Genomic DNA, 72,089 nt, shown 5'->3' on the forward strand with positions numbered 1-72,089 from the left:
TATTAGACCAAAAAACCCCAATGAATTTTAAAACACTGATAAGATACATTAACAGAACAGAACATCATTAGCAAAATTGCAAACTAAGAAGAAAGAGTTTAAAAATCCCAGCCATTTAAAAGTTAAAACTCTTTTGCGTAATGTTTTTGTTGAAAAGGAAATTTGAACACAAATATAAGAATTAATAAGAAATAAGTTTAAAAAGCAGTAATTTTTAAACACTTTCTTTACAGCTAAAGCCAAAATCAAGCAACACGTTATTACTTTACATGCATAGATAATAATATAAGAAGACTAAATAAATATACCAATGACTCTATTTTTTTTACATCTTCAAAAAATTCCAAATAATTTTACAGGAAATAGAAATTTAATGACAAGGATAAAAACAGAAAAGCATTTAATAAAACAACAAAAAATAGAAAACATGGTTGCTAAAGCCTTAAACTGATAATTTAAAACAAACAGTAAAATGGGTCAAAGTCTGAAAAATAAAGATGTAAAACTTACACATCTCAAATAAACATCAGAAGCAAGAAAGGGGAAGATTTAGAAGTTTATGAGAACACTGTGAATCCCAATTCATTTTTAAGTGTATATGAAATGAATTATTTCTAAGGTAATTACTATTTGCTAAATTTGACTCAAGAAAACACAGGAGATCCAAACAGATAATAAGCATCCACAAATAGAAAATGCAGTCAAATGTTGAGCTCTGAAATAGCTTGTATTTTAATGTTTTCATAGATTAGTTCTTCTAAAACTTTGAAAAATTATTACTTGGAAAATTTTATAGCCTGATAGAACTCCAGATTGAAATACAATTCAAATTACTGTAAGAAAAAATATAGCTGAATTCATCTATAAAAATCTGTCAAGTTTCATCTCTGTAACTATAATTATATATTTAGTTAATAGCAAAAAGCAAGTTTGGGACACTTAAGAAACAATGCTTTAACCTAAATAACACAATTTTCAAGTTGGTAGTGATGCTAAAAATCCAGGATAAAAATCAAAATTAAAAAAAAAAATCTGATAAGAAGTAGTAGTAGCTACAAATCTCATGGGAGCCAGTCTATAGTTTAATCACAGGAATATTTCCAAAGAAAACAAATAAAACAAAAACAAAGAGAAAAACCTAACCCTCTAGAACAATTAATCAGAATTTAGAGTTGCTACAGTGAATCATCTAAAATACCTAGATGTAAACAAAAGTTTTTAAGACATGTATAAAAAACAATGAATTATAATCCTTACTCAGAGAAAACATTAACACATAGAAACTGATTCTGCCTGGCCACAGACATTATATTTGTCAGTTAAGTATTTCAAATAGCTAATGTACATATATTAAAACTTAAAGAAAATACTTTCAAAGAACTAAAGGAAAATATGATGACAATGATAAAATAGAAATAGCAAGTAAAACAATCAATCAACTGGGTCTCTATAGTTGAAAAGACAATAATAATTTAAATATTCACTTATAGGCTCAGCAGAAGATTTGAGAAGGAAGGAGTAAACTTGAAGATTTATCAATAAAATTTATCTAACCTAAAGCAGAGAGAGAAAAAAAAAGTTAGGAAAAAACTGAACAGAGCCTCACAAACTTAATGAGACAACATTAAGTTTACTATCATGTGTAACAGAAGTCCCAAAAGGAAAGGAGAGAGAGGAAAGGGGATGGAAAATTACTTAAGAAACAATGGTTAAAATTTTTCCAACTTGGATATAAAGTATTAATTTAGCATTTCCAGAAGTTCAATAAGTACTAACCAGGATAAATACAAAGAGATAAATACCTAAACACATTATAACTACATTGCTGAAAGACAAAGAATAAGTCTTGAAAGTAGGAAGAAAAAAACAATAGAATATTTATTTACTTTTCTTAGAAGCAATGAAGGTTTGGAGCCAGCATAATAACATTCTGAGTGCTGGAGAAAACACCTATCAAATAAAACTTCTACATGTAGCAGAAAGAATCTCTTACTACTTTTTTCAAGCAAAACTACTTTTCAAGAAATTCCAAAAGAAGTCCTTCAAAATGAAAGTTAATCATACCAGACAGTAACTCAAATCTTTAAGAAGGAATGAAAAGCACCAGATATGATAAATGTGTAGGCAAATATAAAAACTTTCTCTATGTGTGTTCCCTTTTCTTCTTTTAATTTCTTAAAAAAAATGTGTAATTTTTGAAGTGATAATTATAACAGTATTTTGGAGATGTTGTATAACATGCATAGATGTAATAGATATGTATAAATATATTACAAGTGACAATAATATAAAGAATGAGAGGAAATGAAGGAGTGTTGAAGCAAGGTGACCGTAGTAGATAAATACTAACCTGGTATTGATTGTGGTAAATTATAGATGAGCATTGTAATCGCTACACTCTAAAAATAAGTAAAAATTTCTAAAAATGAATTAAAATGGTATGCTAAAAATATTGAATATAAAATAAGGTGGTAAAAAAAGAACATAGTAATAGAGAAATACATGAGACAGAAAACAAATATCAAAATGGTGATACCATATGAACAATTACACTTAAAGTCGATAACCTGATGAGTGAACCCTGTAATCAAAGAGGGAGCCCGTCAAGATGTATAGCAGAGCAGGATTCATCTACCTATCCAGTATTTATAAGAAATACTTGAAAGACACTAATAAATCAAAAGTAAGAGGATGGAAATGACTTAGCATACACATAGTTAATATAAGAGACCTGGAATGGCTGTATCAGACAAAATAGACCTAAATACTAAGGGCAGAAAAGAGAATTTCATAGTGGTGAAAGGGAAATAAAATGGAAATAAGACACTTATAAATATACGTGCACTTAAAAACAAAGACTTCTCTGCAAATGAAGGAAATCTTGACAGAACCAAGTGAAGAAGTAGATAACTGAACAATTATAATTGAAGATTTGAATATTCTTCTTTCAGTAATGGATAGCAGAATAAACAGAAAATCACTAAGATTTTAGGAAACTTGAACAGCTCTATTAGGTATCTAGATATTAGGTTCAGCTCTAACCATCTGGACCTAATATCTTCAGGAATTTTATCAAACAAGAGCAGAAAACATATTCTTCTAAGAATAATCTTCAGAATAGATCATCTGCTAGTCATAAAAACAAATTTTGATGTCTACATTTAAATTTATGTAGCTTGAAATCATGCAATGTATGTTTTCTGTCTGTAATCATATTGAAATTAGAAATCAACAACAGAAAGAAACTTGGGGAAGTCCCACATACTTGGAAATAAAACAACAGACTTCCAAAAGTAATCTGTGAGTCAAAGAATAAACCACAAATAAAAACACAGCAAATCAAAATTTATGGGACACAGTTAAAGCAATGTTTAGTAAGTATTTTACAGTTTTAAATGGTTATATTAGAAGGAAGAAATATTTGAAACAAACTAATTTTCTACTTCAAGGAAGTAAAGAAAGAAGCACAAATCAAACCCAAAATAATAAAAAAGCAAATCAGAGAGAAAATACATTTAAAACAAAACCAAAAGTTGAAAAATGATAATGAAAATTAATAAATTTGACATTTAATTGTTGGAAAAGATGAATAAAACTGGTAAGCTATTGGCTAGAAAAGAGAGATGATGCAAATTACACAAAAAAGGAGGAGACATTATTACAGATATTGTAAGAATTCAATGGGGTGCAAGGGAATTTTATGAACAATCTTATACCTACAAATCAACAACTGATGAAATAGACACATTTCTCAAAAGAGGCCATGCCAATAAAATGGACTCAAGCAAAAATATAAAATCAAAACAATTCCATAAAGACAAAAAAAAATATTAGCCAGGTGTGGTGGCATATGCCTGTAATTCCAGTGGCTAGGGAGACTGAGGCAGGAGGATCCAGAGTTCAGAACCAGCCTCAGCATCTGAGTGAGGCCTTAAGTAACTCAGTGAGACTTTGTTTCTAAATAAAATGTATTTTAAAAAAAGAAGGGCTGGGGATGTGGCTCAGTGGGGATGTGGCTCAGTGGGTAAGGGCTCATGGGTGCAATTCCCTGTACAAAATAAATAAGTAAATAAAACTATTGAATTAGTAATTTAATGTCTTTTCAAGAAAGAAAACAAAAAACTTAGGTCCAAAGAATTGTACTGGTGAATTTTTACCAAACATATTGAAAGAGATAAAGTAATCCACCTTATCTGTTAGGGATACATTACCAGATCATCCAGTGGATGACTGAAGCCATGTTTTTCTCATTTTAACTAAGCACTTATCATCTGACCATAACTTTTGTGATGTGAAGGATGATAGCAAGACTAGTACAAATTTCTTTCTCCTTCTTCCAAGTTTCATGGGAGAGTATTCATTCTTACTATAGCTCTTAGCAACCTTTTATTAAATCCATTTTGTCCCATTGTCCCAGATGTGGAACATCTATTAAAAACTTAAATTAAGCAACACATATGCCAGTTCTACATAATTTTTTTAAAAACAATTAATAACAGTTTTACAATCATAAACAAGGAAATGAACTTAGACCTCTACCTTATATCATACAAAAAAATTAACCCAAGTTGGATCCATGTAAGAGCTAAAACTATGTACCTGCAGCACAAAATATTAAAGAGAATCATTTTAACTTTGCCAAAGGCAAAAATTTTCATATATGATATCCACAGTACAATCCATAAAACAATTGACAAATTAGACTTTTATATCAAAATTTAAAAGTTTTGATTTTCAAAAGATATCACTAAGAAAATAGAGACGCCAAGGACTCTGAAAAATATTTGCAAATTATTTATCTAACAAAAGGCATATCTAGAGTAATGGACTCTTACATCTCAATAGTAAGAAGGTAGTCCAATTTCAAAGGAGGTAAAAAAACGTAAAAAACATTATTATTTATTATTTTAATCAAGAAGACATAAGAATGGCTAATAAGAATGATACAATGGAAAATATCATGAGCCATTAAGAAAATGATAATAAAACCCACAATGACTACAAAAAAAAATTGACAATACTAAATTTTGTGAGGATAACTAGAATTCTTATGCAGTGCTGGTGGATGTGGGAGTACAGTTACTTTGGAAAAAAATGGGTATTTTCAGACAAAGCAAATGTACAGTTATAAAGAAAAAATTATCTTCTGAAAATTTCTCTGAAGGTTTTTCTGTAATAATTATCCTTATTTTGAAATTACAATTGTTAAATATTAGGTTTTATTACTACTCATCAATAATTAAGCTTCAAAGGGAATAAGATCCTAATTGTAAATGGCTAGATATCATCTTGTTCCTGTTTATATTAGGAATCTTAAGTCCAGTAATTTGCAGTAAAGGAAGCCCTGCCTATGAAAGAGATACTTTTGGTTGGTATGAAATAATTTAACTATCAATAAGAAATGGTTATAGGAATTCCTGAGAGGTCTATGGGAGACATTGCTGAAAAATTCGTGAAATGGAGAAGTCTAGTCAAAGATGAAAGGAAAAGTGAATTAACATTTCAATGTCTCTTTTCACAAGCGGAAATGTTGCAGGGTTTAGGCAACTCTATAACACCAATCATCTATATTTTTCAGCATTAAAGCAAGAGAACCAGTTGGAAAGAATACATGCTTTGGGGTAGGTATATCTGTATGTGCTTGGGATGTATACATGTAAATGAGGTGCAGAAGCTAGAATCAGAAGACATCATTCTGTAGAGACTTTGTGTTGGCAACAGAGAGACAATATAAAGGAGGAAGTGTTGGCCTTAAGTGACTCTTTCCTTAGCACCCTCTCCACAGTGGGAGTTTCCTGGACCCCTCGTCCTATCTGATGCTAGCTATCATGACATATGCTTTGCCCTAGCTTCCGAAATGATCCCTTTGAGACTCCTTTTTCTTTCCTTTTGGTTTCAGTGACCCTTTTGATCTAAGAATTGGTAGACAAGCAATTGATCATATCAATTCATGAAAACAAATAAATAGTCAATATTTCTAAGAGGCATTTCCATTTTAAAAATGGGCTGGGTGTATTGGTGCATGCCTGTAATCCCAGCTGCTTAGGAACCTGAGGCAGAAAAATTTCAAGTTCCAAGCCAGCCTTGGCAACTTAGCAAGGTTGTAAGCAAACTTAAGTGAGATCTAGTCTCAAAATGAAAAAAATAATAATAATAATAAAAAAATAAAAGAGTTGGGGATGTGGCTCAGTGATTTAGCACTCCTGGGTTTATTCCCTGGTACAAAAAAATTAATAAAAATATAACTGGTAACTGGTGTACATAAAATGCCAGAGAGAGTAGGGACTCAGTGAAGGTTACTTTCTTTACCCATCCCTCTGACCTCTGATTCTTTCCGTTATTGGTCCTTCTCTATGTATGACTTCTTTCAACTAAATCATAGCAAAGTGTGCAATTGATCCCTGCTCTGTGCTCCCTCAACATAAATGCTGGTGGGAAAACTCTTCAAGGGGCAGGGTTGAAGATCTTCAACCTTCAACATCTTCAAACCTTCAATAGCCACATTTATGGACTGATGATTGATAATAAGTTCAACACCATCCTTGCAAGGAATTCCACGCGTGGAATTGATGTCAACCCGTCATATGAATGGGCAGACTTTTGGGGACCTTTCCATTGTTCCTCAATAACATCATGACCCTCTGCTATCATTAAATTCTACAAACATTTATTGAGCTTTGGTTCTAGTTAGTTTCTGACTTGGTGTGGGTCTAGTGTTAGGTACTGGTGAAAACCACGTGAATCTGACAGTCCAGGACCTTAAAGGAGTACAGTTTGTCAAAGCAAAATTAATGTCAAAGCAAAATTGTCAAAGCTAAGTTCTGTTCTTTTACTTTTTAATCTCATGGTCTAAGCATAGCAGCAGTAGTTTCAGAGTCTCTCTTGGCTGCACCCAATTGTAGAACTAGCACTCCATTGAGCAGGAACGCCTTCCATTGCACTCAATTTACACCTATGCTATTGATCAATAAATGCAACACAAACCCATGAAGATAAGTCTCTCAAACAAAGTTAAGTACAAACAAGCTTATGCCAGTCAATAGTGGGTTATGTTTAACCTCATTTTTGTTAACCATTCTTAACACGAAAGCATGAGGGGGATTAATATTGTCATCCACAGGAAATGGGACCTGAGATTCAAAGGGTCTTGGTCTAATCCCACCAACCAGTGTAGGATGTAACCACTCTCCCAAATGTTTGGAAAGAGTTTTACTAAAAACCTAATTTCTAAATCAAGGAGATCCCCAAAAGATATAGGCAAGCTCTGTCTAGGAGATTTAGCTGGAAAAAAAAAAAATCCTAAAATTAAAAAAATAATGTGCCCCGTTATATACTCATTCCTTCATTCTGTCTCCCACTCCCCACACCCTAATTCCTTTCCCATTCCCTATTCCCCTCTCCTCCATCTCCTTCCCAGTCCCTCTCCCTCTTCCTACTCCCGCACATGCTTGTTGGTTAGGGGGCTCTAGTGTTTTTATTATAACAGACTTGCTGGATCCACCCTGACTTGGTCAGTCCTTCTGTCCTCCACAAGGGCGAGTCCTGAGCAGATTCAGATACGAACTCTGCATTTGTTCCTCCTTCCTGCGCCCCGCCTGCTTCCTGGCTACAAGTAGTCCAGGCCTGAGAACTCCTTTTAGAAGTTCTCCTGCGGGGAGAGTTTTCCGCTGCCTGAGATCTGCACGGTGAGGGAGAGCTGGGACTGGGCGCGGACTCCGCGGAGCGCAAAGCCCAGTCAACTGCGCTCTCTGGCCCCAGGTGCTCACAGACGTGGGGAGCAGCGGCGCCAGGTGACGTCCAGGTGGGGACAATGAAGCGCAGCCTGAGGAAGATGCTACGCCCTGGGGAGAAGAAGGAGCCCCAGGGCGCTGTGTATCAGGGCGTGGAGGACGACATGGACGAATCCAAGGACTCCTTTAAGGTACCCTGGGCGATCAGCAGCTGGGACCCGCTTCAGTTGGGAGGGGGTTGGCTAGAGGTTTCTTTGTGGGCAGCATTTGGATAGAGGAACTAGAAGCAGCAAGGGTGGAGAGAAAAAGAGATGCTCGCTTCGGGGTACGAGCGCAATGTTTGTACTCCTCACAGCCGGGGAAGCTTTCAGGGTCATACTCAGAATGCGCCCCTCTAATGCCCGTTTCCTCTTTTCTGTGCGCTTAGTTGTTCAACTTGTTTTTGATGGTGGGTGGGCAACTGCGATCCGGAGCTCTAGCCCAAGGGTACCTTTGTCATTTGCTAGAATCTGCGAGAGTATAAAAGTTTGTGTCTTTCGCATGGACACCAAACTGGTAGTTGGATAGCTATCCGAGAGGTGCTTTGGGATTGAGAAGCATTTTTGTCTAAGAGTGTCAAGCAGAGAACACCTGTAAATGATGCCTGAAGGACATTCATGAAATGGAGCGACAGGATTGGGGGCGGGGGAGTACCAGAAAATCTATGGGAGGGAGACCTTTTGAAGATGGGTGGGTGGCTAGGATGGGAGCTTCTATTTATTATGCAGTTCTTTGGACTTTTTTACCTAAACGCAGCACAAGCTGCCACCTGATGGTACCCTTCTAGTCAGAGGAACAGAGGCTTTTAAGTTTCAGAAAACCCACCACTGTATTTCCTCAGATTGACAGCAGGAGAGACGGTCTCTTTTGTAATGAGAAGATAGCATTAAAGATGAATTTCGAAATCCCCATCCCAAATCCCTTTCCACAGTGAAACCATCTTAACAGTTTCTTACATATTTTTCAGAAAAAAACCACAAATACAGATACACACGTTCATACATCTTTTATTGTTTACAAAAGTGTGAAGTCACAGAGATTCGTATTTTGACTTACTCACAAAATTCATTTTAGTGTACTTTTCAAATCAGCAGTTGGGATTTATCTCATTCTTTCTAGCAGCTTCATGACACTCCGTTTTATGAATGTATCATGATTTATTTAATCAGTCCTGCACTGATAGACACTTACATTGCCTTTTGTTTTTTTGGTTTTGTGTTTTGCCATTACATTTGTGATTGGGTGTGTCTGTGAATGTAGATGATCTCTGGGATAATGTCTTTGACATGAATCTGGGACAAGAAGAAATTTTTAAATTCCAGAAATTACTTAATGTGATTCATTTTCTAGAGAGATTTGCTGAAGGATTTCTGCAGCCCAGTCTCAATCTTTTCTTCATGTTTTTGTTTAATTGTCTTTATTTAGTTTTATTCGACTAAATGAAGTAGAGTCATTTATGTTATTTGTTACATTAGGACCTGAAGATCAAGGGATTTAGATATTTTATTTTTCTAACTGCAACAATTATAGGTCATTCCATAAAAATCCCAGTGAATGGACTCATTTCAGTGCAACATATATAACACTGGAGGGTTTTGAAATCAGGGCCTTTTTTGGTGGTCTTCTGATTTGAAAGATAGGGTGTATAATTTATTTTCTCCAGTACATACCCACCGTATCTCATGAATGCTAATTAGAGGATCAACCAGGCACATTGGGGCACATCTATAATCCTGGCTCCTCAGGAGGTTGAGGCAGGGGAATGGCAAGTTCAAGGCCAATCTCAGTAACTTAGTGAGACCCTGTCTCAAAATTAAAAAGGGTTGGGGATGTAGCTTAGTACCAGTAGTAGTAGTACTAGTAGTGCCCCTGGGTTTGATTCCTAGTACTGGGGGGGAAAATGGAAAGATGGAAGAAAACTTCTAAAATGAGAAATGTAGAAAAAGAACCATCAGACTGATACTTTTTGTCTTGTTCAATAACTTTCTTTCAAGAGAGTTAAAATGTTAGTATTTAACCTTCCATTTGTTGTAATCTCTCACCTTAGTTTTCCTCCTTTTTCACCCCATTACTGCTTATATGAATTTCATTAGAGCAAAGTAAAACAAATGAATTTGAAATCTCTGATTTAAAAGGACTAGCTATAATTAGCTTCTCTAAAGTGATCTAGTCTATAATGTACTGAATCCAGTCATATAGTTCAGAATCCAAAAGAGCATGAAGGGACCCTGCAACAATAGGAAGCAGCATCAGATGCATATGTGAAAATTTGTCTAAATCATGTCCTAGGCTTAACTTCAGACCTCTATTTAAGAAATCTCCTCAGAGCCTGACAACATGTCAGTTTCTGAATTAAGCCTCTCGAACACATCAATAATACCTTGTGAGCTCACAAGGTTCTGTTGAATTCACAATGGCAAAACAGTACCCTACTTAACTTCCATGAGTACATGAGATGTGCTGGTACTTCCTCTAAGGAGTGTGGAGTTGGGTTTGTGTTGGCAGCATGTCGCTGAACAGACCTATAAACTGCTCTTTCAGGCACTGGGGTGGGCAGTATAAGCCTTTTATCATCATTCAAAGAGCATATCAAATTCAAGTGCAAAATGCTTCCACATGGATTTAGGTATACACTTTTATTTAATAAGACATGAAATTGAGGAAGAACCTTCTTTTGCAAGAATTTCATTTTTTATTTATTACTGAATATGTGTAAATTTGAAAACAGATGCTTATTTTATGTCCTGCAATCATTAAAGGTATATATAGATTATATGGAATTCAGGTATTTTTAAGTTGAAAAGTAACACATCTTATTTAAGAATCTACAACAAAAGAGTAATTTCTTCAGTGCTCATCTGTGGTAACAGAAGTTAGATCCAGGTTCAAAAATTTGAGATTAAATTTTTATTTCAAACTGACCTTTACTGAATTAACCTTAATATGCTAATTTTTTACTAACTATATTAAGATACGTATTTTAGGACAGTTTGATAGCTTTTCTTTTCAGTCATGAGAAATTTTCTAGTTATCTTTAAAAATAATAGATTGGCGTTTTGACACATACATTAACATGTGGCAAATGTGACCAGTCATAGTCAAAGGTAGAACTAAAGTAAGTATCTGGATATTTTATTTGGGGGAGTTTTCTGCATTTTCAGAAACTAATCATTGTATAATGGGTTCCATGAAAAGTTACTGTCTCATAGAACATTTTGCTCTGAGTCTATGTAATGAAGTATTCATTTAGAAATAGCTTTGGAAAATTTTTAGGCAAATGTTTACTTGGTCACATATTTGCAAATCTGGAAAGCGCAAGAAATAATTTTAATTATGATGTAGCCATAGAACTGGAATGAAGTTCTATTAATATTTCCTTATGCTGATTTATGTTAAGCTTCTAGGGAATGAAAACTCACCAACTAGTCAAGGGGATTCCTAGTGTATATAATAATCCTCATGGCCCCACTTGCCACTATGTAAGATCTCTGTTTATATATTTCTTCCTCTGGAAAAAAATTTGCACATATAAAAGTATCATGAAAAAGTACATGAATGTGTTGTACACACCTGGCATATGTAGTGCATAAAATGAGAGATTAAGAAAGAACTAGAAGCTGGGTGTGGAGGCACACGTCTGTAATGCCAGCAGCTTGGGACGCTGAGGCAGGAGGATTGTGAGTTCAAAGCCAGCTTCAGCAAAAGCAAGGTGCTAAGCAACTCAGTGAGACCCTGTCTCTAAGTAAAATACAAAATAGGGCTGGGGATGTGGCTCAGTGGTTGAGTTCAATCCCTGGTACAAAAAAAAAAAAAAAAAAAAAAAGAACTAGATACAGTATTTCTCAAACTTTTTTCATCTTAGAACCTTCTTAAACTTAAAAAATATGGAGGATCCTGAAGAATGTGTGTCTGATTTATATCTGCCAATATTTTTCATGTTAGAAATTAAAGTGGAGAAAAATCTAAAAAAAAAAAAAAAAAAAAAAATGAGAAGGAACAGCACACTCCAGTAAAATCATTGCTGTGAGTTCCCATACATCTGGGAGACTCCATTGTGGACTGGAGAGAGAGCCAGAGAGGCTGTATAGCAATGGTTGCTAATACCACCAGGAAGACCTCCTTTGAGGCAGAATTTAGGAGGGCCACAGGAAACTGGGTGGATTGAGGACAGGAGAGGAAGAAGGTGCCTATTGGTCAGGTGAAGAGCCTTGCAGAACTCAATCATGACATGCATACAGCAGCACAGCATGGAGCTGGAAAGGCCCAACTCCCAGAGGTCACCGCATGCCATTAAGGGACATGTTAGCATTTGGCCTCAGCCTCAGTTTTGGGCCAAAATTTGCAATTCACCTTTAAATTTGACCTTGTCTTTGGAAGCCAAATATCAGAATAACTAATTCAATGGCATTTCTAGCCTCTCTGACCTGATATATCATCAATGATGTCATTGTAATCTCAACAATGTAAAGTCGTCAACAGTAGGATTAGGTATGACAATCAGATTTAGGTATGACAATCAGATAATACCTAAAATTCACTTTCAAATATAGGCAAGATTTCTAGAAGCAACTTTGAACAAAAATCTTATCAGTCAATTGAAGTATAATTACTTTTGTAATTAATGCTTTTTAAAAGTCTTCATTTTCTGTGTAAGGTAGACATTAAAATCTTTCAGATGATTGAATAAGGAAATATATTGTCAATGAATGTTATGAGAGGATTCAGTAGTTAATTTTAGGAGGAACTTGATACACGTTATTACCCAACATATTTGAAAAATTTAAATAAGAATGTAAGGTAGATGAGAGAGGCAAGTTTATGACATGAAGACTTTTGTAAAAAATTTGTTTTCAATAGTGACCTTAATAGCATTAAATAAAATTACCTTTAAAGTTTTCTTTAACTTTTAGTAATTTGATTCTATTTAGGCTACCAGCTTTCCAAGAGAAAATCCTATTTGGAAATTTTTCATACTTTGTGAGAATGAATCAAAACAGAATATAAACACTATCACCTAAAATTTCACAAGGGGGAAAAACAATATTATCCATGATAAATCATCTTCAGTCTATACATGGTGAACATAAGGGAAATAAAAAAAGTGTCGGAGAAGTGGGGTGTTCAAAAAAGCTCTAGCTCTTCCCCTGACAAGAGTGGAAGTGGCATTTGTTTGGAATTGTACATTTACGGGTCAGTGACAGAAGTTGTAAAAAATCTATTGAACCTGCCCTACCATGTCTGTTCTTAAGCTTTATGATATCTTGTTCTATTGCATGATTCATTCTACGTTGGTGGTTTTTTTTTTATCTCACCCTCAGATTCTACTATATATTGATTTTTAACATTTGTCATGCAGCCAAAAATATAGTCCACACACCTCTTGTCAGGACACTGACAGGTGTCCTGGTGCAAAAAAAAAAAAGAAGAGTTACATATTCTCTGGGGGAGGGGCACCATTCTGAATTACTGCTCACATGAATTGCAGGACGGTGCTGGAGGATGATTTGAGCTCTGTTCTATAAGGAAACACTGGATGGAGTTTGACTGTAGGCAGGAAAGCCCAAGCAGACAGTAATTTAGATTCCTGGACTTAATAACCCTTGTATTTCTGAAAACCTTTTAATCTAACCTGAATCCCTCATGCCGGAGTTTAAGTACATTTTCAACTGGCAAAGCAAATTCCTCTGTTTTCACTTTATTTACTATTTCTCAGAGTATATTTCTTAAGTTCACTTCTAAACTTTCTCCAAGGCCTTTATATCTACACCATTTTTAAGTTTACAATCAGAAAATCAAAACATTTATTTAATGTAATGATCAATGTTTAGACATTTTCTTGTCTCATTTTTTGTCAGTATTTTGCGTACTTCACAAAAAATATATATACTTAATTGTAAGCATGATAGTTTGGATAATTGTAAACTTGTTAAGGCTATAAAATAATTAGCTCTATAGTCATAAGTTTTGCATATTCTTGTTTAAGGTAATGGGTTTTCTTATATTCCTATAGGTGGTTTTTGAAGGAAATGCACATAGATTACAAAACTTTATCAAGAATCGAAGGAAATTAAGCAAATACGATGATACCAGTGCTTCCCCTTTGCATTATGCAGCAGCAGAAGGTCAAGTTGAACTGATGAAGATGATCATCAGTGGTTCTTCTTGTGCAGGTAACAAAGTGTTACAGTGAGCCCTCCATAAACCAGTTCTCCCACTAGACCGACTGGGGAAAATGGTATGAAGCAGTTCCAAAGGGTAGATTAGTGCCAGATTGCAAAGGGCCTGAGTATCTGTCTCCATCTGGAGTGTTGGTTTCCCTGCAGATGAGTACTGTTCAAAATTTTCCACTAAAATACTGCAAAGAAGAGTAAAAACATCTGGGACACGCACCACAAATTCAAACTTTCTTTGACTTTTTAGACAGATGATAAAAATTTGTGTACATTTTACACACCTTTCTATGTTTTTTCAGAAGATGTTATTCTACATTTAAATCAATCATTGAAAAGATAGTGGAACGATACAGACATCATTACCCTGTGTACATGTGTGATTACACAAATGGTGTGAATCTACATTGTGTACAACCATAGAAAGGAAAAGTTGTGCCCCATTTGTGTACAATGAATCAAAATACAGTCTGTAAAAATTAAAAAAACATAAAGCTAGAAAACATGTAGATGGTTACCCACACACACAAAATAAAACAATCATTGAATGAAACTAACACCTCAAAAAGAGGTGATATCTTCCTCTTAGCCTGGGACACCTGGCTTTGTGTGAGAAATGCATCCACAGGCAATGACTGAGGTGGATGTACAGAGACTTAAACAGTGAAATAGTATCATAAAATCTTATTTTAATCCTTTGTTGTTGTGGGAAATGGATTAGTAGAAGTCTTGTTAAAAAGATTTTTTTCTTCATGAGAAAAAAGAAAGGTTGGAATAAAGAGAAAGAGAGATTTGGGATATATGTACATGCAGAGTTGACAGTGCTTGACCACATTCTGAGCTTGAAGAGTAAGTGGCAGGGAGTTGGAACTGACTTTGAGATTCCTAATTTAGGAGATTAAGCTAATAGTATAACCATCTCAAAAAGGGAGATATGAGTTAACAGAAAAAATATAAGTGCTAAGTGTGTGAGGAGATATTTAACAGCCAGGGGATTGACCCTTGAAAATATCCATTAGATAATAGAAATACAGAAAGGAGCCACCTTTGCAGAACCATTATTATAGGAAATAGATGATACTGTGGAAGTGAATGAATGTCCTTTAAGATATCACAGATTGCTACCAAAGGTAGCCAAAGGTAGAGTATCAACCTTAAGAGACACATGGTAGCAGAAGAGCCAGAGAAAGGATGAAGAGGGTGATGAATTAAAGATGGATGATACACAGGTGAAGGGAGAAGTTATTGGGATAGATGATACAAGGATCAATTGCTCCAAAGATTTCAGGAAGTTGATCACAAGAAATCTAGTTGATTGCCTGTCATATGGCCCCAATGACCTATGTAAAATTGAGTTCTGGAAAGTGGTGAAGATAAAAGCCAAATTCAAGGTATTTAGTTAATGAATGAGACTTTGTAAGCATAGGCCCTTGTTAATTAAGTTTACTGAATGAAATGCTCCATCTTGTTCAGACAGAATGTTCAAGAAATGTGCATGATGTGTAACTCTCAGGGTACTTGAGTGTGTGTTTGTGTGTGTGTGTGTGCGCGCCTGTATGTGTGTTTTTGAGAATGAGGCACTTTGACGAATTTAAGGAGATAGTGGAGAGAAACAGGAAAAGCAGCTGCATCATATTCCAGGTATTATTGACAGTCCCCAAATCATATTTATAAGTGAATCTTTTTCTCCCTCCCCAGACATAAGGATATTCCGTCAAAGATGAAAACAGTTGATAAAGCAGATAGCTGTATCTATTTTAGAATAGTTGTAGAACCCTGTAGGATAAAAGGGCACATTATTCTTATGCTCACAGGGTAAAAAGTACCATTTATTATATTTTAGAAATATGTGAAAACTATAGCATTAGGAGCTTAAGCTCATGTTTTCTAATTAACATGTTTGGAAACATCACCATAGGTCAGGCATTCTGCTAAGATCTTTAAAAACATGATTTAATATTATTCTCCTAATAGCATTGCAAAGTGTGTGTGTGTGTGTGTGTGTGTATTTTATTATTACTAACTTTGACTATGAGAAAGCTGAGGTTCAAAGAGGTAATATAACTCACTGAACTCCTCATTAGCTATGACATTAGCAAGACTCTCAACCTCTCTAGGTTTCAGCAACTTCATCTTTCTGAAAATTGGTCTTAGTGGTACCTCACAGGCTATTGGAGGCTAAAATGAAATCATAGTCATATAGAATCTAGTTGATTGCCTGTCATGTGGTTCCTGCTCTTATATAATCTCAATATTTATCATAGTCCTAGAATTTATAAACATCAAAACATGTAGCAATAAGATCTATTTCTTATGAGCACTATAGACAGAAATTTAACTCAATTTACAGAGTCAGCAAGTATATTCCCTAAAGGTGCCCATTGGAGGTTTCTTGAGAACCAAAGCTATATTTTTATTTCTGATAAAGAAGATGCAGCCAATTATAATAGCACTTGGCACAGTCCAAGCAAAATTTAATACATGTTTTGATATTGTTTTCCTAGTGCTGAATATAATGGACGATTATGGAAACACCCCTCTGCACTGGGCTGCAGAAAAAAACCAGGTGGAAAGTGTTAAGTTTCTTCTCAGCCAAGGAGCAAACCCAAACCTCCGAAACGGCTGCATGATGGCGCCCCTTCACATCGCCGCTCAGGGCATGTACAATGAGATCTTAAAGGTGAGCCTGCGGTCCCACTCACAGAGGCTGTTGGAGCAGCGACTGGCACCAGATCCAACAGTCTCTGCCTGGTGGAGTGATCAACTTAAACTTCAGGGCAAATGAAACATAATGACAACCTTGGTTACCTCTCACCACCTGCTGATGATGGTGGAGGTGGAGGTGGGAGTGATAGTCCTTTTGATTTACCAAGCATTTTTTAAGAGTCTTGTGTTTTAATTTATTAAATCCTCATTATAAAAAAACTGCAACATTGTTAGTATCTCCATTTCACAGCTGAGTCAGATGAGGCACAGAGAGAACTAAATAACTTGCATAATATCGCATAACTACTGAAAGCAAGAATTAGAACTTGGACTCTCATCCTTTAAGTGCCCAAGCTCAGGCTTTAGCACACACATCATTGATGGAATGGCTACAAAAAAAAAAAAAAGTCTTGAGTGTCTTAGTGAAATCAGAAACCTTAATTATAAGGTGCTGTTTTGTTAAAGTGAGCGGTCTGCCAAAGGATCAGCTAGTAGAAGACATAGGCTACTATTGGGGAATTTTTGTTTTTCAAGTCTTGACGGTATGTTTGCTGAAACAGAGGAAACTCTGGTAAAGGCCTCGAGGGTGAGATTTAGGATATGGATTCCCCGCCCACCCCCCCATCCTGGGGATCCAATGCAGGGCCTTAGTTTATGCTATGCAAACACTTTACCACTGAGCTACACCCCCAGCTCCAGGCCTTGGCTTTTAAACTACACTTTAGAATCTCACAGACACACTGGAAAGCAAGCATGTTTCCTAAAAGAAGAATGCTATTTACAAAAGGATCATGCCCTAAGAGTTCATTTCTAGGGTAGGTCATTTGGAACCTGAAATAAGTTTTCCCATGGAAACAATATTAAAGATGCTCATCTGGCTATTAAGCCAACCCACACCAAAGTCCAATTTTCTACAAATCATCAAAGAGATCCAAGCTCCCTTTAGCACAAAATCTCTTCTCTCAGTCCTCTGAGACCCTGGCTTCTGTAAGCCTGGCATACCTGGAGTAAGGGATTTCCCCCTCCTGCTTCCCACTGTTCCTGTTTTGGACCTCTGTCAACTCTCAGTGCATGATAATGTTATGAAATGTTCATGTGCTTTTCTTCCTCACTGACTGGTTATCCTTGAAGGATGGACTGTGACTTACTGTGGTACTGGGTATTGTACTCAGGGGTCCTTACACACTTACTGAGTGTCTTCAGTCCTCAGTACTGTGCTGGTCCACGGTGGGTGTGGGAATAAAAAATTGAATGAATAAGTAGAGGAGAGAGCTGGAGTATTGGTACCCCTGAAGGGGGTTGAGACTGTCCCCTGAGGAGGCTATTAGAAAGTTCTTTGACAACAGGCTGTCCAGTCTTTTCTTAATACCTACGTTATTCATAAGCCTGGGGTTGCTTCCATGTCCTTCTTGTTGGGCCACTTGTGACTGTAGAGATCCCCCAGGGATGTCACATATTTCCTCCTGCAGCTCTTGGGCTTTCTCTGAAGGTTCTTTTCAGAAACAGCTGCCCATTAACTTAATTAATCTTGGCACTAAAGTTGTGATTTGGGAATTCAAAGGCAGGTAATAATTGAAAAGCTATTGTTAATTAGAAAAAGAAATCTTCAGATCAACACATACAGAAAGGTTAATATGGCATGGAAATAGAAAAGAAAGTTTAGAAATAAGTCCACCCCATCAGTGATTTATAAACTTGATGGGAGACATAAACCAAAATTTCCTGGATGGCACTGCATAACAGAAGAAAAATAGGGTCATAGGACAGTTGAAATGTTCTCTCCCCTACATAGTCTTACCAGCCATAATTATAGTCTAAAAATATCTTCAAACCCTTCTAGTTTACCAGAGACAGGAGAAGGGGCGTTTTGGAGCATCTCCCTGAATTCTTATGAATCACAGTCAGCCTGCCTCTCCCTGTCATGCCCATGGGTCTGACCTACACCCACCCAGCCAGCCATGGCCAGTTTAGAAAGTTCCTTCACTTCCACCAGCCTTCCTCACACTTTTTACCATTGCCTGTTTGGTTATAAAGTAAAAAACTGTCATCCATGTATCACCTCAAATTGTTGTACAGACAATGCAATATTCTCTGGGGTCTCCTGCCTAGGGATTAGGGGGCAGCCATATTTCTCAATGGTCTTGGTCCTTGGGGCTTGAACTCAAAGCATCCAGTTGTTTCAAGCTCCCATGAGCTTCCTGGATTCTTTTTTTTTTTTTTTTGGAGGGGGTACTGGGGATTGAACTCAGGGGTCCTCAACCACATCCCCAGGCTTATTTTGTGTTTTATTTAGAAACAGGGTCTCACTGAATTGCTTAGTGCCTTGCCATTGCTGAGGCTGACTTTGAACTCAAGATCCTCCTGCCTCAGCCTGCTGAGCTGCTGGGATTACTGGCATGTGCCACTGTGGCCAGCAGACTTACTGAATTCTTATCAGAGGGACCTCAGAGAGTTCACCTGCCAAACTTCTAGACTTATTTGGTCATGAATGAAGATGAAGTGGGTGTACAGTTAGTTCCTCTCTCTGGAGCTGCTGGCACATATAATTTAACAGATTTTTAAAATTGTGCTTATGATAGTACAATAGGAATGTCCTAATCAATGCTGCAAATTTGTGATTCTAAGAGGGCAAAGAGAAAAATAGTATCTTCTGATAGAATTTAGAGGGTTCTTTTAGGTGTGAATATAACACTTCTTAAGAATAGAATGTAAATGTGCCTATTGTTCATGTAGTGAACCTTTTGATCTCATTTCCCTTCATCCATCAATAAGTCCCCTCTGTGTTCTTATGGACCAAAACCTCAGTTTAATGTTCTCCTATGAGCAAAGCTCATTAGTAATTCATTTGCTGACACTCACATTGGGCACATTCTATTGAGAAGGGACTCCAGTTGGAGGTTGGGTACTATTTTAAAGCAGTCAAGGTTTTTAAGAAACAGCTTGTTGAATAAGCTTTAAAAAAAAAACCAATGTAATTATGAGCCCATGTCATGATTTTACTGGGAGAGGAAAAGCCTCCAGTAGGTCAGTTAATAAATTTTTGTCTTGAGAGTAACCCTTGTATGAGACTACTTTTGTTGGTTTTAATATGAAATAAAGTCTGTTTAAAGAGCCATAGATCTGGCCAGCAATCACTTGGCAGTCACCAGGCGAGTATGTTAACAGTCTTCAATTAAATTCTATCAGAAAACTTACTGGATCATTTTATTGGGATCCTAACTTTCTTTAAAAGTTTTTTTTTTTTATTTGTTTTAATTAGTTATACATGAGAGTAGAATGCACTTTGATACATCATGTATAATGGAGTATAATTTCTCATTCTTCTATTTATACATGATGTAGAATCCCACCAGTCATATAGTTATATATGTACATAGGGTAATAATGTCTAATTCATTCCACTCCCCTTCCTACCCCTGGACCCCCTTCCCACCCATCAATCCCTTCTACCTAATCTAAATAACTCTATTCTTGCCTAGCCACCCCACCCCTCATTGTGAATTAGCATCAGAGAAAACATTAGGCTTTTGGTTTTTTGGGGATTAACTTATTTCACTTAGCATGATATTCTCCAGCTCCATCCATTTACAGGCAAATGCCATAATTTCATTCTTCTTTAGAGCTGAATAATATTCTATTGTATATATAATAGAAAAAATATCTATTCCAGACCAAGGATGAATTGATTGAGTTGTTATACTCAAGTGTTCCATGGTGCTCTCTTTTACTGAAGAGAATAGAGTTTTCCTTGACCTTTCCCAGAATGTTTTCAATCAAGATAAAAATATAATGGCGAGGGGGGTGAAGAAATCATCCCTGCCTCCCTCCCGTCGCCTCTCTCCCCTCTTCTCTCCTCTTTTCCCTTTCTCTTATGCACATATTACAAATGGCTCCACAGATTTATTTTTTGAAGATATTAGTTAATGTAGCTCACTTCATACAACTGAGAGGTAGTAAGTGAAACCGTGTTAAGTATTTAAAATTTTTATTTGAAATTCTATTTCCAATTCTGCAATTCGATATTGTCTTAATTGATGTGATATTAAAATCATGATTTTGTCCTTTTGATAAATTTATTCAATATCCACTATGTGCAAGATTTTTTGCCAGATCATGTGGGAGAGGGATGAAAAAAGATAAGACATGTTCCCTGTCATGGGAGACCTTGGAATCAAGGGGAAGACAAGTCCTTATTTGGAAATCTATAATTTTGCTTTTTGACATTTTCCCTCCTCTTTTGTATAGGTCTTGACTGAGCACAGAAGTATTAATATTGATTTGGAAGGAGAAAATGGAAACACAGCAGTGTTAACCACATGCGCCAAAGATAATAGTGAAGCACTTCAAATTTTGGTTTGTATAATTAACCATAATTTCTTTATCTTTTCATGTGACATGAATTGTTGCTATTTATAGCAGCTCTTTATTTTCTATCCTTAGCAAAATATAAAATAAAGAAAAGAGATTGGAAAAAAAAAAAACCTAGGTCTGTTTTTATATGTGTATATACCACTTAGATTCTAAGAGGACCTGATATTGGTAACAGAAGACTAACATTAAAACATGAAAGAAAATCAAAATGAAAAGGAAATATAGGCTGAAAATTTTAAGATGAAGCTGATGGTCCCATTAGAATATAGAATACAAAGTATAGCAGCCTGTATGTTGATAAAGATGAGTCAGATACTTGACTGTGAGCTTCCAAATGGTCAAAGGAAAAATGAATAGAGTCAATTCCAGGTTGATTTGGCCCATAAAATAAAAGCCACAAGAAATACAGCTTTCCTGTTTCTAAGACCAGAGGAAAAATTCATTGCCATGGGTTCTCAAAAAGGGAGCCCTGAGTGTTTTAGTGGCTAATGTTCCTTAGTGGGAGCCACGGTCCTATGGCACAGAGCCAGCCTTCTTCCTGGCAAGGTTTCCTGGGTAGCCCAGTGAAATGCCAAAGATGTCTGTCTTTCAAATATTCCTTAATCACCTGCCTGATACCCAGGCCAGGTTCTATATTTTCGCCAATTGATTTCACCTTGTCACCATCTCAGAATGTAATAACATAAAATTGAAAAGAATTTTAAAATATTTGTCTGATGTTGAGATGCAGAAGTATGAGTTAACATGTTTACTACATGTACTTAGAGTATAAAAACTGACATGATTGGACCCAAAAGAGAATAAATAATGAAGAGAATCAAAATAAATGAAATCACACTCAAACCAAGAATTTAGAAAAAAAAGCTTTAAATAAACCAAAAGCGAATTGTTATATCAAAATAGTAAAGTTGAAAACGCTTTAGAAAATAATGAGTTTAAAATTTTATTTCTTTGCAAATGTAATTTTTCAGTATATACTGTGTGATCATACTGTTCATGAAAAACTTTTATTTAACAACAATATGATTTGATGAAGTACATCTTTCATTTTGGATTACACAAAATTTTATATACATAATATATATATGATTTTATTTAAATTATGTCATTTCTAGAAGGCAAGTTCACAGGTATTTGCTTTGTCCTTTGTTCTAGAGTTTCAAAACTATTTTTAATTTAATGATAAAAGATGCTTAAAACGAAATTGAAGTCCAATGATTTATAGAAAATGGTACTTGAAAATAATTGACTCAGACAAAAAGATAAAATACAATATTAAGTTCTTCTAACATCTTTTAAATAAAGAACCTTCCTTAGTGAAAATACCTGATTTTTATGACTTAATAAGAATGTTGGTATATTATTTATAAATCTTTATCTATCCTTGTTTATTTAGTTTTTTTACTAATTTTGCATAAAGGAAGGAAAAGAATCTGGAAAATATTATCACCGTATTTGCATAAGAAATTGAGAATGAGTATAGAGATTGTGAAAATGTTTTTAAAATATGCTGACTTTTGTTTACTGCAGTATCAAAACTGATATTTCTGTATCATGGGGTTACTTCACCTTTGGAAGACATGAAATGTCTCTATTTCAGAATCTTAGACTAGTTTCCAAATTGCCTTCTTGCCTAGATTTTGTATCATATGAAGGCTTTTGTATATTTTTAAACAGGCATTGAAGAGTGAAACAGCCCAAAGAACATAAACTCTTGTCCACCCCTGTTTTTTGGGGACTAACTTGTGTAATTGACTTTTTCCCTTTTCTTTTCTTTTTTTTCTTTCAGTTAAATAAAGGAGCTAAGCTATGTAAATCTAATAAATGGGGAGATTTCCCTGTTCACCAGGCTGCATTTTCTGGTGCCAAAAAATGCATGGAAATAATATTAAAGTATGGTGAGTGGAGGCTTTTCTATTTTTTATATGATGAAGAAACCTGTTTTGTTAGATGCAATTAATTTGAAAAGTATTTAACAGAATTTATACATAGGCTTTTATGTAAGTCTAAATGTCCTTTCTTTTTAAAAATTGTATTATTTTAAATATTCCTTGTGAATGATATTTTCTTCTAAAGGTGAAGAACATGGATACAGTCGACAATCTCATATTAACTTTGTGAATAATAAGAAAGCCAGCCCGCTCCACTTGGCGGTTCAAAGTGGAGACTTGGAAATGATTAAAATGTGCTTGGACAATGGTGCACACATAGACCTGGTGGAGGTACTTGTTCACAATCTAAATGATACTTTTATTTTAGAATTGTCATAAATATTTCCCAAAATGCTTTACAATTCCTTTAAAGTCAGTTTAGATTGAAAACATATATAGCAGAAAATAAATATTATTTCCTTGTATTCATGCAAAGAAGCAGAAGAGAATGTCCCCAAATTTTGATTGATAAATTGCAATATATCAAAAACAATTGCAAATACAGGTACAGTAAAGAGGATATCCAGTATAACTGCCATTGAACAAGTTAAGGCTTACCCTCAAAGATACTACTAGGCCTACCCTCAAAGATAATACTTTGTTAATATTGTCAGTCAGGAACATTTAAGTCCAACCATGAATGTCCTAGGTTAGAGTTCTAGTCTGAGGAGTTTAGTCTTTTAACCAGGGACCACCTAATTTCTAAGGATAAATATGTGAAAAAGTGTTGACTGTGTCTGGTTCTGACCTTATGCCAGACGTGTCTGATCAAAAGTAGAGACTTGAGACCCTTTTCCCTTCTGTGTCTTGGGTTTTGGGTGACAACACACTCTACTCCCAGCTACCTCAAAGGCTTGTCCACTCTGTGGAAGAAGAGATTGCTTAGTAATCTTATACAGCTTTTGGGCACCACTCCTAAATCCCATCAATATAGAAATGAGGAGCTACCACTGTTGGTATGGGACTGGAAGTCACTTTGTACACTGGGTCTTACAGCAATGGATGAAATAAGGTCCTCATATTCCTGGGAGAAAGAATGGCATCCATATAATAATGATGGCAGCATATGCCAAGAACTGTCAGATGGCAAAGAAGCATGATTGCTAACTTTGATTTTTATACTGATAATTTTCAGTAGATGCATCTAAGAACTATATTTCTTTTTAAATTTGACATTCCTTGATCTGGGAAGAAGAAACTCCCCATATATATATTTATATTTATATAATATAAATTATATCCTTAAGATTTAAACACTGATTCTGGCATCAAAACTCTTTATAGAATGGGAAGTGCATGGCCCTTCATTTTGCTGCAACCCAAGGAGCCACTGAAATTGTTAAATTGATGATATCATCCTATTCTGGTGACAGAAATATTGTTAATGCCCTCGATGGAAATCATGAGACCCTGCTTCACAGGCAAGTTTCCCACCTGTCATTCTGTGTACAGATGCCTGGAGCTTATAAAATCTCAATGCCAACTAATACTCCAGATTCTATCAGAATCTCTGGGATGAACCTCAGGATTCTTTTAAAACTCTTTGACTCCAATGTTTAGTTAATTTGGAAACACAATGGCTTGAGTATAGTTAAAATGTACCTTTAGAACATAACTTTAATATACCTAAGAAAGATTTATTTTAGGAAAATGAATCCCATGTTGTTATTCAATGTAATTGTGAATTTTTGGTGAAAATCAGCAAGCTAATTCTGAAATACACAAAGGGCAAGAACAGCCGAGATAGTTTTGAATAGGAACTTAAAAATGAGATTTGTGAAGAGAAACATAAAATTGTACATCACTAGTATTAACATTTGTTATGGCAATACTATAGTATAAATTAAAAACTTCTATTTACCTTACTAATTAAAAATATTGCAAAAACATTATAATTTTGCATACTATTTCAATTATTTTCCTTGGTGATTGGGAGAACATGCTTTCTTGTGATTTTTTTCATGGTTTTTAATTTAAACTGTTTATATTTAACCAAAAAATATAATTGTGACTAGTTGTGATATGATATTAAAATAACTTCAATTCTCTTCATAATTATTTTTAGTTTTATGAAAAAATCAGGAAAACCAGTGCTTCTTTATTAGCTTTTGCCAAAGATAAGCCCATGAAAGTGTGTGTGTATTGCGGGGGGGGGCAGTATTTTGAACTCTACAAGTGAGTTTTAGGCACACCTTGCATGCAACTGGTGATCAATTATACATTTCAAGGGTTACAGATTTTTTTAACATTATATCATCTTATTGAGTATACACTTAAATTCACTTTCTGAATACACTAGCTTTATTTTATTTATTTATATTAATATTACCCTACTTCTCTTTTTGCAGAGCCTCTTTATTTGATCACCATGAACTAGCGGAATACTTAATTTCAGTGGTAACTATTCAATGAACAAGTTTACTTTTTAAATTACTGTTTACATATGAAAAATCATATAATTACATAGTAAGGATTTCCAAAAATAAACCATACTCTAATTTCTTGCTTAGTAAGAAAGAAAAGTTTCCAGAAGGATTATTAACTTTTGCAACTACAGTATATTATGTATGAATACAAAATGGCCAAATTTTATTACCATGAAGTTAGAAATACTAAAGTGCAGTTTTGATGCCTGTACCAATGTTTTTCATGTGTGGAGCTTGTCATGTGAGCTCTTTGTTGGTCTGTGAATCAGTCCTCCTGGAGGTCTCAGAAACTTAGCTAACGCTTCTTTAGCAATGGTGGCTTGAGGGTAAAGCAGGACAGGTATCCTATGTCACTGTCACTTTCATTGTACCTCTGCCACAGTACCTTCTTTCAACCCATGAAAATGCAGGAATTGAAAAATCCTGTTGAAGATTGATTGCAAAGAAAGCATGAGATCTTTTTCATTCTCAGTAGTGGAATCCCCGAGTTTCTGGATGAATGTGTGGTGGGTTTATTGAAGTCCCACCATGTCAGCAATGAATGTCCTACTTGTTGTATTTAATATGGCATAATAGTAACTACTGCAGTTGTGATAGTCACACAAAGAGTCCTGGAAAGCCTCCTTAGATACCATAGTTTTGTGCCATGTGTAGTTTTCCAAAAATGCATGTTGGCATCTTTGCCTGACAAGAGCTGTGGTGGATGCTACTTACCACCATAAAGCTTTCAAAGTGAATGCTGCGCCCACTGCATCTGTACTCAGCAGGTCCTGAGAGATCAGGGATGTGCCCACAATTGGAGTTTAAGCTATTTTTATTACCCTATCCAAAGTATAGAATTCTCCCCATGGACATTTCAAAGACCTTTTATTTCTAACCATAACGTCAAAAAAATCATAGTGATTTTTTTTTGGTGGAGGAGTACAAGGGATTGAACCCAAGGGTGCTTAACCACTGAGTCATATTCCCATCCCTTTTTTACATTTTATGAGAGACAGGGTCTCATTGAGTTGCTTAGGGCCTTGATAAATTGCTGAGGCTGGCTTTGAACTTGCAATCCTTCTGCTTCACCCTCCTGAACCACTGGGATTGTAGTTTGTCGCTGTGCCTGGCACGAACAGTGATTTTTAATACTGTGGGAAATAAACTACTGCTATAGTCAGAGAATTTTATCTTTAGGGCTTAGATAGTAATAAATCTATTGCCAGATGTCAACCAAAAGCCTCACATGTGAGAATTATTTCATTTTTGAGTTTATTAAAGAATGCCTTGAGGTTTTGATGTGGATTATAGGGAAATGTAAAATAATTCTATGATCAGTTACATGCTGGCTGTAATATAGATACTCTATTCCAGTGGATTATTATTATTTACAGATTGCAGTGTAAGCTGATTTGTCTGTTCATAAACCCTTTGTGGAAAGACTTGTTTTTATTTCAGGGAGCAGATATCAATAGCACTGATTCTGAAGGACGCTCTCCACTTATACTAGCAACTGCTTCTGCATCTTGGAATATTGTGAATTTGCTGCTTTCTAAAGGTACCAAGGGGGAGCAATCCAAGCCTTTGGAACTAGTACTCAATTTGGTTAGATAAACACTTATTACATCTATCATGTACCAGGCACTGAACTGGGAGCTGGGAATACAAAGATAAACACACTGTCCATGTCTAGAATCATTTTCAGTCCAGTAAGGGAGCAATATTAAAAAGATAACTCCAGAAAAAAAAATAGATAACATTTAGAAGGCAATTGTTTCACACCAGGTATTTGTTGAACATTTTATCAGCTTTCTTTCAATAAGTCAGTACTGTATGGTTGTGGTATGGTAGTTAACCCCATTTCAGATACAAGTGGTACTAGGATGGCAAAAAAGGAGATTTTTTTCTCTTCCCTCTTCTTTCTTCATAGTCAATCTCTCATATTTATATTAAGCCTTTATGTATCAATGTAGTATCACACAGATTCACCCCCTTGCAGGCATGCATGCACACGCATACACGCATGCACACACACACACACACACACACACACACATACACACACTGAGTAAGGTAAACCTATTTTAAAATGTTTAGTTTTCTTATCTAGATATCATTGTCTATAAGTTTAGGGAATGATAACCATCAAGAATACAAACAATAATAAAATTCTGGAGAGGATGTGGAGAAAAATGAAAAACTTACACTGTTGGTGGGATTGTAAATTTGTATAACCACAATAGAGACCAGTATGGAGGTTCCTCAAAAGACTAGGAATGGAACCACCATATGACCAAACTCTCACCACTCCATGCTATTTATCCTAAAGAATTAGAGTTATGATACTACAGAGGTACATGCACACATCTTTGTAGCTCCACAATTTACAATAGCCAAACTTTGAAACCAGCCTAGGTGTCTATCACCTAGAAACTGTGGTGTAAATACACAGTGAGGTTTTATTCAGTCATAAAAAACTGAAATTATGTCATTTGTGGGAAAATAGATAGAACTTGAAAACATTATGTTAAGCAAAATAAGTCAGACTAAGAAGGTGAAGGACTGTGTGTTTTCTCTCATATGGAAGTTAGGAGAGAAAAAGGAAAAGAAAGGTTTAAGAGGGAATGTCTCATGAAAATCAAAGATCAGTAGAACAGAGGAAAGTGACCAGGGGGATGGAGGAGGGAGGGAGGTGAAATATGGGGGAATGATATTGGCTAAATTATATTGTTATATCGTGTGCATGTACAGATATTTACAATGAATCCCACCATATATACAGCTATGGTACACCAAAATGGAAAAAAATAAAAATAAGATAAAATAAACATTAAAATTAAGGCATAAAAAAATCTCTTATTAAGTAGAGAAACCACCACAGTGCATGCTTTATGTAAGTCAATTTATATTTATATCATGTCTTTTAGGTGCCAAGGTAGACATAAAAGATCATCTTGGGCGTAATTTTTTACATTTGACCGTACAGCAACCTTATGGATTAAAAAATTTGCGACCTGAGTTTATGCAGGTAATATATGATTATGGATATCCAAAACTGAGTTATGTTCAACAAAGAGTAAACTGATGATGCTTATTATTATTTTTATTGTTATTAACACTGATTCTAGAATTTGAAAAACATTTTAAAATAAAGATGTTATATTTGAATATCTATTTATAGCATGGTGAAGGTGAGGAGGGTGATGATAATTGCCTTGGGAATGAGTTTTTGATGTTACAAAGTTTCTGTATAACCTCATCTATAATAGGTACACATACATAATTAATCATATTTCCTTCACTCTTCCACCATTATGAATCGCATATCAGTGGGAAAGCCACGTATGTGAGTGAACTAGTCATACTCTATCAGCGATGAAGAAAAACTATGTAACATACTTGGCTCACTGATGACAGACCAAAAGCATGATCTTCATATTTATATTAACCAACTAATATTTACTGTGAATATTAGATTCATGTGAAGTGTGCCATATTTTTATAATAAACAGATTTTCAGGTTGTCACTGCCTTTAATAAAGAATCAAGAATATATATGTACTTGAATGTTTTAAACAAAAAATAACAAACATGCTTAATAATTGAATTTCAACTTGATTGCCATTCCTCTTTTATTATAAAAGAAAAAGTAAACCTAGTTTTAACATCCTATTCCTTTTGCCCAACAGAACACATTAAACTCTTATGTGTTATTTGGGGAAATAATGAGGAGAGAATCAGAAAAGGAAGTGTGGTCAAATATGTCAGGAAAATGCTGATAAAACTGTTAAGTGCATTTTCCTGCTTGTAGGACTTCTCAGAGCCTTTAATATGGCAACCTTCTTGGTATGTTACAGAGAGACAGAATGTGAGGATTCATCCATCTTTAATTTGCTCTAGTATCCTCAATAAGGTTTATAGTTTTGCCCTTGGGGAATGCACATTGATCCTTGTTAGAAAATACTTATACTATGGAATAGTTTGCAAAATACTGTGTTGGCAAAATAGCAGAGTTATAGGTAGAATGTTCATTTTTCCATAGATGCAGCATATCAAGGAGCTGGTCATGGATGAAGACAATGATGGGTGTACTCCTCTACATTATGCATGTAGACAGGGGGTCCCTGTCTCTGTAAATAACTTGCTTGGCTTCAATGTATCCATTCATTCCAAAAGCAAAGATAAGAAGTCACCCCTGCATTTTGCAGCCAGGTGAGGGTCAGTCTACACAACATGTAAGTATATCTTCTTTCTGTTTAACATTTACTTTGAAAATATGAAACCTATCTTTTTCAAGTTATGGGCGTATCAACACCTGTCAGAGACTCCTGCAAGATATAAGTGACACAAGGCTCTTGAATGAAGGCGACCTTCATGGAATGACTCCTCTCCACCTGGCAGCCAAAAATGGACATGATAAAGTAGTTCAACTTCTTCTGAAAAAAGGTGCATTATTTCTCAGGTAAGGACATGTAATTAGAAAGTTGATGTTTTCTTTGCAATTAGTCATTTTCAAACTGCTTTTCTGTTATATTTTAGTTATAGTACCTAACTTTGTATCTCGGTAAGCAGTTTTCTTCATCTTATTTAATCCTCAAAACATATATAACTCATCAAATATTTAAAGTTCAATGTTATTCTCATTCAAGTGAAGACATTGAAGTTTCCAGAGTTGTAGCCATTTCTGAGAACCTTTGAAATACATTTCCTCATATTTTACTTCATCATGTTGCCGTCTCCTTATGCAGATTCAAAACTACATTTGCGTATGTGTGTGTGCATGTGAGTTTATACACACAAACACAAAGTTATACACATTCAAAGGACTTACTTTTCATTCAAACTAATAAATGATGGACATAAAAAGTGATAATAGCAAACATTCAGAGTGAACCAAATCTCATTATACTTAAAGGAAATATAACACAAGGAACAAAACCAAGTCAAAATATGTTAGCATAATAATGTATATGCCACCATTGAATGACATTTTTGTAAAAATAAAAGAAAACCTCGAAACATTTATAGAGGTACAGTGAGCTACCTTCTAATATCACCAAAGCTGTAGGTAGCAAGCAGCTCATTAGTCTAATGTTCAAAAAACACATCTCTTCATCAGAGGACAGATACCAGCAAATTAGTGTATAGCTCTAAACTGAATGCTATGCTCAGTTTCTTCCTGTTTTCAAGGGACGCTGAGTGGCAGATATGCAAAGGGGACCCAAGTGAACCCAGGCCAAGAGTCATTTCTTAATTACATCATAACCGACATAGCAAGGTGACTCTTGCACCCCAAGACAGCTGCTCATTAGCACTGCAATTAAATTGTGTCAGGTGTTGTTTTCCCCTATGTCTAATTTGGAAAAGTACCACTAATATGACAAGCTTCATTATATTTATATCTTGAATTTCTGTGAAAAAGGACAAACATTTTCAAAGGGATTGAAATGATAACACAGAGGATACAAACTCGAATGCTTAGACACTTAAGTGAAACTAAGCTAACTATGTTATAGTCATGTGTTCTAGGTTGTTATTATTTTGTTAGCAATAGGTGTGAACTGTGAATACTAATATTAGCATCATGGAGCATTTTTTGTTTCAGTGTTCAAGAAAATAAGATTGAAAATAGTGTGTATGAGTGTATCATAGTTTTGAAAAAAATATGTATGGTACAGATATTCTAGTGATTTTCCCAACCCCAACTGTTTGATAATATGTTTGTATCATTTATATTTCATAATGACTATTAGTCATTATGAATCACATTAGTCATATGAATAGTCATATGAATCACATTACTGATAGAATGTTTTTAAGACCTCTGGGCTTCAAACTTATCTCATTATGATGAGACTGTATCATCATGTGTTATATACTAAATATCAAGTTATTATATCTTGATTGTGATTTTTGTCATCAGATCCACTGATGATGAGCCCAGTGGCATCCTTCCCACATTTCAGTGATACAAAGTGTGTGCACATGTCTTTTCTTGACTCTTCAACAGTGACCACAATGGCTGGACAGCTTTGCATCATGCTTCCATGGGCGGGTACACTCAGACAATGAAGGTCATTCTTGATACGAATTTGAAGTGTACAGACCGGCTAGATGAAGAAGGGGTATGTCCTGTTTCTGTATACCAACTCAAAATCTTGATAGAAGAGCATTCTGGAATTGCAGGAAAGTCATATTCTTAGCCATGCTGTATCACTAGTCTTGTATTGAGTTTTTAGCAAATAGACTCTTGCAGTGAGGAATGAGACTAAGGACAGAAATAGAAGGACACTGAAGGGTGGGTGCATGTTGAGGCCCACAGTGTCACAGAGGCATGTCCAGGGCCATTGTGGTCTGATGAGAAAGAATTCACCACTCCCTAGTCAACCCAGTAAAAAGAAGAGATCAGAGTGAGTGTATAATTTTGAAGTATAATAATCGGAAATATTGCTCTTTATCATGCTATTCTGTTCTTTCTCCTTTTGTGAAGAGTAAGTATTAAAATATATATTTGTTCATGAAATGATGGAGATAAAAGATCACTCATTTTTAAAAAAAGAAAACATCTTAAATGGCAAGACTAAAAATTGTCAACCTTGTAAGAATCTCTGATTTTTTTTTTTTTTTTTTTTTTTTCATTTGACAACCTTGTAAAATGCCAACTCTGGAAAGCACAGCTCTACTAGATGTTAAATTTCCCAGGATTATTTTCTTCTATGTTCATTCAACATCCTTACCTTGAAAGTTTCTCCTTTGTCCTTGTGGAATCATCCCACTACACAAGCAATACATACACACACACACAAAACCCTTGAAATTCACACACCACGTCATGTTTGAGTGGTAAACATTATTTTGAAGCTTGATTCTGAATACCAGTTTTAAATTTGCGAGTTTTAGTATTAAGTATACTTGGTTGATCAATTTTTTTAAGCAATTCAACAATGAAACAATAAAATGGCCCAAGGGCAATAAGCCATTATCACCACATGTTCTGTATTCTGTCCTCTCACAGAACACTGCGCTGCACTTTGCTGCCCGTGAAGGGCACGCCAAGGCTGTGGCCCTGCTTCTGAGCTACGACGCCGACATCGTCCTGAACAAGCAGCAGGCCTCCTTTTTGCACATTGCACTTCACAATAAGAGGAAGGAGGTGGTGCTCACGACCATCAGGAGCAAAAGGTACAATGGCCTCCTGTGCACTGTTAGGCAGTGTCCTCTGGTGTCAGGGATGATTCACAGACTGAGAAAAAGCACGAAAGAAACATGACTCTCAGACTTTAGTTGATGTATTAAAATGTCAGTTGTTTGCAGAATTTTTGATGGAACTTTTGGATGATGACAGGCATGTTACTTCACCCTCTGATTTTCCATTTTCATTTCTATAACGTTAAGTATGGGCACATAATGCCACCTTGGTAGTCCTGTTGTGAGACTCAAAGGCTCCAAGGATTCCAAGGATGTGGCATCAGGGTCATTGTCAGGCCCTCTACCCTTTCTGAACTTGCCTGATGACACTCTCGCCAAGTCCACTCCAAAGCTCAATAGACGTTGATAAAAGAAATTCCCTAAGATTACCAGTGCCATCTAGTAAATTTTTCCTTAACACATTTCTTTTGTGGTTATAAGTTTTTAAACCATACTCTAAGGAGTTTTTGATGAAGTTAGAGGGTAGTTTTTCCACTTCTCAAACATAACATTTTTATGTCATCAAGGTAGGTATCAGGGTCCATGTCACCCAACAGTGGACACAGAAGTGGTCAAGTTCATATCCAAGGCAGATGTAGCCTATGTTTTCAGCATGGAAAATCTTAGAACCTATTTCCTCTGAAACATCAGTCAACAGAAGTATAGAATCAGAAGTTTTATGTTAATAATGCAGGTATTCCAAATGGACTTTCCCTATAGGATAAAAGAAAATTTGAGTTGTTTTTAGAATTAGATTCTCATCACTTTACAGGATCTTGGAGATCAATGCACTTTCTTTGCTTCATGTCAGAAATTTAGTTTCTCCTTGATATCATAAACACCTTTTTATCCATCCAAATGGATGGTGTTGAAGAAAAGGGGTAAACTCTGTAATGTTCTGACAGAGCCTATGCTTCTTAATATATCTAACATACTATTTTGTAGTTTAATTCAGGGTGTGTGTGTGTGCATGTGCGAGCATGTGTGTGTGTGTGTGTGTGTGTGTGTGTGTGTGTGTGTGTGAAACCAAGTTGCTGATGTATGTAGTTGAATGTGAATATCTCTAGCCAACATGATCAGGTCTGAAAATACCTTTTCATGACTTCAGGAGAAAAAGAAGATAAAGACCTGCTTTCTTCAGAAGACATCTAAAAAAAGAACAATGATTATAATAACAGTCATTCTAGAATTTGCCTGCATTCCTAATTTCTATTAATAAAGATCCTATAATGGATTGATCATGGTTCACACATTGACTCCATTGGAACCAATGGGCAAGCAGTACATTTCAAGAATAAACTTAAAGTTAGGTTTATCCTAAAAATCTAGTCTTGGGTTTCAATTATTGTGCAAAGAAGAAGGATAAAGACTTGTGCTTGTCTTTACAGATGGGATGAATGTCTTCAGGTTTTTACTCATCATTCTCCAAGCAATAAATGTCCAATCATGGAAATGGTAGAATACCTCCCTGAGTGCATGAAAGTAAGCTCCCCAAAACAAAAACCTTATGGGTATACATGTGCCATGTGATATGGTGTGACGATTTATTGTAATTACAACCTAATTATATTATTTGTCATCTTTAGATAAAGTTTCTGATTTTCCATAAGCTCTAAGGGAAATAAGCCAACACATTATTTAATGAAGCATTAAGTATTATGCGCATTAAGGAATCCTATTAGTTATTATGTGTAATGTGGGAAAATAGAGTAAACAGATTTTTTTCTTCAAATAATCCAAGCCTAGAGCAGATTATGAAGTGGTATGTGTTGGATGAATAAAAGCTCTGGATATGTTTTGTTTTTCACGCAGGTTATTGTTTCAAATTTGCATTAGTTGCTAACAGTCACACCAAAGATGCTTTTCTTAAGGATCTGGTTATCTGGTTTCCCATAAAAATATGAAGGTCTGATTTTTATAAGGGAAAATATATTGAAGTATAGTTGGAAGCAGTAAGACATGGTACACAGGGGACAGAGGGCCAGATTTAGGGTCTGGAAGCCCTGGGTCTTAACCCTGGTTCTGTTCTGGCTGTGCTGCTTTAGGTAGGTCACTGCACCCTCCTGAGCTTCATTTTCTATATATATTTTTTTTCTTTTTCTATATTTTTTATCTAATAAAATGTTGATATTAATACTGATCTTTCAAAGTGATTGCAAAAAAACAAAAAAACAGGTAAAATATATAAAGTATTAAGGATCATGGTTGATGATAATGTGCTTACTACTGTTTTTTTAATGTTTGTATGGTTGTTACTAGTACTACTATTAACACAGTTTTTATTTTTTCAATAAACATTTACTGTGTGCTGACTGCACATTTTTCTTTTTGAAGTCTAATGGAAGAGCCATTCCAGTATACTAATGGCATGCAGATTAACTTTTTATGTACATAAATTTCATTAAAGAGCATATTGGTCTTTAGGGTCAAAAACTATCTCAGACTGTCATACTCAGTAATTACAGTTGTTAAAATCTGTACTATTGAGTAATCGGACATATAGACAGAGTTATATATTATGCTTCCTGTGGCATTATTTATAATAGTACAAATATACATTATAAATGTTGACCTATGGAAAACAGAAAACATTGATGCCAAAATACTATTAAGAATTGTTTGTTATGGGATAACCATTTTTTCCATCTTTATTTGTCTATATATTTCCTAGTTAGTTTTTTATAATGACTCATATCATTTTTGTATTATGAATATTTTCAATAAAATTGAGAAAATTGAAGTTTTTTTTAGATTAGCCTCATATCATGCATTTGAATTACTTGTACATTTCTGTAAAGTTGCTCTTACAAATCTCTACCCCACACTCCAGGGAAGTTCATCCTTCATTTTGCTTATTATTTTGCTGATTATTACAAAGTTTTCAAACTGTAGCAGCTAGACCTGCCTCTTGTTCTGCCTTCATGACACCACTACCAACTAGTTTTGTTTTTATTTTTCATAATGTCTTTTCTGACTCAGTACTGCTCTCTGCTCACCAACAAAGGCTTCTGTGGAATTTTCTAAGGCCCTCTGGCACCTGAGACCCTGTTTCTTCCCTTAGGGCACAGTCCAACCTTCTACTCTCAAGTCTCAAAAGCATGGGGCCATCTGGGACCTAATGTGCAGTCCTAGTTCCAAGAGGGTAGACTGGTCAGACAATAATATTTTTTCAGGATCATGAATTTTTTATCACCATATTTGGTAAAATTCACATCTTTTATATAGATAGAGGTCCCCAAAATATCTGTTTCCACACACTCTAAGGTTACCTCTGATGACCCCATAGTGTTCTTTCCCATAATTAAGCATCTGGAATGTATTCAACTATTTCTCATTTTAACCCCTATCCCCCACTATCCTGTACACTGCCTTCTGGACTATACTCTCTCAGTGTTGCTCAGTAACTGAAATACAAAAGCAAACGCAGCATTCCAGACTGCAGAATATGAAAGATGCAACCTAGACCAAAGGAAAATCTCAGTTCTGAGGTGAAAGATCTCAATTAAGGATAATAATTGTGACTGTAAAATAATGAGCGAAGGAATCCTTAATAATCTATTATTCTCTTGAGGCCTATAAAGATACAAAATCTTAGACAAAACTAATGAAGTTGCTCTCACCCAAATTTTAGTTAAGTGCCATTTCATTCTCGAGCATGCACTATTTTTTTAAATGAATCATCTGATATTTCTGAATCATGCAGAAGTAGTTTTGACATTTTGTATTTTAAATCACACCATGGAATAATGGTAAATCTTGTTCTTGAATGACAAGGATTATAACATATCCTTGAGGTGAAAAAAGCATAGAAAAGGAAGGGAGAATATCTTTGGGTGCTGTTTTAGAAACAGATAAAATCCTTACATAAAATTTTTATATTTGCCCACTGCCCCAATATCTCAGCTGTTTTTTCTCTCTTGAAGGTTCTTTTAGACTTCTGTATGATACCTTCCACAGAAGATAAGTCTTGTCGAGACTACCATGTAAGTTTATTTTATCATGATAATTTGAATTTGTTTTATTAAAATTCTTTGGAGAATATTAAAAACAGTGCTATTATATTTCTGTATTCAATTGTGAATAGTAAATATTGTTTTCATTTATCATATTATTGTATTTTCTACTTGAGAGAATTTTCCCCTTATACTTTTCCTCAAATATTTTAATGGTTTATAATAGCATCATTTAATGTTATTTCTTAGGTGGTTTTGTGTTAAGAATGAAGGTCTAAAACATTTGAATAATTTTTTTTGATAATTCTTTTTCTGTGACTATGAGTTATAAAGCAATCAAATAATAGCTTTCCATAATATTTTTTGTAATTAATATATAATAATATAATTTTCTTTTCTCTACTTGAAATGACTCACCTTTGTTAGCATCAGTTAATTTTCAGCAGAATTGTAGACATATTTGATTTTTGAAGAACTACTTTTGGGATCCATAACAGAGTAATTGTAATTTTTAAAAAAAATTTGCATTCTACAGATTGAGTACAATTTCAAATATCTTCAGTGTCCATTGGAATTAACCAAAAAAACAACACCAGTACAGGATGTTATATATGAGCCTCTTTTGACCCTCAACGTAAGTCTCGTATTTTCATTATCCAGGTAGTTTCTATGTTTACATTTCAATGTCTGTGTCAACTATGTGATTTAACCCTTTATTTTTTAATAAAGAAAACAGTCATTTTCTGTCATTGCTGAAATTTCATTGACTTTCACACTTCAGTGTGAATGGTCATGTAAGACTTGATTCATGTAGAATCAAATAAATGTTGGACAACACATTTAGTGTTTACTCCCCACCTCTGTCCACTTAAATATTCAAGAATTTCCTCCAATTTAAACCACAGGAAAATGCAGAGTGTGACATTTCATAGCCAGTTTCCAAGATCAACCAGTAGCTGGGCTCTCAGATAAACTGTGACCCTTCAGAGACTCAGATTCTTCCAGAAAATAAATCCAATCTGGATCACTCTGTACACACGGTATGATCTAGGACTTTCCAAGGCTTGCTCCAAACAAGCTCTTAGTCCAAAATTTCTAGCCAGTAAAGCAGTTAAGGCATGACTGTAACCCAATGCTGTCTAAATCAAGGGTCAGACTTTATGCAGAGAAAACAGGTAACAGTGAAGTAATGTGAGCACCTGGTTGAAAGGACAGAGGCTACTAGTTTCAACAAATTGTTGTCATGTGGGAACAGTCCAGTCTTATATGAATATTGGCAACAAATTAAAATTTTGTGCATGTAAAACAAAATCAAAAACCAAAAAAGCAACGTATTTGAGGATTGATTTTCAAAGTGTCTAGCTATGTGCTATCTGATATGGTAACTAGTCACTTGTGACTACTTAAATAGAAATTAGTTAAAATTAAATAAATTAAAAAATTTTTTTCAATTTCATTACCTACATCTCAGTTATAAAATGCTGCCATCACTGCAAAGGTTCTATTGGACAACACTGGTCTAAATCAATGAAGAATTTTCATTCACTTTAAATAAATTCATTGCCCTACATGGAACCCTTTAGTACAGATCATAATACTGTGAAATCTAAAAGACTCACTAAGCATGTTGAATGTGAAGGCTGCACATGTATGGGGACTTTATGTGGGGCACTTTTTGCTCTCAGTGCTGGTGATAGCAAAGGGATTTTAGCTCTGTTAGAGTCTGTTATGTTTTGCAGTTGGTATTGTAGGGCAGTCAATAACCAAGTGATTAAGTAGTACTATACTATTGTGAAACTAAGGAAACATTTTTTGTATGTTTGTATTGTTCTATCTGAAAGAAAATTCTTCATTGTCTCCTCCGCCAGAATAAGATGGGGAAGGTAAAATCTATATAGGATCTAAAAAGAAATATATTCTATTTAATAATGGACATAGTATAACTTATATGAAACGAACTCATTCAAATAAATATACTCACTATTCAGTGAGTGTTTCATCAGTACATGATTGCAGTGCTCAGCAAACCTCATAGTTATAAGTGAGCTGAGTGGGGTTCTTCAGGAAGAGGGGCCAGCGTGGTATGAAAAATTATTGTGCACAGAAGACTAAAAGTCTAGATGCACTATTTGAGGTACACATAAAATTGGTTACTGAGATTAAGGCACATGAGCTGGTGGGAAGCTATTTCATTAATGGCACATGCAGAGTGGGACCCCTTAAAATACTCCATTCTCATAGCCATAAATATGTTGATATTTCAAGTCCTATTTATATTTAATATGGATGATATTTAAACCTACAATGTACTTATTTGCTTAAAGTGGTAGATTTATCCCATTTGTCATTAGTTTAAAACATTTTCAACACTTGGGAGGCATAATAATTGGATCGTTTTAACTAAAACACATGGAAAACAAATATCTATGTATGTCTCTAGTATAGTGTTTTTAAATATTAGTAATACTTTAACTAGGCAAACTGTTCTTACAAGGATTTTTTCATGTTTTCCTTTGAACTTGGAAAAACACAAACAATTTTAAATGGATATTTCATATCTGCATGGATATTTAGGTGAGATCTGAAAAATAATTATTAGATCCTGTCTGATTCTTATTTTTCCAAGAATAGCTAGCTTTATGGGCTGTACTTGCCCTTTGACACATAGTGAATATTTGCAGCAAGAGCTCTTTACTTGTCCAGAAAATTGATTATAAATATTGCAATTTACTTTTCAAATATTTGAAGTTAAATTTAAAAGACAAACATTGATTCTAAAAATATTCAGTTGTTGACATCACAATGGTATTTCTTAAAACTGGAATTTCTGGCTGCTTATATCAGAGTGAATGCAGTGATTGTTAAAATGAACATTCCTAAAACCTGTCTTTGACCTACTGACTCAGACTATTTGGAGATGGATTATTGGAATATTGCTTTGAAATAAGTTTTTCAGAGGATTAGTATGAATCCTAAGATTGAAGAAATATTGGTCCAATGTGGTTCTGATAAGAATCAGTGAGTTTTTCAAAATGCTAAGTGAGTGTTCCATCCAAAATCTATAAATTGTTTGGTAGAATAATTTTGGAAATTACAAACAAATCAAAATTTTTATAAAAATGCTTAAACTAAAAATTTCACTTCTATCCTTTGGTCCAGAATGATGGAATTTTTGAAAGACAGAGAACTAAAACGATAGTGGCTGAGAGTTGTCTACAAATGAGATGAGTCATCTAATTATAAAACTTCCCCAAAGACTAAACAAACCATCATGGCTACTTCATTTTAAGTTATAAAATGTGAAATGATAGTAGTGTCTATCAATCAGGGAAGGACTAAATAAACCACTATATCTATATAATGGAATATTAAGCAGCATTTAAAAACAATGTTCTTGAATAATTGCTTTGTTTTGACATATTTCTAGGCCATGTTGTTGAATAAAAAGGCAAGCTGAAGACATAGTTTAAATAAAAACATAAATACAAAGTAATTCTACTTTTTCTATAGTTATAGGTGAGTTTTTGTGCATGCATATTTGTACGTGGAAACAGAAAAAGATTCAAGAATGCAAAACAAGTTAATGGTGATGCTACTCCTGGGGGCATGGAGTGAGGCTTAGTGTGGTGAGAACTGTGGACTTATCTCAGTGTTTCAGTATTGTAAACACTTTACGTTCTTGAAGATATCAATTACCTTTGATTACATCACATATCCCTTAAGATAAATTTGCAGTTAATTCTTATACTATCATATTTTTAAAAATTTAAGCTAGATTTAAAAGTGGTTTATTTACCTATATTACAATACTATGTGGTTCCATAATTGACTATGTATTTTTCATTACCAGGAGTTATATTTTGGTATGATATTGTATTGCTATTTGGCATCCATTTCTTCCAACTGGAAGAACTCCTTTCAGCGTTTCTTGTATAGTAGTTCTAGTAGTAATGAACTCCCTCAAATTCGATTTGCCCAGGAAAGTTGTAATCCATTCTTAGTTTTTGAAAGACTGTTTTACCAGTTACAGTATTCTTAGTTGGCATTTCCTTCTTTCAGCATTTTGAACATACTCCCACACTTCCTTCTAGATTGCAAGGTTTTTGTTGGTAAATTTTTTGATAATTTACTGGAACTGCTTTATATATGATGAATAGTTTGCTGACTTCAAGTCTACTTGTCTATAACTTTTGACAGTTTTATTATGTGTCTCAGGTTAGGTGTTTTTGGATTTATGTTATTTGAAGCTCTTTGAGCTTCTTGAATATGAATGTTTACTTCTCTTCTCAGATCTGGGGAATTTTCAGCTACTATTTCCTTAAGCAAGCTCTCTAACCCTTTTCCCCTTTCTTTTGGCGTCTTCCATAATTCCTATGTTTTTCTGCTTGATTGTGTACCTTATATCCCTTGAACCTTAAACTTTTCTCACTTTTCTTCTTTGTAAAAAAATTTGTTTCTCTTACTCATTAGTTTTAAATGGCCTGTCTTTGACTTTCCTGATTCTTTTTCCTGCCTATGCAAGTCTCCTGTTGAACTCCTTTAGTGAATTTTTCATCTCAGTTGTATTCTTAAGCTTCAAAATTTCTATTTGGTTCTTCTTCATAGTGTCTATATCATGACACTATGTCATCATTTTGTTCATGCATAATCCTCCTGATTTCATTTATTTCTCTATCTTCTCTTTTAGTTTATTAAGCATTCTCATAATGATTAATATTTTTTGTGTGATAATTCATATACCTCTGTTTTTTTAGATTGATTTCTAGGGAGTTAATTTATTTCTTTAATTAGGTCATGTTTCTCTGTTTCTTGGTATGCCTTGTTATCTTTGTTGGAAATTGGCATTTGAAAATAAAAATTGATAACCTCTCTCTATCTTTGCAGTCTGACTTTGCACAGAGAGGTTCTTCTCCAGTCAACCCAACTAGAGATTCTGAAGATCTCACGAGCCTTTAGTTGTAGATGGACATACTACTATTTATTTATCTATTTACTTATTTATTTATGTATGTGGTGCTGGGGATCAAACCCAGTGCCCCGCATGTGCTAGGCAAGCGCTCCACTACTAACCTGTAACCCCAGACCCATGTGTATGATCTTCTATTGATGAGGTTTGCCTCATCATAGCTTTAACCAGGATGCTAAAGCTATAATGACCAAGCGTTGCCTTGTGTCTGATTTTGATGCTGCAGCCTCTTTAGTTCAAGCCCCAGTGATCTACTTTGCATTCAGGGTCACCCTCCTGTTGCCCATTCCTATCAGTGCTCAGTTTTAGGCTAAGTAAAAATCATTATGTGGGGAAGCTCCAAAAAATCAGAACATTGGATGTACATTTCACTTTCTTTCTCTCTCTCTGGAGAGAAGCAGGAGTTGAGAGTTTACTCCACTTGGCACTGCACTCTGCCAGGAGAAGGGACTTTGGCAAGCAAACACCACGAATTCTCCTCCTATTATTGATATGGTTTTTTTGGGCTTAATGCCAATCTGGGGTACAGAACTCCTTAACTGGGTTCTGGATTGCTCAAGGCAGTGGTTCATGTATTGTTAATTCAGTGTCTTTATGAAGGAAGGACAGTCTGAGTCTTGCTATTCTGCCTTATTGGTTACATCAATTTCTCTGTGTATTTCTTGGATAATGAAAAAATAATTTTTAAAAACATAGTCATAGTATCTAATAATGTTTATGAAAACCTAGATTTGCAGATTATTTTAATTACTATTTATGTGTTTTCTACTATCTACAATCCTAGAAAAAGGGGCTAAATTTCTTTAAGGGCAAAATGAAGGTGCATCCCTTGCTAATTTATCTTTAAAGTCTTTTTTTGTTGTAACTCTGTGTAAGATTATAAATTTCATGCTAGCTCAGCTAGTCAGAAATCAAAAGAGACAGATTGAATCAAATAATTGCACCTGCATAGATAATTCTCTCTCCCTTTTATTTAAACTTTTTTGACATAGTTTTTGATTTTTAAAATTTTCTAGAATAAGAAAATGTTACTTTAATATTAAAGTAAAGTTATAAAACTAGAAAAAAGCTCAAGCTTATGCTTACTTATGCTTATATATGATTGTATTTTTATTACTGCTTTCTTATTTCTTAGACCATGGTACAACATAACCGCATAGAGCTTCTCAATCATCCTGTGTGTAAAGAATATTTACTTATGAAATGGTAGGTATGAATAATATTTTTTTAAATGAGAGACTCATTAAATCTATTAAAAGCACTCTAAGGAATTATTTTAATGATATTTTAATGTTTTTGATGTTAAGTTTTATAATTTGAAAAAAAGTAATTATCAATGGCAAATTTTGGCATTTAAATGTGGCATTTTACACATTTGACACTAAATGAAGTATTTGAGGAGTGAGAGGGAATTTTTCGTCTAAGACACAAAGAAGTATGGTGGATCCTGCAGCTAGTTGACAATGAAGTCAGAGGTATGTTCTAGGGGAAAACACTCAACTTGCAGTCAAATCATATGGGCTGAAGCCTTGAAGCCTTTGCTCTTCCATTAATTGGGGAAAATTTAAGTGAGTCACAATTTGCTCAAAAGTTGAGATTCCTCCTCTGAAATCGACGAAAGTAAATTAGAAGATGTGTTTGGTTCTAAAATTCAGTGAATTTACCAAATAGATTTCTGAGAGATTTTAACTACTTTTCGTACAGGTATCCTGAGTAAATATCTTTGTTTGAAATGACTCAATTATTTTTGCTTGTTTATTTGTAGGTGTGCCTATGGATTTAGAGCCCATATGATGAACCTAGGATCTTACTGCCTCGGTCTCATACCTATGACCCTTCTTGTTATAAATATAAAGCCAGGAATGGCTTTCAACTCAACTGGAATCATCAATGAAACTCGTGATCATTCGGAAATATTAGACACTACGGTATTTTCTAACTTCAACTCTTTCAAATAAAGGATTAAAAATGTATTTTTTCCTTAGTCATACCACCCCCATAATAAATCTGAACTATCAGGATTTTGATATTGTAAATACAATACATGGTATATGGTATGAATTTCTTCAAATATTCCTTGTAGAATTAAGAGGGAATATGATAGGTTACTAAATGAATTTGTAACTAATTTAAAAGGAATTGATATGTATGATCTAGCTTGAATGCTGAAGTGCAATACTTTACCATATATCTTTATAATAGCAGATTTGTGGTTGCCAGGGACTACAGAGAAAGAGAAATGGGGAGAGATGCTTAATGGGCATAAGATTTCCATTTGGGACTGAAAAAGCTATAGAACTAGATGGTGGTAATGGTGGTATAAGATTATGAGTGTGTTTTATGCCATGGAACTATGTTTTAAAATGTATATGTAAAATGTAAAGTTTTTAAATTAGCAAATTTATGTTATGTGTATTTTACCACAATTTTTTAAAAAAAGTAGAGGTCTGCAGATTTGTATTCCTTTAGAATTCAATTGGTAATTTTTGAAACTCTCTTAATAAGAAAATATGAAGTGAGCATGTATCATATCAACTAAATGATATGAATATTAGCATCACAATGATTTTCTGTATAATTCAGATGTGAGCAGTACATAAATGAAACAAACAGAAAATGAAATAAATACTTAGTAGTGGGAAAGTATGAAGCCACTAAAATGTTGTTTTATTTTATATCCTTCATAACTATTTGTCTTATACATTTTTCATTTCAGAACTCATATGCTATACAAGTTTGTATGATTTTAGTTTTTTTATCAAGTATATTTGGATATTGCAAAGAAGTGGTTCAGATTTTCCAACAGGTACATAACACGTTTTATATCTTGAAAGTTGCAAGTATTTTAATATGCATTAATTATTTGATAAGCAATTATTGGAAGTAGTGTAATGTCATAATAAAATCACATAGCTTGGCTAATGTAGACCTTTAAAATAAGCAGAAACTTTTTAAAAATACATGATTTCAGGTAAGGTCAGTATCCATTTGATGTATCTGAAAAGAAGATGTTCCATTTTTACTAATCCAGATGAATCTGACTGGCTACAAATAATTGTTATGAATAACTTTCATGTGTTTTCTCTTATATCATTTTTACTGTTTTGTTAAAATAGTAGTTAGGTTTGAATTTGATCATTTTAAATGTAATCATTTACAAAGAATTTATCTGGCTTAAGACTCAAATGGTTCTCTGAATTCTTTCTTTAGTAGAGATATCATTCTTAATTGGATAAAATTTCAAGTTATAATAAAAATTGGAAAAATGTTATGACATATTATTTTACTTTGCACTTTATATTTTCAAATGGTAACCAAGTTCAGATCAGACCCAAGTATTGTGCAAATGATCTGCAGGTCCTCGCTTTGATTGATAAATGGGTCGTATTTCTGTGTAGAGGTTTAACCTTTCATTATTTGTGTTTTTGTGGGACATTTTGTGAATATTATTTTATAAATCATATAACTCTGATACATAAAACACCTCCCTTTCTGTGCAAATTTCTTTGTGCATTGTGTTCCTGCATGCACAGATGTTTACATTAAAGAATGATGATAATAATGAGGCTTTCCATTTAATTAGTTATACTTTACAAAGACTTCTAATTATATACTGTAAGTAAATTGTCAAAATTCTGAGAGACCCTATTGTTCTACTTTACCTTAAGTGATTTAAGGCATACAATATAATCTCTTGTCATTGTTTTCATTTTCTTAAAATGAAAATTGCAGATTATAGTTTAAATTGAACTATTAAGTTTATATAGTCTGACAGATTTGACTCCATGTTTTCTTACTGATGGTCTACCCTATATGAAATTTAATGCCCCAAATGTGAAATTTTTTAAGAATACCATTATGATTTTTTCTCGTATCCTGGTGAAATCTCAGTGAAGGTCTCAAACCTCTTTAGAGGCAGACATAGTTTATATGGATCCAGAGAGAACCACATATTCCTATATGGACACAAAGATCTCAGAAATTACTAAACCAACTAGTCCCCTAGAAGTTACCTTATGATAGAATGGGCTCTGTAGGGTAAGCCCCCAAGTTTGTAGTATTTTCTTAGGCATCAGACTCTCATTGCACCAGGTCAACTGATAATTTTGGGCCATCTTCAGCACTGATGCATACCTCAGGGGCCCAGGGGCTCTAAAGCAACCCAGGATGGCAGGAAGTGACTTCTTGGTCATATTAGATGTGTATATTTATGTGTGCACACATTCACATGCACATATGTGTATCCACAAGATACAGGTTTCTGTATGTGATAATTGTTCATTATTGTCAATCCCAGAAAAGGAATTACTTTTTGGATTATAACAATGCCTTGGAATGGATCATCTACACAACCAGCATCATTTTCGTACTACCCTTATTTGTTAATGTGCCGGCACATGTGCAGTGGCAATGTGGAGCAATTGCAATATACTTCTATTGGATGAACTTCTTATTGTATCTTCAGAGGTAAAGCCAGTTTGAATTATTTCTACATCCTTTAAATATTTTTAACATCAAATGTAAAACTATTTTAAGTGATATGAATTTAAAATGGACTTATTCTTTTTTTCCAGTTGTTTGAAAATGTGAAGGTATATATATTTCATATCCTATTAAGAAGAGGCAGGGGGTTGTGGAATTCAGAGTGTAGACTAGGGTCTTTCAACCTCAGCACTACTGAACTTTTGGGTTAGTTAATTCTCTTTCTGTGTGTATGTGTGTGGGGACCTCTCTTGTGTATTATGAAATGCTTGGCAGCATCCCTTTATTCTACCCACTAGATACTGGTAGTACCCACCCCATCCCAGTTTTGACAACCCAGATCTATCCAGACATTACTAAATGCCCAATTAGTGCCGAATCTGCCTTGTCAAGAACCACTAGTCTAAGGGCTGGGGCTGTAGCTCAGTGGTAGAGCACTTGCCTCGCACATGTGAGGCACTGGGTTTGATCCTCAGCACCACAGAAAAATAAATAAATAAAGATATTGTGTCCATCTACAACTAAAATGATATTAAAAAAATAAAAAAAGAACCACTGGTCTGGAGAGATCTAGATTAAATGTGGAGAGTAAATGAGAATAGAAGTTCTGCCAGTTCTTTTTTTACTTGATATTATTTGACAAGCATTTACTTTTAAATGATAAAATAAAATGTTCAAAATGAAATGATAAGTAGTATGGGAAATAAAAGTGGTACTAAAAATAAGAGGAAAAATAAGTCCCAAATTCCCCCCTACTTCTCACATTTTCTGTTGTTGAATTAGATGTTATTTCACGTTGCTTTCACAATGAATAAATGTTATGTCATTAATTGTACCATATAAAAGAAGTTAAAGCACGGCAGTGAGTAACTTGCTGACAATCTCTGCTAGCAAGTCAAGACGTAAGTATTTAAACAGTCTGCTGACTCCAGGGTTTATGCATTTTCCACTGTCCCATCCACATTGCTGTGTCAGGAGCACAGTGATCTTGCACCTTGGAGAGAACCTGGTGTCAAGAGGTTCAAGTCAGGCTTCTGATCTGTCATTCCTTTTGTTCTGTTGTCAGTGACCTTGGCGAGTTTTTCAACATCTTTGGGAACTTAACTGAAGTTCTTTTCAAATTTTTAAAAATTTGCTTTATTTTTTGATTGACATATCATGTGTATATATATATATATATATATATATATATTATTTGTGAGATACAATGCGATGTTTTGATTTTTGTATATATTGGGTGGTAACAGTTTTTAAATCCTGTGATTCCCTCTTTTGGTAAGTAAAATTTGGCAAAGGAGAAGCACAAGCTAGTGACCAGATGACACACCTGTTGTCTATACAAACATTCCACCACACAGGGTGCTGGGGTGAGGAAGCAAAAGGGTCATGAGAATGGCTGAATGCGAATCATGTCTTGTGCCCTGTAGTAGGGGGTCTTCAAGAACACAACCTCATGCAGTCAACCTCTGCTTGGTGCATTGCACAATTTATTTCTACAATTCCTTTAGGAAGCATTTGGCATCATTCTCTTTGATATTGGGGAGCTATGGGGTTTTCTCTGCTATTTTGGTTGAAGTAACATCTAGTGCTCAAGTGGGAAAATGATAAAGGTAAACATTAGAAAAAAGGAGGCAAAGGTCATTCAATGAGCTTCCTGAAAATAATGCTTAATTATTCATGAATTTTCCTAAGTCTTGTTTTCAAAATAGGCTTAATGATCTCACCTCTGAAACCTTTAACTGATTTAATTAACGATAAATTTTGTCACTCAATGCAATATACTCTGACTATAAAAGTGAATAAATATACTTTTTTATTTTTCTAGATTTGAAAATTGTGGAATTTTCATTGTTATGCTGGAAGTAATTTTGAAAACTTTGCTGAGGTCTACAGTAGTATTTGTCTTCTTGCTTTTGGCATTTGGACTCAGTTTTTATGTCCTTCTGAATTTACAGGTGAGATAGTTGTATCAGTATTTGATTTCATCACTGTGAATATTAAAAATATAGTTGTACTTAAATCTTGATTGCCTAGAAAATAAAAAAAAATATTTTTTCATCTCAATATATCTTCAATATTTATTGCAGAAAAAATAAAAGTAGAAAAAGAGATGTTTTCTATTATTAAAAAGTTTGCTTAAAATATATGATTTGCTTAATATATACAATGATATGTGTACAAAAGATCTTTTTAATAATTTTGTTATAGTTTACTAATATTTCTTTTGACCACATTTTAGTAGCTACTTGCCTATGACTTTTAAAAAAGTATTCTATGTTTTTGTCATCTTGCTCTCTGGGAAATACTTGTGCATTACACACATTCTGCATTTCATTTTGACCTTTCTGTCTTCTCTCAGGATGCCTTCAGCTCTCCATTGCTTTCCATAATCCAGACCTTCAGCATGATGCTAGGAGATATCAATTACCGAGATGCCTTCCTAGAACCGTTTCTGAGGAATGAATTGGCATATCCAGTTCTGTCCTTTGCACAACTTATTGTCTTCACAATGTTTGTCCCAATTGTCCTCATGAATTTACTTGTAAGTAGTTTATCTTTGTATTTTCTCTGTGTTGATCATAATAATTATTCTTAGCTTCTTTGATGTCCCTTTCCTGGGGGGAGATGGATGTATATAGCTTCATGTTGCTACAACAAATGCCTGAGGCAAGTAACTTACAAAGAGAATAACTTTACTTAACTCCCAGTTCTGGAGGTTCAAAGGCTTGGTATTGGTATTGGCTCAGTTCTGGTGTGGGCAGCAGAGGGTGGCATATAATGGTGGGAACACATATACGAACAAAACAATAACATCTCAAACTACAGCAGAGAGAAAGAGTATGGGTGGGGTCCCACAATCCCTTTCAAGGGCGTTCCCCCAATGACCTAAGGACCTCCCCACCAGGCCTCACCTCTTTAAAGTTCACAGCATCTCTTAATACCTTCACCCTGGGGACCAGGCCTTTACATATGGATGTGTAGGGGTCCAAACCATAGCAATGGAAAAAGTGCTACTGCAAAATCTATTCATTCAGTTCATACATAGTGCCTGGGGTATACCAGGGACATCAAGAGGCTCAGGAGGGTGTGCATTCAGTTGACAAATAATTGCCAAGAATCTACTACACGCCAGGCACTGTTGCAGATTCTTAAAAATGGTAGTGAACAAAATAGATCAATATGATTACAAACCAGTCAGGAATTAGGCAATAATGAGTTAATATGCAAGATAATGTAATGGGGGCGATAAATGGAGCAAAGAACTAGAAAGAGTAAGATAATGAAGGTGATGGTATGGGCTTCTTTGGAGTTGGGAAGGATGTCAGAGACTAGGCAAAGACCTTTGTAGAGTGTATTGTCTTTACCTTGACTTTCTCATTAACCAGAGATTCAAGCGGGGAAGAGGCTCTCCTTTAGAGGCTGTTGGCTGCATTCAGATGCCACCTTTAACCAAGTCAAAGTCTAGACACACTCAGCAGACAGGGGAGTGCTCTTCACATGGGATTTTCTAGAGAATTTTCTCAAATTGGGACATCTTTGCTGATGCAGACAAAAGTGCCTCCTGGTCCCAGGACCTTTGAAAATTCTAGTTGGCATGATGAAGATTGTTTTGCCCTTATCTGTTTGTGCATATATGCATGCATTCTACATGTTTTTTTGGAGTCTGACTCTGTAACCCAGACTGTGTCAGGTAGTGTTTTGGGAAAGAAATAATGCAGACTCCTTAGTGTTTTGATTCACTTATCTGATACAACTCCAGAGTTTTTTTAATCCTTGAAAAATAAAGGCTAGTACTAGGAATCATAGAGAATGATACAAGCCCACATTCTCTTATAATGGCTTATATCTGGGAAGATGATTATTCACAAGATAATTTGGGTTAGTAGTCAGCTTCACACAATGATGATGTACACACCCAGCTCCCACTGAGCATCTCTACCTGCATGTCCCAAGGAAAAATCAAACTCCACAGAGCCAAGACTGAAGCCATCTTTCCTTCAAAATCTGTTGCCACTTCTCAGTAGCATCTCCTACTGGTCTTACATCATTGAAAGCTATTCTTGACCCGTCCCTCCACTTTCCCTCATTTCTTTCCATAGTTATTTGCCTCTTATGTCTACTCCAGCTGGCTTGCACCCTCATGGCTCTCTTCAAAACTGCTGCAGTAGTCTGAAGAGGTTCTACCTACTAATACTTCTCAAATTCTTCCTACATATCTTCACTACAGAGATGGCTAATAAAACCTGCCAGGGGCTCACCTATTTTTTGGAGTTTTTTTTTTTTTTTGGTATTGGGGTTGAACTCAGGGGTGCTTAATTACTGAGCTGCATGCCCTGCCCTTTTTAAAATTTTATTTAGAGACAGGAACTCACTGATTTGCTTAGGACCTCGCTAAGTTGCTGAGGCTGGTTTTGAATCTGCCATCCTCCTACCTCAACCTTGAGCCACTGGGATTACAGGCCTGTACCGCTATGTCTGGCAGTCTCTGTGATCTTGATCTTACTCAGATCTTACCAAAGTCTCACCTTTTCCAGGAGTGTGCCTGCTTTCCTTCATGCTTCCTGGACTCTGCATAGGCTCTTTCTTTTGCCTGGAAAACTATCCCACCATGGATTAACTCTAAACTTTCAAAACTCAGCTTAAGTGTCATGTCTTCTGGGCAGAGTTCCTTAACCAATGCCCTCATCCCCCATTACTTTAATCAGAATTGGCTGCTGCCTCTTCAAGTTATCATGGTTTTGAGGATACAATCACAGATAATAAAATCTACTTTTTTAGGGTTTGGGGAAGATTAAATTATCTAACACAAAACACTTAAAATGGTGCTTGGCACATGATCCAATGAACGATAACTATTAAAGGTTGATAATTGATCTGTTTTGTGTATCCTAAACTGAAATGTGTTCAGATCCCAGGCAAGCATCTTAAATGTGTGAAGAAGAAAATATGAGATGATCGGTTTTGATTTGGGCTGCTGTAACTTGGGGAGAACCGCCATCTAAAGACTTGCTAATTTAAAACAAAAATCATGACAAATAAAGCCCATTTGCTGAGCATGTATTGTTCTCAATGCCAGTTTGCCACTTCTAGAATATATTCTCACACTGTTCATTCATTGAGCAAAAGTTTTGTATACTGTGTGCACAGTATACAAAACAGTGGACATACAGCAATGAGCAGGCAGACAGAACTCTTCTCTGGGATTGCTGGCTTTGAGCTCCCTGAGAGCAGTTACTGGCTTTTCCTCTGTGGTGCAGCTTCCAGGATGCCAACTCAGCAGAGACAGGGACTAAGTACCTAAAAAATAATTAAAAGAATGAGCCAATTTAATTAGATTGAATAGATCTGAACCAACAGCTTCCCCTCACCTGATTCTATCTAGTCATGGATTTCTAGAAGGATTTCTCACCAGAGTTTTACCTACCACTGAATTGTACCTTCTTCTGCAAACATGTATGAGATATAAACTCTTATTCCCTCAGGTTAATGTTTTAACTTTACATGTTGTCAAGTCACTTTTATATGCTTTAGTTACTCAATTCCTGGAGTTTCTCACCATGTTGCATGGCCACCCCCAGTTGCATTTGATATCACATCTCCCATGTCCTCTCCAAAAAGAACATATTTTTATCTTAAAATGGGTTGCATTTTAATCTGTATGTCTTAAGCTTTTATGATAATAGTTAAGATCATTGTACTGAAGACAGCACTTGGCACATGATAAACATACCCTGAATTCTGAACAAAGGTCTATGGGGTTTGTAGTTCTCTGTAAGGCATATTAGCAAAGCATTACTCAACCATTGCTAGTAGATCACATGCCCACTCCTCCACTTTGGACAGAGAGACCTTACTGAGTGGTTATACCCTGCAAAGGTTAAACACTGACACCTCATCAACGAGGTGACAGTCTTAGACGGGGCCCTTGGGAGTGATTAGCACATGATGGTGAGTCCTCATGAATAGGATTTGTGCCTGTATTAAAAGGACATGAGAAGCTTGTTGGACTCTTTTGCCCCCTACCACGTGAGAACACATAGAACCCATTCTGTGAGGAATCACTGCATCTGTTAGTGCTTTTATTCTGGAGGTTTCCCAACCTCTAGAACTGTGATCATTTTATGCTGTTTCTAATGTACTCAGCCTGAGGTATTTGGCTGTAGAAGCCTGAATAGACTAAAACATACCTGAAGTGCATTTTTAGTTGTGCCATGATTAAATTTTGTGTTGTACTTCAGATCGGTTTGGCAGTTGGTGACATTGCTGAGGTACAGAAACACGCATCATTGAAGAGGATTGCTATGCAGGTAAGTATTATATTCATTTATATATTTATTGAAATGCATAGTGTCGTAACTATTTGCAATAAGAATAGCAGGTTTTTTATATTCATATTTACTATGGATATTTTCTCAATACTGAGGATTTATATCCTATGTCTGCTTACATGTTCTCTGGCAAACCTGCTGTAGTCAAAGTTACTGAGAATGATGAAAAATGTCCTAGAACAATCTAAGCAGAGAAATGTAGACACTACCTGGACCTGTTTATGACAACACATGGCCAAAAACATAGCTAGTAGCTAGACCAAGAACATCACTGGTGTGAGGTATTACGTATTATCATAGCCCATGCATTCAAAGGAGCTCCTGATATTTTAGTATGGAATCATGGGGTCCCCAAGCCTGTTTTATATTTAAGTTTTAACTGTATCCATGATACTTTTGTCCTTATGGATATCCTGTCATTTTTCTAGATAATTTGCTGTAAATTTTGCTGTAATCAAGGCTTTTGCATAGGTCCTTGACTACTGAATCTTGTGAGGTAGTTTTCTATCAGAGAACACAGTTATTTCTATGCTCTTTATTGTATTATCTTTAAATTTCAAATTGGAATGCAGAATTTCAGATGATCCGTAGAATGTATGCATTCAGAAACTTACGCCAGTTCAAGAAAGAAAAACCCATGCTAAAATATAACTTTATTCAAAAAACAATGTCCCAGCACATGGTATGTATACTGTATGGTACAACTTAGTGTGAGAACTCAGAGGAAATAAAGGGATGTGATCTATGACTTTATTAAGATGTGCCTACTTATCATACCAACTACACATTCAAAGAATGAAAGATCAAAACTCAACTGAGAACTATTCTTAAACTTTATGCTGTATGACTTAGCTGTGTATTGTACAGAGAGTATGGGACATCTAGAAAACAAAAATATATGAATTAAATGGTTACCAGGTACAGAAAATAAATGCAAAACAATTAAGGGAAATTACATAGAAGAAGTGGGATGAGTGAGCATCGAGAGCTGGTGGGTTTTTAAAGGGCAGTGAGACAGTTCCATGTCGCCGCCCGTGGCAACAATCCTGTGGATATTTATTACCGCCTATAGCAACAATTGCGCGGGTATTTATCGGAGGTGGACTAGAAATAAACTACTTCTATTTCTGTGCTGCTTCCTTGCTTGCTTGCTTTTTTAGAAGAAGAGAGGCTTCTTTGAGAGGAAGAGAGACTTTGCTTAGAGGAAGAGAGACTTTGCTTAAAGGAAGAGAGACTTTGCTTATAGAGAAAGTTTTAGAGAAAGAGAGGCTTGCTACGCTTATCAGAGATCTATTTCTTCTTAGAGTTCTGCTGCTTCTTCTTAGAGGTGCGTCCTGCATCCTGTGAACTAGGTGCTATCTATCTGTGATCTATGACCTAGAGCTGTGTTCTCAGTTCTCTGCTCTACGATCTGCCTTCTGCCGCTGCCTGCTGATTACTGCTTGCTGCTTCTTCTCTCTGCTTGCTGCTGTTTCTTGCCTTCTGCCGCTTCTTGCCTTCTGCCTACTGCCCGCTTATATTCCCTCCAGGAGGTGGAGAGTGGGGCCATGCCAGTTGAGATCAGGCAAGGAGCCAGCTGCCCTATCATGGCAAAGGTTAAAACGAGCAGGCCCGAGCAGGAGCACTCGGGAACACCTGTGCATGTGTTGTGTGCATGGACTTAATTGAATACGGCCAATGATAAATCACCTGGGTGTGCTTATATTAATCAACCTCCTCACTGCCAATGTGATCAAAACAACCTCTGGCTGGCCGCCAGGTGCCATCCCGGCGCAGCCCACATGGCACAGCCCCCAACAGTTCCAGAAAGGAGAGATGCAGGGGAACAAAGGCCCAAGGCATAACTAGGGGAAGTGGGTGAGGTGCTGTTATGAGGCCTCCTTGCCTGAAGTGTGGTTCATGTGAGAGGGTAATAAGGTTGTTCTAGCTGATGAGGGCTTTGTTCCAAAACAGCAAAGAAAAACCTTCACTTTGCAATAAAAGGCAGAAAATGACAAAGTACTTTGAGTTATCCTGTTAATTTAGAGTTATTATCAGTCCTCACAAAATGAAAATGGTATTTAAGATGATCTGCTTGTTATGTTGACTTAGTGGGAAAAGACTGGAACAAGAGAGAGCTAACGGTAGGTTATGACTCTAGGGAGGATGAAGTTCAGGGCTCCAGGTAGGTGGATAGGAGAAAAACTCCAGCAGTGGCTCTTAACTGCCCTAAGAGTGCTTTAAAACACCAGGGGAAATAAATAAAAAGAATAGTGTAGACAAAAGCACTAGATAAAATGTTCTAGGAAAGCCCACTAAAGTCCCATGATAGGAGGGCGGAGTTGAAAAGCGTGAGCCTACATTGTATTTACTCTGGTCCCTGAAACCAAACAGCACAAAGTCTCAGACCTTGTTTGTTCTTTGTTTTGGATCAAGAACAGCATTGACTAGAAAGCTAGGATGTCCTTTTCTTCTTTCCCCTGAGTTATTTTTAAGCAATTTTTTACATCAATTGTGAAACCTCTGTTTGCAACCCCTCCAGGACCATGTTTGAGAAAGGCTATCTGGTAGCTCCTATATATGAACAGGGTTTGGACACACCATGTTGGCAAACTTGGGGCTTGAATAAATTGACTTCAAGTAAATAAATAATAACAAGTAACCTCTAAAAAATAAATATGGCAAGGGGTAAGGAATATTACCCTAAAGACCCAAGGGGACAAAAGGAACTCAGAAAAGTATTATAGAAAAATCAAAGAAAATATCTAACTGGTATTGCTAGCAAAGTACAAGAAAACATAGTTTTTCTTGAAGATGAAACTAACATACAGGAAGTTAGGGGTGGTAAGCACTATAAAAATAGCAGGGAGCCAGACAGTGAGTGTCTTGTGGGAGGCCGTGGAGGCTACAGCTTTAAGCCATATATGGTCAGGGAAGTTCTTACCATCTCATCTTTTATAACTATCAATCACCTAAACATCCAGGTATTGAAAAACATATGGTCATAGATTAGAAAGCAAATCTCACTGTATGGAAATTACAAAAAATATTTCTAAGCAACTGACACAAAGGATTATAAAAAAGTGTGAAAGATAAACTTGGCCAACACAAAAGGAAAGTTTAAAAATAAATGAATTAAACTAAATGAAAACTCAAAGCAGGAGCATTAAGCGAGATAAAATATTATACCTTCCCAAGTAGAAATTTATTCACTATACCATTTGCACCTGAGAGCATAGCATAAAAATTCACCAAATCCTCTTAGACATACTAGTTCTATTTTTTTTTTATTTTTATTTTTTATTTTTTACTGCTTACCTTTATGCTCCTCCAGTTAGGCACTCCTTTCTCTCCCTTCTACATTCATACCATTCCACTCTCCAGCTGTGATATTTGGCAGTATTGTAATGCCCCAAGAATGTTTCTTCTTTATCTCTCCAATGTTGACCACAGTCCCTGAAAACTAAACACCTGCTGACCTAAATGGGATTATTCCCTTAACAGCCTATCCCCACCCCAGCAGATTGCTTTCCTTGTCCTGTGGGTGGATGAGGGAGGGGAAAAGGTGGGGGAACTTGACTGAGCAAGGGACTGAGAGTCCTAGCCAGCCCAGCTTCTGTGCATAAATAAGGACACAGGAATCAATCTTCATTTTGCCATCCTCATGATTACTTCTGTGCAGTGTAAGACTTCCAGATATTAATTCATAATTCTATCAATAAATCCAAAATACACTTTAGGTGGAACTTCACACCAGCTTAGAGAAGAAGCTACCACTCTGGTTCTTACATAAAGTAGATCAGAAGTCCATCATCGTGTATCCCAATAGGCCCAGACATGGCAGGATTTTGGTAAGTTTCATTCCTTATGTTATCCCACCGTTGCCCTGTTATGGGCTCTGATTCTGCTCTGCTTGTGAGAAAGAAGTAGTTGTAGGGTTGTTTATTATTATTATTAAAATAATTGATTAACACAATGTGAAAATGACAGTCGTTGGGCAAGGAGACTTCTGTTTTCTTCCAGGTGGCTCATCCACAGCATCCAAATTAAATATGCCCACGTACCTGGGAGAGCAGACAGGTGGTAGACCAGTGGTAGCCTTTCAGTGTCTTGTTTTTTTACTTTACAGGTGTACCTTATTTCTTTTTCCTGTCACTTCCCACTTAGATTTATGTGTAGATATATGTACATGTATATATGTGCATGTATGTCTATACATAGAGCACATGATAAAGAACACACATAAGCACTCACAAATACACATACATGGAGAAAGTCCACTATAGAAATGATACAAAATGATCAAAGATCAAGCAAGATCATCACCTTTAATGGAAAAGGGATTGTACCAAGAGTCAGAGGTTCTGGGTACTAATCCTGACCATGCTGAATTCTCCCATCTCTATAACTATTCTTCCTTAGTTCTTTGCAGTTATTTTTAATTTGTATAGTCCTAAAATGGTAAAACTTGATATAAGAATTATCTAAACTTTATTCACAATATCTCCCATCCTGTTTCACTCAAGTGAATTGCAATTGCAATCTAAACACTAAATCCAGTACTTCATTTCTCCCACTGAAAGCATGCCTTTGAGTTCCAGGGCCCTGTATTCAGCTGATTACTTGACATTACCACTGCCTGTCATGAAGCTACTTCAAATTCAGCATTACAAAACCAACCTTCACTCCTCCATGTCTCACCCCCTCTTCACATCACCTATAGAAAGACAGTGAAAAAGTTCTCATCTTCCTCTAAAGGTCTTCATTGCAATTTACATCAACACTATTCCTTTACCTATGCAAGCCAGTAATCCAGATGTCATCCTGACATCTCCCCTCCCTCCTCGTCTCCCTGCAAGTCCATCCCTACATTTGGTACCTTTGATTTTCTGGGAGGCCTGTGCAAGTAGCCAAGTTCTCTTACCTGGACTCCTAAAATGATCTTGTTCTTGGTCATTTCAGATTGGCCCTTAACCCTCTCCAGTCCAGTCCACCCATGGATTAAAGGACACTAAGCTGGGGGTATGACTCAGTGGTAGGGCACTTGCCTGGCTGCACAAGGCCTGGGTTTAATCCTCCCCCCAATAAAAAGAGGACACTAAATTAAAACAAAGTTCATTAAAATTATATTTCAGATTTTCCTATGTGAAATTCATTCATTAGTTCAGTCATGTCAGATAATGTTGCAGAGCAGTTTTAAAGAATTGGTGAATCTTGGGTGGAATATCACCACCCATAATGGGCATTATTTCATGAGAATTTATTAAATGATTCAGTTCAGCCCTTTCCTAAACACTTATCTACCCCGTTTTATGCCTTCTTATTGTTTGCACAAGTTTTACTTACTTTTTATATGACTTCATTTTATAACTTTGTACAGGGCTGTTTCTCACAGTAGACAGTGAGCTCTCTGAGGTCCACAGCTGTGGCTTATGAACAGATGCACTTAGTGAACCTGGTTCAATGGCTGACTATTGGTGTGTGCATAGGAAAGAGTTCCTGAAATAAATTCAACCTGAGTAACTATTATGTTTTATCCAACAGCGTTTATTTCATTACCTCTTTGGTACCCAGGAAATAAGACAAGAAATATCAAATACTGATACATGTTTAGAAATAGAAATATTGAAACAGAAATACCGGTATGTATTTTTTCCTTCTACCTATATTTGAGAATTTAAAACTCTGACATAATAATGTGTAGTATATAGTTATATTGCATATTGGTCTTTATTTCCTATATGAAGACATGCTTTGTTGACTGATATAGATGGAGTATTGAGGATCATGAGACTTTTTTTTTAGGACCCTGAAACTTATTTGGCACTCTTCACCAATCAGTTTGCCTTCTAAGAAATAAGTGAATAAAAATTAAAATGGTGTTTTCCTTACTCTTGGGGGCAGTGTTATAAACTGCATTCACCATGAGCTATCTGAATTCATAAAGCAAAACTCTGAAAACCTTTGAGGATCTGTGGAGTAGCTGTGTAGTGGACAGTAGGTAAGCATGAGGGTTTTAGCATTAGTTTACCCTTTTAAACCTCTACTTAACTTTTTTTGTGTGTGTATGGTGCTGGGGATTGAACCCAGGGCCTTGTGCATGGGAGGCAAACACTCTACCAACTGAGCTATATCCCCAGCCCTACTTAACTATTTACTAGCTCTGTGTCCCTGGAAAACTTGCTTAACCTTTCTGTGCAATAGTTGCTTGTCTGTAAGCTTGGAACAACAACAACAACAACAACTGGCCATGAACTAATCTTGTACTTTGGGAAAATCACTGAAACTTCAATGCAATGTATTCATTGGGAGTATTGTGACTACCAGAAAGCTGTTATTATCTGTGCCCATTTAATTTAGAACATTATGGAATGTTCTACCTATATTCAGAAAGGTTCAAAGAAGAGCTGACAATAAACTCATGAAACGTGTGTTCTTTTAGGCTGAAGGACCTCTCTTCTCTCTTGGAGAAGCAGCATGAGCTTATTAAACTCATCATTCAGAAGATGGAGATCATCTCTGAGACAGAAGATGAGGATAACCATTGTTCGTTTCAAGACAGGTTCAAAAAAGAGCGGTTGGAACAAATGAGTAGCAAATGGAATTCCGTGCTGAAAGCAGTCAAGACAAAAACACAGTGCCCAAAGCGTTAGTCTCCCAGACACCGAACAGGGCTTCTTACAGGGGGTGCATGAGTTATTGCATCTCAGTTCACCTAAAAAGAATGAGGAAGGAGCAGAGATCTAATTGATGCCACTACATGGGAAACAGTGGTTCCTGCATTCTCTGTCAAAGTCAATTATTTCTTTCTATTCATGTTTTCTGCCAATCACTAGGAATTGAGAATATTCTGGCAGATTTGTTCAAGTTGGATTTTAATGAAAGGCAATATCATCATTTGAATGCTTACAAAACTTACTTGCTAGAACACACATGTTTAAGGATAAAGGAGTAATAGATGTTAAGTATTAAGCTAGAATGCAAATATCAATACTGGATTCCTGCTTGATAATTATATAAAATAACTTAGATAATAGTCCCAAGTGCTAGATTGAATTCTACCCTATGGAAAGCTTTTCTGTGTTTCAAGAACCTGTGGGTGGCACCCTGTGTACTGTCTGTTCCTACTGTGATAAACAGCCAACCCTTCTTGCTGGACCCAGAACATTCTGTGTTACCTTGAGTCATGTATTTGAAGTCCAAATTAGCAGACATGATATGCAGTATGTGTTATTTCTGTGTATTTCGTTTGTCAATGATCACAATAAATGTAAAACCTATGTAGTCATTCTTCGACAATTATGGTACAAACTTTTTATTGCATTTAGTTTTTTGAGAATTGCAAAAATGCTTCCATCACCATATGCCCTTTCTTCTTCTGATGAACACAGGATGAATTAAATACACACCTCATCACTGATTTGTAACTACACTCTATTCCACCCAGCCTGTCCTTTCTCCAACACTTTTAAATCTCAACTTAGGTAGCATCTGTACTTCAAAATTATCCCTTGAGGTCCCCACTGATTATGTTCCCTGCCTCCTCTGAACTGCTATATGCTGCATTTCTCCTCTGCCCTTTGGCCTATTTGGTGACCGTGATTTGCTTCACCTCTGTTCCCCACCAGGAGGTAGGCTCCCTGAAGCTCACAGTTCATGTCACTGCCAGTCTCAAGTGATAAAAAGATTACATTACACCTTATTTCATGTTTTTCATCCTTTGTAGCTCGTGGCACAGTACGGTGTATATAATAGATGCTCAACAAGTACACATATGTAAATCAAATAAAAATCAGTGAAAATAATAAATATTATAGATCTGAAAGAGACTGCAAGGAAACTCCCTCATAAAAGTATGTTAGTGTCTTTATTCTATTGATTGGTGTCCTAGACAATTTGAAGAATTTGCTTGTAAGTGGTGAAAGAGTTACTAGTACACCATTTTTCTGCCTTTTTTCCTGCTCCTTCAAACAAATTGCAATAGGATTTATTGAGCTTAGGTACCCTGTATGCATGATGTTGTCTATTCCTACCAACACTGCAATATGCTACTGTTACCATTTTAGATAGAAATGGAGAAAATACATCTGGAGTCACTCAACCAATTGGAATTTGCCAGTATGAAGGCACAAATTGCAAAGCGCACTCTATTACCATGCCAATTATAGTTAAAATTCATAAAAATATTAATTCAAGTTGTAGTACTCAGGAGACAGAGTACTACAGGTAGCAAAAGCAAGAGTGCTGGGTGCCTGCGCTATAGGAAGTCTAACTTCGAGGTGTGTGACTCTCTGTTCACTGAGGACAATAACGGTGAGGGCAATTAGGAAAATACCTCACACATTTATCTTTGTGTCTCTGCAACCAACATACCCAAAAAGAACAACTTGGAGGAGGAAAGTATTTTGGTTCACAGTCCCAGAGGTTCAGTCCATAGTCAGCCCACTCCATTGCTCTGGGCCTGAGGAGAGGCAGAACATTAGGACTGAGAGCTAAAGCTTGAGGAAAGCAGCTCACCTCATGGTAGCCAGGAAGCAGACAGAGGATTAGGTCAATGAGAATCTGAGAACATGGCAGCCAGGAAGCAGAGTGAGTTTAAGTGCAAGGAGCCAGGGATAATATAATCCCCAAGGGCACACCCAGTGACCTGCTTCCTCCAGTCATGTCCTACTTACCTATAGTTACCACACATTAATCTATTCAAATTATTAATCCATGAAATGGATTAATCCACCAATTGGGATAAAGCTATTATAATGTAATCATTTCACCATTTCACCTCTGAAAATTCCTGCATTGTCTCACACATGAACATTATGGGATGCCTCATATCTGAACCATATCAACTATCAAAGTACATCTTGTAATGTATACAGCTGCTCCCCCGCCCATCAGGTGCAGTCATTGTCCCTGCCTCCCAACCACTTGTCAATATGTGAACATCCTAGCTAGTTATTGGTTCATCAGTCAGCTTGCAAGTATCCTTCTCCGATATTGGTCCCCTGTTAGCCCCTGTTAGCAACTGTTTTACTGTAGCTTCCCCACCATCTTTTCCATTCTTCTGTCTGTCCTACTCACTTTTCTCTATCCTCCTGGCTTTCCACTCTCTCTAGCACGTGCCCTTTCTTTTCTTTTCTCTTTTCCTCTCATTTTCTCTCTTACCCTGCAGGGAGACACTCTGTTTGCTTAATAAACTCCCTTATGTGATTTCCCGTGTCCGGCGTGGTTCTGTGGAAATTTTCTTACACATCTAAGAAGCATTTAACTTTAAAATCACTTAACTGGCATACACAGGGCACTCTGGTGCAGAATCTGAGAACTGGGGCCTATAACCACAGAACCCAGGTGACTCAGATGCTCATACTGCACCACCAACGACAGCTGTGAGATCCTGAGTGCCACTAAGTGGAGACTGCAAGAATTAGGAACTGAACATTCCTGATGGCATTATGGATACGGCATCTAATGAGCAAAGGCCGAGTCAAATGAGGATGCCTCTCAGATTATAGGATACTTCCAGTTCTGCTCACTGTGTGGCTTCATGATAGATTAAAATTCACTCAGTTACAGCTGATCCCTCTAGTCTAAAGTCGTCTAACAACAGTATCTTTAATAGTGCTGTTCCTTCAGGCCAGAGTAGTTTCACTGGGGAGATAAAAGAAGACACAAAACTGGGCCACCCCTTGCAAATTCTAGCTCCAGGACTTCCAAAAAAGAGTCCAGCGTTTATGCAGGTTTCCAGGAAGCAAAAGGTGACTTTCAATCCTTAGCTGCAAGTGGTCTAATCAAAAATAAAACCTCTGAAGAAGCAGCGCCCTCTAGGGATCTATACTGGCTGGAAGCAGAAGACCTCATTGGTGGAGACCTCCATTTGTGCAGTAGGATCCCTTATATCTGGAAAACCTAAGTGGCAGTTCCATATGGTTCTGCTCCTCCTTCTATTGAGATTTTTCTGGCACCTGCAAGTTCAAAGGCAGATGGCGATACTAATTTAAAGAGACTTCAATTTCAATTGCAGCAGAACAATATTTAGGTTGCCAATAAATAGATACACAGAATAAGCTATATAAAATGATACTTTCATGTGAATCAGAAGTACTTAGCAGTTTAAGGAAACATAGTCTCCTTTGCAGAGCCAAATCCGTAAAAAGAAAATTGAGCACTGAGGAAGAAAACTCCCAAGATAAATCATTATCAGTAGTAACTTCAGTTCTTTTAAAAATAGTTGGAGAAGAGGGAGAATGGTGATTATATTTCATGGACATAATGGTCCTCAGCAAAATGTCAGTCCTAGAAGGCTTCACCTTGCACCTTGTTAATAGGTTAATTTCGAAGCGATCCTGAAGCTCAGGAATCTGTTAAAACAGCAACCATGGTATGGAATAGAGGACATGGACACAAACCCAAATAAATACAATTTTCTCATACTAGACAAAGGTGCCAAAAACATACAATGGAGAAAAGATAGTCTCTTCAACAAATGGTGCGGGGAAAACTGGAAATCCATATGTAGCAAAATGAAACTAAACCCCTATCTCTCACCCTGCACAAAACTCAACTGAAAATGGATCAAGGACCTTGGAATCCGACCAGAGACCTTGCATCTTATAGAAGAAAAAGTAGGTCCAAGTCTTCAACATGTCAGCTTAGGATCAGACTTCCTTAACAGGACTCCCATAGCACAAGAAATAAAAGCAATAATCAATAACTGGGATAGATTAAACCAAAAAACTTTCTCTCAGCAAAGGACACTATCAGCAATGTGAAGAGAGAGCCTACAGAGAGGGAGAAAATCTTTGCCACTCATACTGCAGATAGATCACTAATTTCCAGCATGTATAAAGAACTCAAAAAACTCTACACCAAGAATACAAATAACCCAATAAATAAATGGGCTAAGGAAATGAACAGACACTTCACAGAAGAAGATCTACAAGCAATCAACAGATACGTGAAAAAATGTTCAACATCTCTAGTAATAAGAGAAATGCAAATCAAAACTACCCCAAGATTCCATTTCACCCCATTTAGAATGACAATTATCAAGAATACAGGCAACAATAGGTGTTGACAAGGAAGTGGGGAAAAAGGTACACTCATACATTGCTGGTGGGGTTGCAAATTAGTGAAGCCACTCTGGAAAGTAGTGTGGAGATTCCTTAGAAAACTTGGAATGGAACCACCATTTGACCCAGCTATCCCACTCTTGGCGTATACCCAAAGGACTTAAAATCAGCATACTACAGAGATGCAGCCACATCAATATTCGTAGCTGCTCAATTCACAATAGCCAGATTGTGGAACCAACCTAGATGCCCTTCAATTGATGAATGGATAAAGAAACTGTGGTATATATACACAATGGAATATTACTCAGCCATAAAGAATGATAAAATTATGGCATTTGCAGGCAAATGGATGAAATTGGAGAATATCGTGCTAAGTGAGATAAGCCAATCTCAAAAAACCAAAGGACGAATGATCTCGCTGATAAGTGGATGATGATACATAATGTGGCAAGAAAGGAGGAAGGAGGGACTATATAGAGGGGAAAAGAGGAGTGGGAGGAGAGGGGGGGAAGGAAAAAATAACAGAATGTATCAAACAAAATTACCCTATGTAAATGTATGATTACACAAATGGTATGCCTCTAGTTCATGTACAAACAGAGAAACAAGATGTACCCCATTTGTGTACAGTAAAAAAAATTTCAAAAACAACAACAACAAAAAAAAACAGCAACCAAAGTTTCTATAGCCCACAGAAACAACTTCCCCCCAAATTTCAATTTCTTATCAAGAACTGCTACAGGTATAGTTCAGGGGCAAAGCAAGAGCCTCAGCTCAAGTTCTTAAAGACTTTCATAGAGAGGAAAATGTGGGAGGAAAATAAAATGTCTCCACAGAACTTATTATCCTGCCTACAAGTTAACTTGGTAATGGCAAAAGCTCTGTGCATCAGTCAAGATATGCAGGCCTTGCAGGCAGAGATCATTGATTCTGAGGGAGCTGAAGCTCTTTAAAGAAATCACAGTGGAATCGAGGCAGGAGATGGGGTTGAAGACTGCAGATAAGTTTACTTTCGGGATGCCATAGCTAGACACAAAATCATTCACAATGAGATAAGCCTGCAAGTATGAAGTTTTCTGATTCTGGATGGTGCCCTCAGCTCTTAGGATACAGGCTAGGTCTTTTGAAGGAATGAGACCACATAAGCCAAAGTGCAGTCTTCAGCAAGGGACTCAGTCTCTTCCACTCCTGTAGGGGCAGCTGGTCAGCAGACAGCTTGATGATTCAGGTGGTTACTTTTCAAATGCTGGGTGTGGGACAGAAACTACGAGAAAACTCCTAAAAGGTTGCAATACTAAACTGTAAAAATGTATGCACTTAACACCATCTCTGATCACTTGGGAAACTTCCAGGTTATACATTTGTTGAAAAACATTTATTTGTTCATCAACACTTAAGATGGAAAATGTATCAAACCCATGTGTCTCTATACTCACATGGGTAGACTCCCAATTCTGACTCTGAAACCAGCAGTTACAGAACCACAGTCTTGCACTCAGCTCTACCATGCCGTCTTAGTTGGTAAGTGAATGGAATGGCTTTTCTCTCATCCACATTACTATAGACTTAACATTCAATGTGTAAGACCTGACTTTATGTGTATCATCCCATGTTTGATGCACTGCCACATCATGCCTTAAAATGGAATTGAAGAATTTAAATTTACTGGGTGGGTAAATGACATGACCAATGAATGACCAAAAGGAACATTGGAGATTTTGAATATTTCCTTCAACTAATGAATGGACAGTCCACAGAACTGTATCAAACCTTTGAAATGTGGAATATGTTGATTTTATAATATGAAGATATCATCTATGTGACATATGATTTGTTGAAACTTTGTTCTTTTTTAAGTGGTTTTACTTTTATTTTTTTAACTAGGGAAAAAAGCCAAGATGAAGAATGTTAAATCCTGTTAAAACATTTTCAGATACATTTGATACAGTTAATTTAAGTATTAGTGTTTAGAATAAGCATTGTCAACATGTGGCAATTTCTTTGTTATTAAGGATTATCCATGAGGACTTCAGTCAAGTTCTTTGCCTGTGGAGAATCAGGTCGTGTCTGTGAAAAGCTGGGTTACTGTCTTCTATTTTCGCCAAGATGTTTACATAGTGACCATAACCCACTTTGAAAACAGAATAAAACACAGTCAAAATTGCTTAGTTGTTTATTCATTCTGTTTTATTTTTAATTATTGTTTAGTTTTAAAATATGCTAGTGGAGTCAGAGAATGGATAGTTCTTTGAGGTTGGGCATAGCTCTGATTCTTGGGTAAAATATTTCCTAAGTTTCAAGTCTTTACCTGCTTGGAATGGGCACATGAGAAAAAAAAAAAGAATGAGGTATTTTCATTTAAACATTTAAAAATGGCAATTGTAAAACTACAATTTATTAATGTTTTCATTTATTGTCAACATTTTCTGAACTAAATCTTTAGGGAAACCATTATCATAGAAAATATTGCATGTATATATACATTTAGTATCAGAAAATAGTAATTCACTGCAGAATTTAAGCTTGCAAGGGTTTATACATGTAAGTTCACACCCTGAAAAATAACAATCTAGAAATCACAAGTAAATACAATGAGAGTTACTACCAAAATAAATTCTTAAATATGAAAACCTGATGTAATGGTATATTTCAAATGATAGAATATATGAATTACACAAATTCAGATGAGTAAATAGCAAACTAGAACTCCACATTTGAGCTGTTGTTAATATGTGGAATTTTATGAGTAATTTAAAATTTGATTAAGACAAGAAATATCAGATGCTTTTAAGTTAAACAATGAATGTATCACTGATTTAAAAACGTAACCACTTAGTAACTAAGCTGCTATCATAAACTTCAAAGGAGAAGATGTAAGGCAACACCATCAAAAATATGCTTTAGCTTAACCTTACTTGTAAATATTCTGCTCTAAACAGGGACTTTAGACCTGTCTTGCTAATAATGCCATGATCCACAGAATTCCCAGCTGGATTTAACCTGTCTGCATTGCACTTTTAAACCAAGTTAGAAAAAGGCAAACACCCTGTTCTTCTAGTGCCCTGTGTATATATTTTGACTATTTAAGGATATAAAGTGGTGGGGATAAAGCACCTCTTGTTTCATTTTTCACCATAATGAGGAGAACCACCTGACATATGGGACAATCCCACTAGATAAGATAGGAGCAGTAAAACACAGGGCCAGAACACGAAGGAACATGCTCTCTACAGTCCTGTTGGGCTTTGGATCTTGTTTTTTAGGGTATTTTAAAACTTTTCATTTAACGAGTATAACTGAAGCCAAACGTTGAAACATGAAGCATCTATAAATACTTACTGATCAACGAAAGTTTCCCAAGATCAGAAATACAGCTGCATATTCTAGGGTATTACACACAAGATCCACCTGCAGATTTTTAAGGGAAAATGACCGACCCATTCATAAACTACCATTCGTTAAGCTTCTGTGTCAAAGCCCAGGCAAAGAGCTTCCTAGCTATAAATTATATCCTTAGTATTGATCACTAGCAACTATTGAAAGTCAAACTGGTCATGTTTTGCAATTACAAATAGTGAACAGAGGATGGTAAGCATACTCAATTGCTCGTTTTTCTTAAAAAAAATGTGTCAATTCTATTCTAATCAAAGTTAAGGACACTTTCATACTTGACATTTAAAAGTTAAAGAAATATAGGGTAGATGATTTCTTTTAAAAATTATTAGGTAACTAACAATACAGTTTACACAGAATACATGTTTATTCACACACACACACACACACACACACACACAAGATGAAAATGAGCAAAACAATGTAAGAAAATCTAAAAAAAAAAAAATCTGTATATATCAAGAACCTGGCATGGTGACACATGTCTATAATCCCAGAGGCTCAGGAAGCTGAGAGAAGAGGATTGAAAGTTCAAAGTCAACCTCAGTTTCTTAGCGAGGCCCTAAGCAACTCAGCAAGACCTTGTTTCTAAATAAAATATAAAAAAGGGCTGGGGATATGGCTCAGTGGTTAAGTGCCCCTGGGTTAAATCCCCAGTACCCCAGTACTGGGGCGGCGGGTGGGGAGGAAGGAAAGAAAATATTAAGACTCACAGAAATTCAAAAACATAAACAAGACTACATAAATAAGGTACGACCTATCAGTCCTGACAGCAAATCTAAATTTCAACAGAATTTGAAAGAAAACAAAATATTCTCCAATTGGATATGAGAGAATAACCTAAACTACTATACAAAGATAAACAAACACATAGGAAAATGTAAACAGCAGGCATGACAAAATGAAGGTAAGGGGAAAATATAAAATTGAGCAAAATCATTCCTTTCACTGATAAAGATTTTGTTCTACAAGGAAGTCATGAGTTATTAACCTTTTGTTTTAAAGAAGTTATCAAAATATGTCAAGCTATAATTGGTAGGAATGAATCATCGGTGGAAATATGGTGGGAGTCTTATCACACCGCCATTAGCCTAATCCCAGCTCTATGCTGACGAACCGTGTGACCTACAAAGGTCATTAAAACACAGTTGCCAAGGAACCAGGAGAGAAGAGTCTGCTAAGCTGCCACAGCTGACAGAGGATACGAGCTAGTCACATAGGGACCAGAATTAGGTTCCCAGACTAGAACAGGGTCTGGCCACAAAGATGAAGATGGGTCTGTAAGCGATAAGGGGGTTTATGGTCCCTTTCAATGGTTGATTGCATTTTGTAATGTTACCTCCTCATCTGACTCAGGTTAATATTTTTGTTTTTTAATCTCTGTCCACACTTTGCCCTTTCATTTTTTTACCATTTGTATTGCATTTTGAATTATTAAAGCGTTTTAAAAAAATCTATAGCCCATGGTATTTGAGTTTGTGGGTAGAAAGAAAAATAATTAAATCTAAACCAGTACTGGACCTGGCGTTCTTCCTCATACCTGAGTTTTAATGACAGAAATGGACCTTGGTCCATATGCCAATTGAAGGACTGTTAAATCATCACTGAGTCCTTTCACCAATTCATTACCTAGCTATAGCTGAGGGAGGCCTGCCTTACTTAAGTTATTTGAATTTATGGTCTGGGCATGTAGCTCAGTTGCTTAGTCCTTGCTTAGCATGCCCAATGGGCCTGGGTTGTGTTGTCTGAAGACCAGCAGTATAGGAATCCCTGGGAGCTTGTTAGAAATGCAGAACCTTAGACTTCACTTTAGATCCACAGAATTAAAATCTGAACTTCTATAAGATCCCCTGGCAATTCATATGCATGAACCTGTGCACTTAAAAACTGAAGAAGCCCTGCCATCATGTTTCACACTGATACAGCTGGATGCTTCATAAAAGGAAACAAAAACAAGACAAAACCCAAAGGCACGATGTCTTACTTTATTCTCACTAATCCCAGGGTTCTCATTGTGCCACTGGCTTAGAAAGGCTCTGATAAAACCCATAATGAAGAAACCCAAACCAATTCCCTCTCTGTTGCTTTCTCCTCCTCCTCCTTCTCCTCTTCCACCTCCTTTTCACTGATTTCCAAACTTATTTTTCCCATGGGTCCCCCTGCACGTAACACCTTATTAATGTCCTTCAAACTCATGACCTTGAAACACATTTGATAAACATGGACATAACATAAAGAAAGAAGGTAAATCACAAATTAGACATCTCTTTGGAAAGGGGACCTATCAATATCAAAAAGTAGTTTTGAGGAAAAGGGGAAATAAATGTGAAAGCCTTCTGAAAATGCAAGGGTTTGAGACACTTCATTCATTATTTATTCACTTAACAAATATTTTTAAGTACCTACTCTGTTCTAGGCCTGTGCTAGATGTGGGGGCTAAAGCAATGAGAAACAGTTCCATTTTCATGGAACCATGAATTAAGACTATAGGCCACAAAAGTATGCCCTGATTTCCCTAAGGGAATAAGTTGCTAATGGAATCTCATCAGTCTTAACTCAAAAATTATTTATTTAAGTAGCAGAATCCCTTCTCGAAAACTACAAGGAGCAGAGGTACCTACTAAGTGTTAATTATGATGTTAACATTTATACAGAACTTACTGGTGTCATCTAAACATTCGTGCACTGACAAGCCAACCCCTGATGTATAATGTTTCCCAATTTCTATGTTATAAGCACTCTAATTGCAGCCAGTTAATACAAGCTACCAATATAATGTCACTGGATGTGCAGAAGTTATTATCTGCAGAATCAAAAAAGATGTAGACTCTCAGTACAAATCAGCTGAAGTACCTTATGGCATACACCATTTAAAGTATCTCACATAAATCATAACTATATAATAAGAAAGTAACTATTATATTCCTTATTTCACAGATGAGGAAACTGAAGCACAAAATTGCATAACATTTCCAAGATCATGCCACTAGTTAATGATAGAGCTGGGATTTGAACCCAGAAATGCATAACTCCAGAGCCTATTTCTAAATACTGTATTAGTCTGTTTTTCACTACTAGCATAAAATACCTGAGATGTGCTAATGTTATAAGGAAAAGAGGTTTATTCAGTTAACAGTGTAGAGGTTTCAGGGCATGGTGCCGACATGTGCTCAGCTCTGGTGAGGGCCTTTTTGGCTGTATAACATCATGATAATGACCTGGCAAGAGCACATGTGAGAGGAATAAATCACATTACCAATCAGCCAGAGGGACTTCCATAAGGGCTCCATAATCCTTTCTGAGGGTACACCCCTGATGATTAAGAACTAGCCACCATGCTCGACCTCTTAAAGGTCCATACCTCTCCCCACTGCAATGCTAGGGACCATTCTTCCAACACGTGAAACTCTGAGGGAACAGACCAGATCCAAATCATAGCAAATACCATGGCCCAATACTTAGTGGGAAACTGATGTAATTCCTAGGCTTAGTGTCAGCCAAATCCACCTCTTTCATTTATTTATTCAATAACTGATCAAGAACAGTCAGTGATGATAAATGTGCATTGAATGAGATGCATGTAGTTGCTCCATTGGAGTAAAAATATTCTATGTGGAGAGTAAAATACCCCAAACATTTGGGTTTAGCTAACATGCTGCTACAGTTTGGATGTGAGGTGTTCCCCAAAAGCTCACATGCAAGACAATGCAAGAAGGTTTAGAGGAGAAATGATTGGGTTTTGAGAGTCTTAACCCAATCAGTGAATTAATCCCTGATGGGATTAAATGAAGTGGTAGGGTGTGACTGGAGGAGGTGGGAATTGGGGCGTGGCTATGGAGTATATATTTTGTATCTGGGGAGCAGAATCTCTCTCTGCTTCCTGATGATGCAAGCTGCTTCCCTCTGCCATGCTTTTCCCCCATGATGTTCTGCCTCACCTTGAGCCCTGAGGAGTGGAGCCGACCTTCTATGAACTAAGACCTCTGAAACCATGAACTTCAAATAAATCTTTCCTCCTCTGTAATTGTGCTGATCAGTCCCTTTTAGTGACAGCAGAGAAAAAGCTGACTAAAACACATGCCTATGTGATACAGCTGTACTTCACAGGACAGCCACAACAAAATTCCTTTGCTTTGGCATTCCAGATAAATTGGAATTGGCCAAGCTGCTAAGCAGTGACTGTGCTGACAGGTTTTAAAGGAAGTTCAGGAGGGTCCCTGGTGTGTCTGTAGCTCCTGCCCTCTAAATGTTGAGAATATTGTCCTAGATTAAGCTAAGGTTATTTTGGACAGTCTTTAAATGGGTAGAATAGTGTATTAGTTGCTGCCATGATAAAGTACCCAACGTACTTAAATAACCAGGTGGCTTAATTTATTGTCTCACAGTTTGGAGGGTAGAATTCCGAGATCCCATTGTCACCAGAATTGATCCTTCTTAGGACTCTTAGAGAAAAATCTGCTCCACTCTTCTCACCCAGCTCCTGGTATTGTTGGCCCTCTGTCTTTGGCTTGTGAAGAATCATCCTCATCTGTGCCTCCATGTTCACAGGATGCTCTGCATGTTTGTGAATCTCTGTGCCCCAATTTCTCACTTTTATGAGGACGTAAGTCATTGGATGAAGGCTCAATTTATTGACCTCACCTTAACTAATAACATCAGCAATGACCCTATTTCCAAATAAGGTCACTTTCTGAGATACTGTGGGTTAGTAATTCATAAGAATTTTGGGGGAAAAGGTACAATTCAATCCATTAACAGACTGCAAGAGCAAAACTCAAGAATTTTGCCTTAAAAAATGATACAAACAAAAGTATAGCTCTTATTCTGACATAAGCCAAGTTTAGAGGTGAGTGGCTTAGGGCTAAGATGGTGACTCTGCTGCAGGACATATTTTACTCACCTCCACCATACAAGCATGGGGGTCTCTCCTCAAAATTCACAATGCTGACATCCATGTTCCAGGATGTGATAAAGGGAAGGGACAGGGAAAGGAGCTGCACCAGGTCTCTCTTAAAGAAGACTCCTGGAATCTGCACATTGAACTTTGATTATATGCCATTGCTTGAGCTTAGTAAAATGGCTTTTTAAAGAGGGTGGGAGATATAGTTCTTATTTCATGCAGCTATGTGTTCTGCTAAACTTGCTATTTTAAATGGTGACAGTTAGTCAGCAATACCTACAACATATTATAAGGAAAAATTACATTCCCTGTGAGTACAGGAGTAGAGGGCAGAGCCTAAAGGGGAGTGTATTTCTGATGTCAGTTACCTCATCTGATGGGCCAGGTTTGAGTCCTTGAAAAGAAGTGTTCTCTGGGAGAATGGGACCCAGCTAAATGGCAGAGAGGACTTGGATCAATCTGTGAAAGGCATAGC

General features: G+C 36.1%; 1 protein-coding gene and 1 non-coding gene across 2 annotated transcripts; one reads left to right on the plus strand and one right to left on the minus strand.

Annotated features, from left to right (window-relative positions):
- The first annotated feature begins 7,810 nt into the window (after positions 1-7,810).
- Trpa1 (transient receptor potential cation channel subfamily A member 1) lies at positions 7,811-59,490 on the plus strand. Its single transcript, XM_047567045.1, has 27 exons — positions 7,811-7,921; positions 13,780-13,939; positions 16,444-16,619; positions 20,891-20,998; positions 22,806-22,914; positions 23,093-23,238; positions 24,232-24,368; positions 25,296-25,344; positions 26,814-26,913; positions 28,283-28,383; positions 29,398-29,567; positions 29,653-29,817; positions 31,366-31,480; positions 32,371-32,537; positions 33,932-34,025; positions 36,467-36,526; positions 37,032-37,130; positions 42,598-42,668; positions 43,228-43,390; positions 44,179-44,268; positions 45,760-45,929; positions 47,770-47,899; positions 48,304-48,486; positions 52,184-52,252; positions 55,993-56,103; positions 57,797-57,894; positions 58,695-59,490. The coding sequence occupies exons 1-27, from the start codon at positions 7,811-7,813 to the stop codon at positions 58,903-58,905; spliced, it is 3,363 nt and encodes a 1,120-aa protein (XP_047423001.1). The 3' UTR covers positions 58,906-59,490.
- Positions 58,317-58,393, minus strand: Trnag-ccc (transfer RNA glycine (anticodon CCC)). Its single transcript has one exon. It is a non-coding gene; the product is annotated as a tRNA-Gly (tRNA).
- Positions 59,491-72,089: the final 12,599 nt, after the last annotated feature.

This window comes from Sciurus carolinensis, chromosome 1, assembly GCF_902686445.1.
Source record: "Sciurus carolinensis chromosome 1, mSciCar1.2, whole genome shotgun sequence".
NCBI lineage: Eukaryota > Metazoa > Chordata > Mammalia > Rodentia > Sciuridae > Sciurus > Sciurus carolinensis.

Coding starts and splice junctions, on each gene's coding strand:
- Trpa1 (XM_047567045.1), top strand. CDS start 7,811: ATGAAGCGCAGCCTGAGGAAGATGCTACGCCCTGGGGAGAAGAAGGAG. Junction 31,481..32,370: donor ACCGGCTAGATGAAGAAGGG/GTATGTCCTGTT, acceptor GTCCTCTCACAG/AACACTGCGCTGCACTTTGC. Junction 44,269..45,759: donor TGGTTCAGATTTTCCAACAG/GTACATAACACG, acceptor TGTCAATCCCAG/AAAAGGAATTACTTTTTGGA.